This window comes from Bidens hawaiensis, unplaced genomic scaffold (genome assembly GCF_021521415.1).
Source record: "Bidens hawaiensis isolate Kalapana, Puna unplaced genomic scaffold, B.hawaiensis_p1.1 tig00000636_1, whole genome shotgun sequence".
NCBI lineage: Eukaryota > Viridiplantae > Streptophyta > Magnoliopsida > Asterales > Asteraceae > Bidens > Bidens hawaiensis.
The window spans coordinates 2,364,335-2,436,423 of NW_027491038.1; the positions used below are offsets into that span (position 1 = coordinate 2,364,335).

The following is a 72,089-nucleotide window of genomic DNA, read 5'->3' on the forward strand; positions in this document are numbered from 1 at the left end:
AATGCCCCTGAGTAGTTGTAACGATACCCTCTTCGATCGATAGAAACATTTATGCACGAATCCAAAAGCTATGCCCGTACAAGGTAAGACATTGTGCCATCGTGTAAAGTTTCTAATCTCGTGATTATCGTTATAATTATTGGGCTTATACTAATTTAAATATGCTACATTGTATTTAACCTAGGTTTTTAATACCAGGAAGCGCTCGTTAATTATAAACTTACAAGGCGAAACATTCGAGTTTGTGTACAACTCACATTTGCGTGAGACAACTGGTTTTCTAATACTGTCATAATGATCTTTAAACTTATAAAACTCATGACGTTTATTCCAAATGTTTTTCAAAGGATTTTAATTACATTACAATAATTAAGTCTCCATAGACTTACGGGATGGTTACTACTGGTATTGTGGGTTTTGTATACAAGGCTTGCCTACTGGAAATTACACGTTAGTTACGGGACAAGTGTTAGCCAATACGTAATATGACCATAGTCATAGTTACGGTCGAGTGACAAGTACCTTTCGGTAATTTGTAAGCAGACAGATGTAAAAACATCTTAATGTTGTAACTGTAAAATGTCTCATTTATAAATGAATGTACTCACCAATTTTTCTTGTTGATCAAATACTTTTAAACATGTTTTAGATGACTTGTTAGAGACTAAGGAATGATGTATGCGGGCTTCCATCTTAAATAAGTGGCTTGTCACCTATTTAAAAAAACGTGTTTTGTAAATTAGGGTTTATTCCTATAATTCTTATGTTTGTATAAAAATGGGTTTTATTCCCAGTATATGAAATAAGAATCACGGTGTTTTTATATCTTTGATCATTTTTCCTAACTACGATCATGATGAAATATCCCGCCCACAAATTATTTTAATAAACACCGATACCACCACTCAACGTTCACACCTCTCCTCCTGGGGTATATGGGTCGGGGGCTATGACAATATAGATAATAAAGATGTGACTGAGATCAATGTAGATGGTTTAAATGATGAACGTGAAGAACTTGTTAAACATGTTGTTACAAATAGTTGAAAATAAAGGGTAAGACGAATCAATGATTGAAGTTGAAGAGTTGAGAATGTTATTGGGAATTCAAGACATTGGAGGTACAAAAGAGATAAGCAATTCAAGATTAAGAGGGTGAATAAATGTTAATCTTGAATTATAAATAAAATAAAGGATTATTTTTTTATGTTTTATTTTAGTTAAATGAATTATAATAGGTTTAGAAAATGTTTGCTTAGGAGATAAAGTTTAGCAATTGTCTTGGAAAGAAAGTTAAGTAGATCTATAAATAGGGGTCTAGGTTGTTGTTTATTTTGTGTGTCAAGAGAGTGATGACCGTCGTTTGAGTAAATCAAAAACCTAATTATTCTAAATAGTTAGAGCAAGTTAGGTCTGTTCAAAAAGCTCCCGGCTCAAAGCGCGCTCGAAAAAAGCTCGGAGAAAGCTCGCTAGAAATCGGCTCGATTGTAAACGAGCCGAGCCGAGCCTAGCTCGACTTGATTTCTAAACGAGCTGAGCCTGAGCTAGCCCCGGCTCGACTCGAGCTCGCTCGATTGGCTCGCTCGATTGGCTCGAACTATTTTATTTTAATTTATTATATATATACACACATACATGCATATAATTATCGAGCCCAATTATTTTAACACATGGCTTTCCTTTAATCCAGCCTAATTTCCATTCTCACTCCATAGTTCGTATTCATAATTTCATATACCGAGTAACTGAGAGATGAGACCTCATTGTTCACACACTCAATAATCAGTATACGTTCCATTTTCCTGTAACATCCTAAAATGATTCTAGTATTAAATAAAGAAAGTTGCGTTTAGTTATCGAGTGTTAATAATTAATTTATGCTAAATAAAGAAAAGATCATGGATTGGGATTAAATAAGATGGATTAAAGGGTAATGGGCTTTAGGTCCATGGGCCTTGGGGAATATAAATATCCTCCTAAACCACCATAAAACCCTAAAACTCATTTCATTCCATCTTAATCTCTACACACTCCAAACACACACACACACCATACGCGGCTGAGCGAGAGAGAGGTGAAGTCTGAGCAAGAAAACGTGATTCAAGATTTATACAAGATCCAAAGTTCATAAGCTAGCTAACCGAGAACAAAACGAAAACATAAAGGTATGACTTCGATCTTAAAGTTCATATTTTAATAGACGGTTAGCCATGAAACTTGAAACTATAATAGATCGGGTCTAAATGAAACATAAAGTAACGAACTTGATGCTAGGACGAATCCAATGAACCCATAAACAGATACGGTTCGTATAGGATAAACCGTAAATCTTGTATTGAACGTTTTTGAACTTAAAGGTCCAAACTTTACATGTTTTCGGGTCAAACCTTATCCAAAAACGACCATAGGAATGATCGCGGGTTAGTCAAACACCATACCCATGGATTTCTCGGTAAAACGATGAGGATTTTGGGGATTAAAGATGAACAGCGCCTAAGGGTAAAACGAACTTCGCCTGCAAGCAAGTTCGCCTAGCTGATAACTTTGCCTAAGGCCAAGTTCGCCTAACTGATAACTTCGCCTGGTGACCAGTTCGCCTAACTGATAACTTCGCCAGGTGATAAGTTCGCTCATGATAACTTCGCCTGGCATATGTTCGCCTAGGGTTAACTTCGCAGATCACTAACTTCGCCTATGCTTAAGTTCGCTTAATGATAAGCTCGCTGGAGTTAGCAAATTAGAAAATAAATTAAAAACCTAATGAAAAATGTGTTAAGACAGTTAATGGAAACAAAATTTTTCCAAGCTGACCTGGCAGCTCGACCCCAGCCAGGGGCTCTGCCCCTTGGACCCTGCTAGGGGCCGCCGCCCCTAGACCCCGCTGCCAGGGGCGCTGCCCCCGGACCCCCGTTCGTTGTGGGTTATATAAAGATAGAAATACAATGTGAGTAGTAGTAGTTAATTGATACGTGTAAATATTATACAGTTAGCCGTGCACAGCTCAAGAAGGGAATAACGATTAACGGAGAGCGTAACAGGATTCAGGTGAGTTTCTAGCCCCATTTATGTGTTATGTTTTCGGGGCTGTGTGCATACTCAATATGTTTGTTAATACGCTTATCCTAAGAGATAAGTGTATGCCTTATGTGAATAATGTGAAATGTATGAATGATTGCCTGATGGTACGTGAACGATCTTTGGATATTGCACGTACTGTCAGGTTGTAACGCTATGTATAAGGTAAGTATGATATGTATGCTTATGTGTATGAATGTGATAAAGTTAATAAAAGAAGAAAAGGATGGTTGTATGGTTACGAAGAGGGTACCGGGCCCTAATAATACTCGAGGTATGATGTATGGTTGTATGGTAACGAAGAGGGAATCGAACCCTACTAATATTCGAGAACTAGGGAACCGAACCCTACTAATATTCGAGGAAAGAGGGTACCGAGCCCTAATAATACTCGAGGAAGGAGGGTACCGAGCCCTAATAATACTCGAGGAAGGAGGGTACCGAGCCCTAATAATACTCGAGGAAGGAGGGTACCGGGCCCTAATAATACTCGAGGAATGTAGGGCGTAATGCTCTTTATAACGTAAGATATGAAAGCAAGTTAATACAAAAGAAAGTATAAAAGTATGAAAGTATGAATGAAAGAATATTAGTTTGTGTGTATTGTATAATGTATGATTAACTAGAAATCACTCAGGGTAGCTGACTTTTAGTATGCACGCAGGTGAGTAGGATGAGGCAGCTCGCTTGAGGAGACACGTGGCACCGAATAAGAGGCTGGCATCAGAAGACTCAAGACGTTTAAGTTTAATGTTTTGTTTATTTTGAAACACAAGATGACGTTTTAAGACAGGATGTGTTTTGTTATGAAATGTTTTATGAAAGCATTTATATTCCGCGAATGTTTTAATTAACTATGATATTTAGAACTGTGTTTATGAGTAAATCCAACACGAAAGTAGGGCTACCGGCAACGGGGCCTTACATTTCCACCCTAACCCTAGCCGCTCATATTCACCTCCGCTATCGGCCTTCGCTCATAGATAATACTTCTCTGCTTAATTTTGTATTTGGTTTGGTTTAGACTTGTTGAACATATTTTGTTTTCGATGGTGTTATTAGACGTATTTATTTAGTTTGTATTTGGTTGGTGTTGATCTTAACGTCATATTTATTTAGTTTAGCTTGATGGTTGCATATAATTTTTATTATTATAGGTAAACTCAAGCCAAATCGAGCCGAACCGAGCCGACTTGATAGCTCAAATTGTTAGCGCGATTAAGAGCTCGAGCTCGGCTCGATTAAAACCGACCCGAGCTTGAGCTCAAATTTTTAGCTCGATTAAGAGCTCGAGCTCGAGCCGAGCCAGCTCGATTGATTATCGAGCCGAGCTTGAGCTTGCCTTGGCTCGGGCTCGGCTCGGCTCGTGAACAGGCCTAGAGCAAGTAGGGTATCGTATCACAAAGAGTATGTGGTCAATGTATTCGTGTAACAGATTTCTAATTATGAAGTGAATGATTTTTTTAGTGCTGATCACACAAGCAATAGTTTGAATTTAAAGAACTAAGCAACGAACAAGTAAACGAGTATTAAGCAGTTAACAAACAAATCACACCTGGGAATTCAAGTAAGCGACCAACAGTTTTCTCATGCAACCTAACAGATTAATTATTAACGATTAACTGAAAACTGATCAATCAGACAAAACCTTAGACATCAACAATTACTTTACATACGGCACTGGTTATCAAACAGTCCTTGCCAGTGTGACTCAGTTAAGGGCAATTGTATGTTTTATCGTATTCAATCTAACCAAACAGTTATATGACTAATTATCTAGCAACTGGTAACAGATCATTCAGACCAACGTAAACCTAAACCGATCGAACACACAGAAATACTAAACATCAATAATCATATATCAATCATAAATAATAATACACAAGTGTTCTTAATCACATGAGAAAAACTGTAAAGGTTACAAACTATACATCCCGGGTGCGATTCTAGGAGATTAGCCGAGCCTAGACATCATCAAATCTTCGATACGGGTGATATGAATCATGCGGAGGGTCTCGGCACAAGCTATGATGGTGGAAATCTCCTCTTGGAGCTGCTGGAATCGCCTTTTGTTCGTAAAAACGGAGTTAGGGTTATTGTTTGATAAAGAATGAGATATAACCTAACTTTCCCGTCTGTACCGCGACGGGACCTTCTAAGGTTGATCGCGTAGCGCTATTGACCAAAAGTCAAACCTTTATTAATCTCCCATCGCGGTACGCGATGGGGACTTCAGCAAGCCCATCGCGTACCGCGATGGGTCCTGCTACAGCAAACTTCTATAAATAACATCGTTTCGCGTGCTGGACATCCCGGGTCTTCATTCCGTGCTACAACAAGTCCATATTGAGTACTTAACGCCTGTGACCTGAAATCCAATAATACACGTATGAAGTATCGAAAGTTCAAGAATAAACAATTAAACTAAATAATAAACGAACTAAAGCAAATAGAAATTAACCGACCATCAGAGAGGTCTCTTCTCCTTGTATGTTCGTGAAGTTATGTTCGTTTTTTAAGTTCGTTTGATTATATGAAAAGAGTCGCGGGTTTTCACCCCAAATATCTCGTGTTCGTTTGTTTGTTCGTTTGTGTGATATGATTGTTAGATCCGTCTGGGCCAACATGTCGTTGGTGTGGTGGTTCGCTGGGTTCCGATTAGAACCCTTGGTAGCGTATGGTGGTGGTTGGGTGGCGGATTTGTTTGTTTTGTTGTCGAATTCCGTTCAGGAACCCTAGGCAACGTCACACAACGGTGACGATGGTGATCGTTTTTGGCGGTGGCAGATTTCTTGGTGTTGTTGTCGTGTTCTATTTAGGAACCCCAGGCAACGACTTTTGTTTGTTATTTGTGTGGGCAGTAATTTCCAACTTAATAGGCCCGTCACGTGTTGGTGACCGGGTTGGACCTATAGGGCCTATGGGATTCATTATTATGTAATGGGTTTATGAGGTTACAATTAGGATTTATTATATTTGTAATGTCTAGACTAGAAAGTTAGGTTAGTCTATATAAACCAAGTTATGTTGGACATTATATTGTGATTTGTGAGATACAACCGAGTTAGGGTTTATCTAGAGACAAACACGAGATGCAACCGAGTTAGAATTTAATAGATTGTAATCAGTTTTTTGAGTTAGATTTTCTGATTAATATAAACGAGAGTTAGTCGTTTAATTTGTGTTTGATTATCGATCTGAGACTTGAATTGGTATCAAAGCCAAGTTTAAGAAATCAATAATCGAGTTAATGAAGATCGGTGTGAGCGGTGGTTTTAAGAGAGCTATCATCGACGCATATCGGAACCAAGTTAGGTTTCCGAATCAGGGTGGTGAACTTGGAGAAAGAGCAGGTTCCTTCAAGGATTCAATCGGTTTGTTGTGCGGAAAGCGGTTTCCGACAAGAGATTGAGTTTGCGGGGTGACGTTTCGTTTTCGTTTTATGTGTTTTTCTTTTGGGTTTTGTGGTTACGTATAAGGTCACGAGAGATTGGTTTTGGTTTTGTGATTATAAAAAGGTTGTTACAAAAGTCAATATGTGACAGTAGGTTACGTAAAAGAAAAAATTGAAGGAAAAGAAAAAAGAAAGTTAAAAAGAGTTTTATTATCACTTTCTGATGACGAGGTGTTCAAGGAGAGAAGTGGTTTGATTTTTTTCTTGATTATGTTATATAAGTTGGTTTAACTATTCTTGGTTGATATTTTATTTGAGTTGAACAAGGCGGTTTAATTCAAAGTTCATTGTTAGACGCGTTGAACGACTTATGTCTTGGCCAATGTATTGATTTAAACGATGTGATCACGTTTTGATTCGGGAACCCAAAAAGATCAAGAAGATTGATGTTCGCTCGACTAGATGACAAGAATCGCAGCCATAGGAGTGGATATGCGAGTTCATACGGTCGAGGGAATGGTTGGGAACATGGTCACAGAGGTAATCGAGTTCGGGAGAGCTGAAATATAACAAACCACAAAATAAATTTAAGGAAAAAGTAAGGAAATGAAAGGAGAAAAATCCATCCCACATTGGTGTAGGAAGGAAAAGGAGAGCCTTCCACCATGGTATAAATAGGAGTGTAAGTCCTTGTCCCACATCGCTAGATTATAAAACTAGTGAGTTCTTTATAAGAAAGAAAACTCATATTTTAATGTTCTTATAAGACAAATCACACCCAGTGGTCCTAGCGGAAGGTGCAAATCACCCAAACGCGCACGGGCACGGGCGATGGGCGCAATGTAGAGCTTTGATGGCGCACTTTGCACTTTGCACGCTCGCATCGCCAAGGGCCGCCTTAGTATTTTTGTGGAAAATTAAGATTTTTAATAATCCTTCAATTGCGATACGCGAAGGGTTTAGATTAGCCTCATCGCGTAGCGTGATGACGCGTAAGTTATCCAGAAACATTGCGGCATCGTGATTGCGATGATCTATCAAAAGTAACACCATCGCGTGTCGTGACGTGGAAGTTACGCTGACAAGACACGTTGCATGCCACGTGGCGTCCCACGTAGCATGCCTAGGGTTGACTCGGCTAAGCTCTGAGATTCTTAGCGATACGCGATGCCCTTTGACTGTGGCCATCACGTATCGCGATAAGGTCCAAAATTTGCTATAAATAGGAAGGAAACGGGACATTCATTCCTTGCACCAAAATTTCTCTCTCTAATTTTTCATATATATTAAGAGTATGGCACAATACCCGAGTTATCGTAACGATGTCCTATCCGATCGAAAGAAATATACACGAATCCAAAAGCTCTGCCTATTAAGGTAAGACATTGTGCCATCGTGTAAAGTTTCTACTCTCGTGATTATCATTATGATTATTGGTTTTATACTAATCTAGATATACTACATTGTGTTTATCCTATGTGCTTAATACCAAGAGATGTTCATTAATTGTAAACTTGCAAGGTGAGACATTCGATTTTTTGTACCACTCACATTTGCGTGAGACAATTGTTTTTCCGACACTGTCATGATGATTTCAAAACCTATAAAACTCATGGCAGATGGTCTAAATATTTTCAAATATATATTTAAGGTATTTAAATACATTACAGTGATTAAGTCTCTGTAGACTTACGGGATGGTTACTACTGGTAATGTGGGGTTTTGTATACAAGGCTTGCCTACTGGGCTATTACACGTTACTTATTGGACAAGTGTTAGCCAATAAGTAATATGACTACAGTCATAGATACGGTCGAGTGACAAGTACCTTTCGATAATTTATAAGTAGGCAGATGTAAAAACATCTTAATGCTAAAAATGTAAAATGTGTCATTTACAAATGAATGTACTCACCAGTATTTCTTGCTGATCAAATATTTTAAACATGTTTCAGGTGACTTGTTAGAGACAAAGGAATGATGTCTGCGGGCTTCCAGCTTAAATAAGTGGCTTGTCACCAGAATAAATAAACGTGTTTTATAAATTAGGGCTTATCCGTATAAAGTTTACGTTTGTATCGAAATTGGTTAAATTCCCAGTTTATAATAAAAATAAACATGGTGTTTTTTTGTAACTCTAATCATTTTTCCTAACTACAGTTCTGATGAAATATTTCGCTGTAAAATAATTTAATATACACCGATACCACCAATCAATGTTCACGGCTTCCCTCCCAGGGTATAGGGGTCGGGGGCTGTGACACGAAAGAACACAATCATGGATCAAGGTGAGTTCCAGAAGATCAAGACCAAAATGGTTGTGAAAGCTGAGAAGGTCAAGATCGTCGTTAAAATCAGTCAAGTCAAAGAAGACAAGTTTGGAGACAAAGATCCACCTGTTTCTAGTCGGAAATTAAGGGGTGATTGTTGGAAGTAATTTCCAACTTAATATACCCTTCACGTGTTGGTGACCGGGTTTGACCTATTGGGCCCGTGGATTCGTTATTATATTATGAGTTTATGGGGTTACAATTAGGGTTTATTATATTTGGTAATGTCTTGACTATCAAGTTAGGTTAATCTATATAAACCAAGTTATGTTGGACATTATATTGTGATTTGTGAGATGCAACCGAGTTAAGGTTCAACTAGAGACACACGATATGCAACCGAGTTTGGGTTCATCTAGATGCAACCAAGGGCGGATTTAGAGCTTTGCTACGGTGGGTTGGTGCACCACCGTCCGACTGCCGGAATATCGTGTTTGTGGGTATACATTAGTATATAATTTAGTCAAATATTCGGTGCCCACCGTCCATTATCCTTTCGGCCGACCAAAAGTCATACTGAACCGAGATCTAACGGTGGCATGACATTTTCTCCAGCCGACACCGTGGCTTTTCCGACGGGTGGTATTTGGAAGATGAAAATGACAGAAGATAAAAGAGGCGTGCTCTGAGCCTCTAATTCTTCTTTCTTATTTGGGCTTTTAAAAGTTTCTTCCTAACCCATAAAACTCATTTTGTTGAGGCATAATTAAAACTAACGGATCATCCAAATTAAAGAAAATATTTACATATAATAAATCTATAACGATAACTTATTTATTTACCATTTTGTTTGATTTAGTATTAAAATACACAAAATGTTTTGTTTTATTAGTGTTTATAATTTTTATTCATGTAAATAATTTTTCATGTGTTCTTTTACATTATTTAATTTCATATTGAGACGTAACTCTATAACATAAGTCCGTACAGAAAAAACCCGAAACAAATATAAAATGGTAAAAATGTTTATCCTAATTAACAACATAAATAGGTCAACTAGTTGTAATATACTAGTATATTAATCGAAAACAATAATATGCACTTGTGTATGTAAGAATTACAATATGACCCCTCGGCCATAACCGTCTGGTTCTGCCACTAGAGAGAAAGAAAACAAAGATATGGTGTTTGGTGGTGGTATACTGTCTCTCAGGCATAAAGGGGACGACGTCGATTTGTATTTGACCCGACCCATTTTGTGCCCACCGTAGCGAAAAGTTCTGGATCCGCCTCATCGCAACCGAGTTAGGGTCAATCAAGAGTCAAACCGAGTTAGGGTTTGATAGATTGTAATCAGTTTTTTGAATTCGATTTTCTGATTAATATAAACAAGAGTTAGTCGTTTAATTCGTCTTTGATTATCGATCCAAGACTTGAATTTGTTTAGGAAATCTTTGTTAAAGAACTCATGGTTCGATTAAGTTCTTGAAACGGGTATAGTTTCTTCACACGCATGCAAGGTGTTTGATGAAATGCCTTATTTGATTTTTCTGGTACATCTAAGAAATTGACATTGAATTATGTTTGATGAGAAGACAAGATTTCTCCTTCGTGGCATTTTTTTTGTGAGGATTACTCTGCAATTCTGATTGTTTTGGTCGAGGGTTGGTTGATGAATCTGTCATGTTCTCAATGGGCGGATCAAGTTAGTAAATGGGTGGTTCCAAGGAACCACCTGAATTTTGAAATAACAGTGTATTGGTATATAAAAAATAATAGAGTGAATAACCTTATAGATTAGAAAGGAACCATCTTAATTACAATAAAAGTTGTTGGTCTGGTGGATAAGTCTTTAAATTGGTTAATTGAAGGTCACATGTTTAAATCCGTTTTACCTTACTTTTTTTTTCTATGCAGCCTTTAAGAGTTCAACTGTTTTACACCACCTTTTTTATTTTTATTTTTTTCTATCTGGCCTTTTAGAATTCAAATCCGTTTTAGACTACTTTTTCTAATTTTTTTTCTATACAGCTATTTTGGTTTCCTAAACTAAATTTTTTAAATAAAGATACAATTACAAACGCCTCTCTCTCTGACTCTTTCCTCTCTTCACCATGATTACACATGCGCCACACCTCCTTCCTCCGGTAGTCCGGGCATCCGTCCGAACAATTGCATTTATATATTGTGTATTCAAAAGATGAAGACTCGTAGCAAACAGCTACAAGTTTTTTTTATTTGAAAGACCATTGTATTTTTATTATGTGTTTTTTCAATTTCGAATGATGGTGTCTTTTTTATTAATTTATCGTGTTTATATTATGTAATGAACTGACCCGAACCATCAAACTGACCCGAAGTATTTATATCTGATTCCATGAAATTGAAGTATCTAAAAGTAATGTACCATCTGGAAAAAGTTCTTGGATCTGCCACTGATGTTCTCTATGGTTTATGATTGTGATGATGCTCCGGTCTCAGACGTGGCAACCTATGTTGCAGCCGTGTACCAGACCTGAGCCTCAGTGACAATCCGCCCCAGTTTTGTTAGTGTGGGTGTTCTCAGTTCAGTTGTCAAATTCATGAGCTTAGGTCGTGATGTTCGTTTTTGAGTCAGGATTTTACAAAATTTATTGTATATTAGATTTGCTAATTCTTTGTGCTTAATTTATATTAATAGTTCCTCATATAAATTCTAATATTTTTAGTTAAAACATTTTTGGGTACGCAAATTGATGGATAAGCTATTCCGGTTCTTGAGATCGAAGACAACTGCTTATACTAGGGTTGGTGAATATAAGTTATGAGTTATCCAAATCATGTAAATGTGATGTACCTACCCACAACCCACTCTTGAACTATACATGCATGTAATTCATACAACTATTTTTGTATAAAATGTTCAGGCTAAATATACTTATATAAATGATGAATCAATATTGTACAATAATATATATATAGGATGAGTATCATTACAGAACTATTAAATTATTTAAAAATTTGAAGGAATCATTGAAACCTAATGTTTTTTATAAAAAATTTGTATGCTAATGGTATTTGAGTGTAATTCCATCTTTTTTGTATATCTATATTTATAATTACAATTTAAAAATTAGTTTTTATACATATCTATGTTTTGTTTTACACCTATGTAAATTTGGTAGTACATAAATTTTACATATATGTAAACTTGTGATTAAGATATGTAATCAAAATTTTTTTATATAAAATATAATAAAACTACTCTTAAATAATGTTAGTATATAAAAAAATTAAAAAAATGTTTGATTGTTTAGAGTTCCTAATAGTTTTTAAATTTTTTGGAGTTATTAAATGATACCAACCCTATATATACAAAAACTATGTCTCTTATCTGTTTACACAACTTTTTTATCAAGTAAATTTAGAATTTCTTCATCCCTTTTGATTGTTTTGACCAATTTTGACCCAAAAGTGCATGAAGTGCTGCCTTAGTGCCTCAATGCCACTCAAATTTCTCATATATTTCTCTAACGCGTTAAACGGTAACACTTCTTGTACCCCTTGTGCAATGGTCGAAGTTAACGGGGTAGAAGGAATATATACCGCTTTCAATTTGCACTCTTCCACTACATTCCCTGACTCTTTAGTAAACTGGAACACAAACCATGAATCAACGTATACTTTAACAGTTTAACTAATCAAAATATTATTATGAGTAAGCATGTATTTCCTTAATTTATATTTTATAATTTGAACTTCGTTATTAAAACAACTGTACTTGTTATAACTTGAAGAGAGTATCATCAATATGGACATGTTGACAAGCACAAATACATATATGGGCATTGTCCTTTTTTTCCATAACTTTTCTTTGAATATTTGATTTAAAAAAGATTAGTGGAAGACTACCACATCCAAAAAATAAAAATAAAAACAAAACGAGTGAGCATGCAACAATTAATATAACAGGAGCATGTTCTTACCATTTCACCAGTGATGCCCTTTTTGATAGCCTCTTGGGTTGCAATTACACTCCGAATGAGAAACTTGCCATTACATTGCATGTCAAGAGGAGCCGTCTCCTGAGCTTGCGAATATACTGTGTTAAAACCGAAAAATTAACTAACAATAATACTGATAACAATTATAAAAAATAAATAATGGCAATAACATAAATAAAAAGAAAATATTAATAATAACAACAATCACTACAATTATATTTGAAATAATTACAACAATACAAACATTAATAGCAATAGTGGCAATAGTAAATATAATAATAATAACTATAAAATAGAATTACAACCGTAATAATCTCAACTTATATGGTCTTTTGAGATACTTAAGTAATAAGTATGATACCTAAACTAAGCCCTATATGCGATATGTTTCAGGATTAAGAGAAAGCTATATGGACGTAAATTATGAAGTTGGAACGCGAGGATGAAAGTTCAGTTAGGAAACCAAGAAAAACTCTTTTTCGGTTTGATAAATGGGCTTATAATGAACAACCTTTTACCTTTGTTATTTGCATTAGAAATAAATTAAAAAAAAAAGATACTCTTGCTTAATTAAGATTGTTATATTGAAGTGAATAATGTATGGTGCTGGACATGGCTGAGGTCATCTTGCTCTTCACAGCAAATTTAAAGGATATATAGCTAAAAGAACGTTAAGATTTGCTTTCTAATAGAATGGGGAGTAATGTCGGGATCACCGGGCATGAATGGCACCGGACGGGCTAATATTGTCACCTTTTTCGGTTAGATTACTTCGGTGGAAAATGGAAAATATGGGCAAGTAGGTGGTAGAGTGTAAATATTGGCTTTACTTGGTTCCCAATTAAAGTTAATTGTTTTACTTGGAAATTGCTTACAAGAGTGGCATTGTCACAATGGGGGATTGCAGCTGGAAATATTTACTGCAGGCTATGTGATAAATGGCGGTGCATCTTATTGTTCGTTGCGCGACAACAAGTTGTATTTGGTCTTTCCTTCAAGAGTGGGTTAAAGTTCCTAAACAGGTTAACTTCTGTTCGGGATTTGTTAAGAGTGGGCTAAAGTTCCTATAGTGTTTATAAATAGTATACCACGTTGGATCAAAGGAAAAACTAAATTAGGAAAAGTATGATACCTATAATTTCACATGTTGATTGAGGCAAAACAACTCCAATGTTGGGACGAACGCAATACTTCTTTGGTTCCGTCGTGTAAACCTGAATGATTTGTATTAGAATTTCAAAAAATCGAAAAATTATATTGAAACTGATAATCCGCAAGACTAATTTAAAAATCGTGTAAAATTCCACAATACATCAAAACAGTAGATAGGCTGCAAAATTTTACCTTGAAAGCCACATGCTTATCGGTCTTATTCGTTAACTGGACTGAGGATGTCATTTGTTTTTTCAATTCAACTAATTCATCAAATCAAATAAAACACTCGTCATTTAGGTTCGAATAATGTAAACATAAATATAAGTTGGTTTCGAAGAGTTACACGATAGCAATCGACTTACAAGGGAATTTTAGCTCTAAAGGATCTATGCTGACTAGTTTCCTTGATGCATTAGATGGAAACACTTTTTGTGCAACGGCTGAAGTTAATAATGAGCTGGAAGGAAGATCATATACCACTCTCAACTTGCACTCTTCGATTACGTTCTGTGAATCTTTAACAAACTGTTACCACAAAATATTTTATATTAAAAAATTATCTATAATATATATAAACGAAGACATAAAAATCCTACGTGTCGCGATGTGGTCGCCCCCCCTTTTTTTGGAGTCACCAGATTTGCTTGATTTTTAAATGGAGGCTTCTCATGCATTTGACCCGAATTCGTGGGTATGGGTTTTACCAAACCCAGATATTCCTTAGACGGGTTATAACATCTCATTAAATTAAAAATTATTCTTATCAAATTATTGATGTAAAAATCCTATAAAATAGGATATACTAAAAATTAATAACTTATTTATTTTAAAAAGATATATATATTATTTAAATTAAAAAACCAATTTTATAGTAAAAAAATAAACGGCTATTGGGTCTCATCAAATCATAATTATATTAGTAACTTTCATAAATATTATTTATAATTAAAAAAACCAATTTTTTGGAAAAAAAAAATGAACGGGTCTTGGGTCTCATCAAAACTATATAGCTTTTAAACCGAGTTATAAGATCTCATTTATTTGAGATACAATTTATCATCAAACCATAAGTATATTATTAACTTTCATAGAATAAAAAAATATAAATTCAAAAAATAAATAAATATTAGAACAAACAATATAAAACAACCCCCATAATACGGGGGATAAAAACTAGTTCTTTTATATATGTTTTTATCTTCATAAGATGTTTTGAAAAGTATAAAAATTTAATATTATCATAAAAACGTTCTCTCTTTTATTTATTTATTTAACTTGTATATTTGCCTTTCGGTTTAAAAAATTGTTTTATATTATTTTATCAAAAATATGTCTTTTAGGAATTAAAAGAAGGAGCATGTTCCTACCATTTCACCAGTGATGCCCTTTTTGATAGCTTCTTGGTTTAAAATTGTATTCTGAATTAGAAATTTATCTTTACATTTAAGGTTAAGAGGAGCCTTCTTTTGAGCTTGCATTGTAACTGTTAAAATCAAAACATTAAATAATAATAATAATAATAATAGTAATAATATAATTAATAATAAAAATGATAACCAAAGTAATAAATTTCTTGTTCATTTATAAAACGAACAAACATAAACAAACAATTCGATCGCTTAACAATTCATGAATAGTATGTTGAACATCCGGTTCTTTGAATGGCAGATTTCACACCAGTATTGAAATTCTTGTTTTGTGGGAAAAAACCATGGCGAAAGCTAAATTAGGAAAGAGTATGACACCTGTAATTTCACATGTCGATCGAGGCAAAATAACTCCAACGTTGGGACAAACACAATACTTCTTCGGAACTGTCGTCTTAACCTGAATAATTTTCATTGTAATTTCTAGATAATCCAAGACAAGATGTTTATACACCACACTAAAGATCCAAAAAATCAAAATTGAAATCTGTGATCTATAAACCGCCAAAGATTGATAAAAAAAAATCAAGAAGTACTAGAATTCGATGAACAGATCATACGACGTTATAAGACTTGAAAAGGCTTCAAAATTTTACCTTGAAAGCTACATGTTTATCGATCTTATTCATTAACTGAAGCAAGCATTGCGTCTGTTTGTATAACTCAACTAATTATTCAGACAAAAACACAAATAAAACACTCATTATTTAGGTTCAAACAATGAAAAGACATGAACAACTTAGGTTTCAAATTGGGTGATGCGATCAGATCGACTTACAAGGGAATTTTAGCTCTAAAGGATCGACCCTGACGAGTTTCGTGGATGCACTATATACCACACCTAATTTGCATTCATGAACTACATTTAGTGACTCTTTAGTAAACTGTTACACAAACCAATATAAGTCAGTATGCTTAAACTAATATAAAGAACATTGTGAGCAAATATAAAAATAGCAACTTACTTTTCCTTAATTTCTAATTTGATCTTCGTTATTCAAATATCAAAAATAGCCTCAGACCGCCTTTTTAAATCATGGATCATAGTGGCTATTTTAATGACTTTTTTTATGATTATAACCTTTGTTTAAGCTCTTTACAGTAGAAATAAAAAAGTAGATACATGTAGTTTACTATAGATCATTACTTAATACTTATAAAACCTCAACTATAACCAGCCAAACAAAGAAAAACATGCAAGTTAGTGTGCAACAATAAAATTAACAAGAGCATGTTCTTAATTACCATTTCAGCAGTGACACCCTTTAGGATCGCTTCTTGGTTTGCAATTACACTCTGAATGAGAAATTTGTCTTGGCATTGCATGTTAAGGGGAGCCTCCTTCTGAGCTTGCATTGTTACTGTCCAAAAATAATACTACTCCGTATTAGTTATAGAAATAGTTATATATCAAAAACATAATAATAATAATAATAATAATAATAATAATAATAATAATGAACACATTAACCAGTTCAACTTAGAAGTTTTTGATATTAGATATTAGTATTTTAAATGCACTTTGGGGGTTAATTTTATCTATGTTACCGAATGAAGGCTTATAAATCAGTTACAGGTTGTAATTGCTTATTGTAAGACTATCCTCTATGGTGAGGCCATCGATGCCCCTCCACAATGCCACGTCAGCGTCACGTGTGCACTGGAGGCATCGAAGCTCTACCCAATGATGTCCCTCTATGGTAAGAGGCATCGATGCCCCTTAAACTTTTGTTTTTCTATAAAACAAATAAACCAACACAATATTAAATATAAACTAAATTAAATATAAAAACATATTAATAAAACCTAAAAAAGTTACAAATAAAAAAACAAAAATAAAATACATACCAGCTTCGGATTCATGATTTGACTTTTAACAATAAAATAAAAACAAATCAAAATAAAGGTAAAATGAATTGAAATTATCCTCATGATAGTTTTCAGCATGTCCCGACGGGACATTGGAGTTGGTAAGGCCAAGTAGGGTCGGCTTCGAGAAGTGAACAAAAATTTGGGTTGGAGACGAAATATTTTATAGGCCTTAAGTAAAAATAGTATTTTGTTATGTCAAAACAATTTAATTTTTAAATAAGATTATTTGAGTTGTGTAAAAAACTATTGTATGAAAATAGCTTTAAATATGTCTTAAATGAGATAAAAAAAAAACTTTTATGAAAATAGCTTTAAACATGTCTCAAATGACACTTAGACTCATAACCTTTTAGTTGGGAGTCATAGCCCTTTGCCACTAGAGCACGCTAGTTATGTAATTAAGTTTAAACATTAAATATGTATATAAGTTTTCATAAAAATACATGGAATTTTTTTTAAAAAAAAATCAGGTCTAACGGGGTGTCGGGCCCGAAGCCTTTGACCACCTAGCCCCACCCTAGGACCGGCCCTGAGGCCAAGTGGTATATCTTAGGGGGCTCACACACTGGTCTTATGTAGACAATCCTCACATGAGTATTGCTATGGAACACCTTGGTGGTGTCCCAAAGGGGTTCAATTTGCTGTTAAAAAATTGATAGTTTTCAGCAAAATTATTAAGATGGTTAAAAAAATTAAAAATAAGAAACAATTGTATAAAAAAAGCTACATTAGAAAAAGTATATCACCTATAATTGCACATGTTGATCGAGGTAAAATAACTGCAACATTGGGACGAGAAATATACTTCTTCGTGTTGGTGGTTTTAACCTGAATAATTTGGCAAAAAATTTAGAAATTCCAAAATCAGATTGTGTATGCACCATACCTAATCTATTAAACGCCAATATATATATAAAAAAAACATGAAGTAAATTTCCACAATCAGATCATAATGGTGGTAGAACTATAACTTTTTCCCATTAGAGACGTTTTATATGCTTGGGTGTCTCTATTTTTCTTTTAACAACTATATATTATAAACAAGGCTCGATGGGGAGGTCCAAACTTAGGACCAACCCAAACGAATCAAAACGGAAGGTTATTTAAAAGTAGGATTAGAGGGGTGTTTTCTAATAGTAACACAATCATACAACGTTAAAGACGAAATCTGCGAATTTTTACCTTGAAAGCCACATGTTGATCAGTCTCATTCGTTAAATGAACCGAGCAATGCAACTGTTTATTTAATTCAACTAATCCATGGAAAAAAAACTAATCATTAAGATTCAAATAGCAAAAATAAAACATATGAAAATTAAATGTTTGGAATTCATTCTTACAAGGAAACTTGAGTTCCAAAGGATCAAAACTTACGAGTGTCCCCGTATTCATTCTTCAATCAATATGCAGATCGAATTCGATTCCAAATAAGAAAGGACTGATGAACCGAAAATCTGGTTTGTTGATGAAAGTTGTTATCAAAATTTTCTGATTTGTATAATATTATGTTACGTCACTATATAAATAAACATAATAATATTCTAATAGTATAGTTGACTTTATTAAATTATTAGGACAATTGGGCGTACTTTTCAATTTCATTGTTATAAATTTTTACAAAAACGAGTCCCGTTAAAATAAAAAGAATAAAATAAGCGATTAGAAATTTGAAACGGAGTGATCGATGATGCTGACTTTTTTTAGTTTTACATAAACGATGATTTACTTTTGACGCCAAGGCAATTTCATCATTATCATAAACCTAGACCAAATTAACATTACGGATTATCAAGACACATATAGATATACTAGTCATTTGCCCGTCCGATGCAGCGGTGTATGTGCAAACGCAACCGGTGTTAGTACATTTGTAACCTCGCAACGGTATGTGCGTAACCCGAAGGTGATATGCATTTAACGTGGCTTCGAACGTGTAACCAGAGCCAGTAAGCGCGCCATATAATGCCTATACATGAGCAACCTGGTATGTATAAACAATGATGCTTGAACGCGCGTAACTGGTGGCGACAAGCAAGAAACAAAGATTAAATGTACAATAATTTCAAAACCAAGTCCGTTTTGACGGACCTTTTCAGACCCGAAAACGATTTGACATGAACCCTTTCGATCTAAACTCATCTCGACATGAACTAAATTAACCCTTTTTGTATTAACCTGTTCCAACCCTAACATGTTCCAACACCATTAGCCGAACCTGCTCGACCCGTTGTCGGTAATAACTGATCACGTAACATGTTAGTTTTTTAAAAATTAATAAACTATAGCAATACTATACTCAAATTAAAGAGAACAGGATGCTCGTTTTTATGGTGTAATTTTTACAAAGTATATTAACGTGTGAAAAAGTTACAGCCGTTAAAAAGTCGTGGGGTGGGTGGTTTATAATTAGGATGAAATGTGTAACTATTTAATATATTAACAAAACTTGATTGAAGTTGAAGGACTATTATTGTATATTATTTTGGAATAAGCAAAGACTATTTTACCCCTACATTCTTAAAATTTTATGCATTGTTAATTGTATTTCATGCAACAAGAGTGGTACCTCTTAAAATTTAAGAGGTCCCTCGCTCCTATATTATATATTGTATAGATATAGATAAAAAGTCGTGGGGTGGGTGGTTTATAATTAGGATGAAATGTGTAACTATTTAATATGTTAACAAAAATTGATTGAAGTTGAAGAACCATTATTGTATATTATTTTGGAATAAGCAAAGACTATTTTGCCCCTACATTCCTAAAGTTTTATGCATTGTTACTTGTATTTCATGCAACAAGAGTGGTACCTCTTAAAATTTAAGAGGTTCCTCACTCCTATATTATATATAGTATAGATATAGATATAGATTATAGAAAAATAAATAACTGATTTAATTATTACCAAACAGCCCCTGATCCGTACGTAAGAACAAACCGAGATTTTTTCAACGAAGATAAGCATAAAAGTCGTCTAAATATACATATATTTTGTTTTAACTGCTACATTTGTTTTTCCGTCTATTTACTACTGTAAAAATTTTATATTTGTAAAGAGAGATATTTCGATGACGTCAGCGGTGTGCCCGATGTTCGAGGAGGAGGTGGAGTCGGTGGAACATTTGATGATCTCATGTCAATTTAATCTGTCTGAGGGTCTCAAACGTTTCCTCTATATCAAAGCATCTGGTCTTCCTCAACGCTCTTGATCACCAGATCATCCATATACACCTCCAAGTTTCGACCGATTTGTTTCTTAAATGCCTCGTCCATCAATCGTTGATACGTAGCACCCACATTTTTTAAGCCAAAGGGCATCATCTTGTAGCAGAATGTGCCTTGGTCTGTGCGAAATGTTGTCTTATCTTCATTGCCTGCCGCCACGCGGATCTGATGGTAGCCTTTGTAGGCATCGAGAAAACATTTGAACTTGAATAGGGCTACAACATCAACTTTGAGATCTATCTCCGGCAATGGATAACAGTCTTTGGGACACGCCTTGTTCAAATCTTTGAAATCTATGCACATTCTCCATGTCCTATTGCTTTTGGGGACAATGACTGGATTGGCGACCCAAGTCTGGTACTAGATTGGGCGGATGATTCCGGCATGTAAGAGGTCTTGAACTTGTTCGTTCATTGCTTTAGTCTGTTCCGGACCCATCTTACGCTTCTCCTGTACTATTGGAGTAAACGCTAGGTTTACTCGCAATATATGCTCTGCAATCCTCCGCAGGACACCAGTCATATCCGCGGGTTGCCATGCGAAGATGTCAATGTTCCTTGTCAATAATTGCTTCAAGAATGTCCGCACTATCTCAGAGATAGCGGGCCCGATCGTCACAGTTTGATCCGGGATTTCTTGTTTAACACCCATTTTTCCAGCTCAGTTCGTTTGACTTGCTTTGGAACTTTGCTGGGTTTCGAACTTTCTGTCGTGAAGCAATGGCGATTAATGTGGATAATAGCCACACCGGTGCGAGTCGTAACTCCCACTGCACCGTGTGCTGTAGAAGGATGAGCATTAAAGTCACCAGTCGCCTCACGACCCAGGATGATGTCGTGCTTTGAAGTCACCGGTAGAACCAAAAAATCGACATCCTCAGTCCTTAGATAAGTCCCGTCACTGAGAGTGACCGGGAACGATATCACCCCCGCGGATGCATCACTTCGGCTTCGAACCCCGACACAGGTGCATGAATTGGTTTCAACCTCACCTTGTCATCCTCATCCAATTGCTCAAAGCACTGTTCGTACATTATGTCTGAGGTGGATCCTGTATCGAAAAAGACGTAATGTGAACGATAGTGGCCCACGAGGGCAGTGATTATCAGAGGGTTCTTGTTGCAAGATCCTTCTCTGATCCGTGGAAAAATTACCGGCTCATTTTTCCACTCCTCATCATCGAATTCTCTTCTCTTTCCTCTCACTTTGTGTCCGCCTTATATCATGCGGATATTCAGTGTAACAACTTGGATTTTTTTTCATATAAATATATACCCGACCCGTTTTCGTTATCGTGTTTAATTAACGAAGCATCGCGTTATCGAGTCATTAATATTTATTATTATTATTATTTATTGTATTTATTTATTTTATCAAAATAAATTTCATTTATATACAAATTACACCATAAACTATAGTTTTAACCTCTTTTGCACCCACGCTAAAACTGCAGGGACCATTTATGCAAATCTGGATAATTAATATATTATAATCCTTTTACCCAATAACCCAAACCCATATTCATTATCCGAACCCGTACCTGATGACCCGTTTAGTATTCTTGCACCACATTTATCGTTTAAATTATGGAATTGATTTATGAATTTTGTCAAACTGCTAAATCGACCTTGCCGACAAGCTTAATTAGGAAACAGGATTAAAACGATTCGTAATGGTTAATATATTGAAGCCATCATTAACAGAATGGGATTATTACAATTAAAACCGACTATATCACAATTAAGTGTGTCTGCATCATTATCAAGAGTCGTCGACCCTAAAATCCTAATCAATTTCACCCAAGGATTCCGTCCAGCCTTCCAACGAACTCAAGAACATGTCGTGCAGGTGCGGTGGCCGTTCACAGTCGATTTCCACTTGTAGCTGGTAATTAATCAATGCTTGTTGATCTTTGGTGATCTCTAATCAATAGCACTAACAATAACTGTACAAATATGCATCAGATTAAGCGATTTCGGAATCTAGGGTTCATATGATTTGGGGGGAAATCGGGATACTGTTTTTAATTATTTGTTTGTGGTTTGCTTACCATCTGAACATGCAGAGCAGTGGGTGGTTCTTGTGTGTTGTTACGATATGCAGGCCACCTGCCCGGTTTCGAATCCGGCAGTGGCCAGATTTGGGTCGATTTTTGTTTTATTTTATTTTTGTTTATTTATTGTTTATTTTATTTTATTGTTAAATGATTTATAATTATTATAATTATTAGTAAATACAAAACAAACATTACTTTTGTTAAGCCAACGTTACTAAGTTACGTTTGATCTATTACTTTCGCTAAGTTTTCGTGTGTGTGTGTGTATATATATATATAATCATGTATGTCTATATATTTATGTAAGTATTGTAATTACATATTACTAATAGACTCTAACCTTTTTAAAACCCGACATCATTATTGGTGTTTACTTGTCGTTGAGCATCTTTATAAACTTACTTATATATATTTTATATGTATATATTATATATATACTAAACATCTTGATAGATTTTCTTAAAAGATTTAAACAACGTATTTATATGTATCCTACAACATACTGTATTTAATTATCTACACATTGTTGTAATTATTTTATTTGTTCTTTAGATATTATTATTATAAGAATATCCTATATCTTAATTATCTAAATTATTTAAGTATTTAATCTTATATCATGGGTAATTATTTGGGAATTTATAATTAATTAGACTATTAATAACAGTAAGCGTAGAGTTCAATCGATCAAGCAATGATAATTCTAATCACAACATAACTCAAATCACATCGACATCTTAATTCATTAAAGTCATGTTATACACTTTATAATTAATTCATGTTATATTATTTAACTAGGAATCCTTGTCGGTGTATCCCGAAGGGTTCATCATTTTCACGTCATCATATTTGTTTCGTTCATCCGATCAGGTGAGTAATCACTCCCCTATTTTACTTGTTTTCAAATGTTTTGGGGACACTTGCGTACCATTTATCATATTATTTATATTATTATTTCTCAAACGCAAACTGTAATCTTTGTGATGTGTATCATTTGAATGATTGCCTGTTACTTGCTATTTGTTTACTTGCTTACTTGAATCGCATTCGGAGAGGTCCAACATAATCTCATTATAGTATGATCATACGACCGTCGTAATGGTCGGAGCCCGCTCGCATTGGCAATGGTTTCACCGACACCTCATTTTTGGTAACCAATGCCCATTCGCATGGCTACGGTTTAGCCATTTCTTTATGGTTGATTGCTTATGTATGTGCTATGGTTTAATTGTTTATACTCACAAATAACAGTTTTGCCTATTTTTATTCACTTATATCATTATATATTATTACCATTTTTTGTTTGTGTCAAACTGGTGATCTACTTACTCAACATGTGTTGTTGACAAACATATATTTTGTACGCATTTGCAGGTTATAGATTTGAATTGCTTATCGAACTGAAACTCACATAGAGATGACTTTAGGATAAAACATATACAAGAATAGTTGGTTTTGCATTTGTAATTTTCTTTATTTTTGTTGTATATGAATGTTGTTTGACAATAAATAAATTATATAGATATTGTCGCTTTCATGATAGTAACCTTGTGAGCTGTGACAATCAGTTCACGCCCCGGCATTTTCGCCGTAGGTTGGGGTGTGACATTCAGATCTTTAACTTGTTTCTTGGGCGGGCCATGGATATCTCGTGCGGGAGCCTTACCAGTTCCCGGTCTTGCACCTTTGACCAAGTGTCCAAGTTTTCCCAATTTCACAGCCGCCCAATTTCATTTTTCAAAGCTATACACGCATTCGTATTATGACCTATGTCGTCATGAAACGAACAATGCTTCTTAGTGTAACACCCCGACCAAAGGCGGATTATACATCGGGGCGCCACATATTGTTTCATTACTCGTGACACTATTGGGTGTCAATATTTAATAAATACATTCATTCGCGCACGCGCAAAGTAGACATAAGATAACATAAATCATCATAAATCAATATATTATAAATCATAATATTCGAACAGTAAAAAAAAAACTTGTCTTGATACATTTTAATCTAGGTCCAAAATAAAGAAAACTTCCTATGTGTCCACAAGCTCCAAAACAGCTACTGCAAACCTGAACATGTGTTAAAATAAACGTCAAACACTTGCGTGTTGGTGAGAAATCAAGTTTAATACAATACATAGATAACCATAAATCTGCGCGCAACATGTGTATGTCTGGTTTTCAACAAGGGTGTAATCTGATCGGGACCAACTCTAAGATTCATAAGACTGCCAGTGCTCACAATTGAGCTCACAAACAAGACAAACTGTGCATGTGTAAACAAAAGAGAAAATCATAAACGATAGTTCTCCCGTGTTCATCTAATGGTACCATGAGAACTGCGGAATAGACCGACAAGACGGTTAATGATCCACACATACAAATAAACAGCCAAGTCTACGTCCTCAACACATGGGATACTGCGCGACTAAAGTTCATAAACAGTTTAAGACTCTAAGTTTGTATGAACACATGAACATCCCAAAACATTAAAAGCAAAAAAGGATTAGGTACGAGATTACTCACTTGATAAACGATGCGGTGTAAGATAAAGCAAGAACCAACTTTAAACAAGCACAAGTTAACCTATAATTAAGATTATTGTTTTAATGATTTGTTTTAAGTTTTGATTATAAGTTAGCATAATTAATAAGTAAATTATTATATATAATATATATATATATTACCGGAAAAGCAGGGCAGAACAGGGAGGAAGACGGAGGCAGAGAGGAAGGCGACAGAGAGAGCAAGGAGCAAGAGAACAGGAGAGATTAAGTGTTTTGTGTGTGTAGTGTTAAAATATTATTATTATTTATAGGAAAACCCTAGGAGACATAATCCCTAGAAAAGGGGAAAAGATCTTTAACAGGATCAAGCAAAAGATATCAAAAAGCATAAGAATCCAAAAGCAAAAGATATGGAAAGATATGGCAGCTGCAGAGGCAAGATAAAGCTGACAGGGAACAGTAAAAAAAAAGCATGGGCGGTTCAGATAAAGGTACTGGTCAAAGCATGGAAAAAGCAGATCTCCAAAGATAATGTCAGTCACTTTTTCTGCCAACCAATGGGGTTGGTGCGCATGCTGCGCCGAAAGTAACTTTTCAGACATAAAGCAGATTAGGTCAACAGCACAAAAGATAAGACAACACAAAAGCAAACGGCTAGATTAAACAGAAGAAAACTCAAAGGGGTTTAGCGCGAGAAGACTTGAGTGCGAAGGCAGACACAGAAGGTCAAGAGAGCGCGAGCGCGAAGGCAGACAGAACTAACCTTAACGCGTCGCGGAAAGAACTACATTTCTAAGCGCGCCGCGGGAAGAATCACATTTCTTAGCGCGCCGCGGGAGGAACTAAAATTCCTAGCGCGCCGCGGGAAGAACTATAATTCTTCGCGCGTCGAGGGATGAACTACGATCCTTAGCGCGCTGCGAGAAGGAACTACAAATCCTTAGCACGTCGCGGGAAGAACTTCGCGCGCTGCGAGAAGAATTACAATTCTTAGCGCGCTGCGAGAAGAGTTCGTCTCGCGTATCGCTGAAACAGGTGGTCTTCACGCAGGATTCCTTGTAAGGGGTCTGGCGCGTGGAGCTGCGCAGACAACCTTAGGCGGGAAGGAACAAAGGACAAGCAAAGAGTTAGAAGAAAAAGAGGGAAACAAGGCGGAAAGAGAGAAGAGGGACGGGACGGCGGAAAGAAAGAGAGAGAAAGAGGCGGGAAGGAAAATATATATTATTAAAAGTAAAATATAAGTATAAATAAATACTAAATCATAAAAGAAAGAGATCGGGTCAGAGAAACGGGTACCTGGGTCGGGTCGGATCGGGGCAGGTGTTACAGTCTCCCCTACTTTAAGAAATTTCGTCCCGAAATTTATCTCGAAGTAGGTTGCGCAGAGAACAGGTGCGGGTACTTGATCTTCATTTGATCTTCCCTTTCCCATGTAAACTCGGCTCCGCGCTTGGACTCCCAGCGAATTTTCACGATAGGGATACGACTGCGCTTGGTTTGCTTTACCTCGCGATCCATAATCTCAACAGGCTTCTCAACAAAATGCATAGTTTCATCAACTTGAACTTCATCAAGTGGAATGTGAAGGTTCTCGTCAGCTAAACACTTCTTGAGATTGGATACATGGAACGTTGGATGCACATTACTGAGCGCGGGCGGCAGGTCAAGTCTGTAGGCAACTTTTCCCACACGCGCGAGAATCTTAAATGGTCCAACATATCGAGGAGCAAGCTTATCTTTCTTCCCAAAGCGGACAACACCCTTCCAAGGCGACACTTTGAGGAGAACAAGATCACCAACTTGAAATTCGAGAGGCTTCCGCCTACGATCTGCGTAACTCTTCTGTCGGCTTCTGGCAGTCAGCAGATGATCACGGATCTTGGCGATTTTATCGGTTGTCTCTTGAACAAGTTCGGGTCCTGTGATTTGAGTTTCACCCACTTCGCTCCAACAAATCGGGGAGCGGCACTTACGACCGTAAAGTGCTTCAAATGGGGCCATACCAATACTGGAATGATAGCTGTTATTATAAGAGAACTCGATCAAAGGCAGGTGCGAATCCCAATTACCTCCAAAATCAAGAACACAAGATCGGAGCATATCCTCAAGAGTTTGAATAGTTCGCTCAGACTGACCGTCAGTCTGAGGATGATATGCCGTACTCATGTCCAAGCGAGTTCCTAACGCAGATTGGAGAGATTTCCAAAAGCGGGATATAAAACGGCCATCGCGATCGGATATGATGCTCAAAGGAGTACCATGGCGGCAGACAATTTCCTTGACATAAAGCTGCGCGAGTTGCTCAACACGGTAGTTTTCACGAATGGGCAGGAAGTGAGCAGACTTAGTCAAACGATCCACTATTACCCAAATGCTATCATGTTTGCTTGCTGTCAAAGGTAACTTGGTAATAAAGTCCATCGCTACACATTCCCATTTCCACGTAGGAATTTCTGGCTGTTCGAGCAAACCAGATGGGCGTTGGTGTTCAGCTTTTACTTTAGAACAAGTTAGACATTTAGCTACGAACACAGCAATATCCTTCTTCATACCGGGCCACCAATAAGTTATACGCAAATCCTTGTACATCTTATCAGCGCCGGGATGAATAGAATATCGAGATTTGTGCGCTTCACTCAGGATATCAGCGCGAAGATTCTCATCAAAGGGAATCCAGATGCGATTGAGATAGCAGAGAATTTCACTCAGATTAGGGACAAAATGTGCTTCCGCGCCACACGCTAACTCGGCGCGAAGGTTACCATTACTGATGGATGCGCGCTGCGCGTCACGAATACGCGATTCAAGTTTGCTTCGAATCGGCGCAAAGTGAAGATGCGTGCGCGGCAAGATACAGTTAAGCTGGCAGGGTTTTCGGCTGAGCGCATCGGCTACCACATTAGCCTTACCAGGATGATACCGGATCTCACAATCGTAATCGCTGATGAGTTCGTTCCATCGGCGTTGCCTCATGTTAAGTTCCTTTTGATCAAAGATATGCTGAAGGCTTTTATGGTCAGTGTAGAGGATGCACTTAGTGCCATAAAGGTAGTGTCTCCAGATCTTCAAGGCAAATACAACTGCACCAAGTTCGAGGTCGTGAGTTGTATAATTCTTTTCATGAACCTTGAGTTGCCTTGATGCGTAAGCGATAACCTTGCCTCGTTGCATAAGAACACAACCGAGACCTTGGTTGGAGGCATCGCAGTACACGACAAAATCATCATTACCCTCAGGTAACGCAAGGACAGGAGCTTCACACAACAATCGCTTGAGCGATAGAAAGGCTTCTTCTTGCTTCGAGCCCCAAATATATGGTTTACCTTTGTGCGTTAGAGCTGTTAAAGGCAAAGCGATCTTCGAGAAGTTCGAAATGAAGCGCCGGTAATAACCAGCTAAGCCCAGAAAGGAACGGATCTCAGAAGGAGTAGATGGCGTAATCCAGTTCTTGATTGCTTCAATCTTGGATGGGTCGACATGAATACCCATCTTGTTTACAACATGACCAAGAAACTGTACTTCATCCGACCAAAATTCACACTTGGAGAGCTTGGCAAAGAGCTGCTCGGCTCTAAGCTTTTGCAATACCAATCGGAGATGTTGCTCATGCTCGGCCTTGGTCTTAGAATACACCAGAACATCATCGATAAACACAATCACGAATTTATCCAAGAAAGGCCTACACACCCGATTCATTAGATCCATGAAAACGGCGGGTGCGTTGGTTAAACCGAAGGACATGACCAAGAATTCAAAATGGCCATAACGAGTTCGAAAAGCAGTCTTCGGAACATCTTCATCGCGGATGCGCAACTGGTGATAACCAGAGCGGAGATCAATCTTCGAGAAACAAGAGGCACCTTGGAGTTGATCAAAGAGGTCGTCAATACGCGGTAAAGGATACCGGTTTTTAATGGTGAGTTTGTTCAACTCGCGGTAATCGATACACATGCGAAACGATCCATCTTTCTTTTTAACGAACAACACCGGAGCACCCAGGGCGAAGAGCTAGGGCGAATGAATCCTTTAGCAGTCAACTCTTGAAGTTGGCTGGCCAATTCTTGCATCTCAGCGGGTGCAAGACGGTAAGGAGATTTAGCTACGGGGGAAGCACCAGGGACAAGATCAATACGGAACTCGACTTCACGAGCGGGAGGGATACCAGGAAGATCATCAGGAAAAACTTCAGGGAAATCACGCACAACAGGGATATCGCGAAGCTTCTTCTCTTCAGCAGGTTTAACCACATGGGCTAGAAATGCAATACACCTTTTCCTCATGAGTCTTCGGGCTTCGGCGCAAGACATAAGTTTAAGACCACGGGAGGGTTTTTCGCCGTAGATATGAAGATCACCATTTTCTCGAGGAATGCGAATCAACTTCTTGGCGCAAATAACTTCGGCGCGATTATTCGAGAGCCAGTCCATACCAATGATAACATCAAAACTTCCAAGAGGCATGGGGATGAGGTCGATCAGAAAATCGTTTTCGTTAAGGTTAAGCGTGCAAATCTTTAATCACCGAGTTAATTAAAACAGTTTCACCGTTAGCCAATTCAACTGAAAAATCTTCTTTTAAATCGTTGCGCGGTCGCGCAAGCTTCTGCTCGAAGGCGCGAGAGATAAAACTTCGATCGGCGCCAGTATCAAAAAGTATAGAAGCATAAAATCCGTTAAGCAAAAATGTACCATTAACTACGTCATTATTCGCTTGCGCTTGGTGCGCGGTTATGTTAAAAGCTCGCCCGCGTGTCACTTGGTTCGAAATCTGGTTCACCGGATTCGCTTGTGTGATTTGCACTTGTAGCCTTGGGCACGCGTTCCGGAAATGACTGGGATCACCGCAGTTAAAGCACGATCTGGGTCGTGGGTTTTGGTAGATTGATTGTGGGTTCTGCGGGTAGACTGGTGGTGTTGGCGCAATTGGATTGGCGGGAAGGACTCTACAGTTTTCAGCAGTGTGACCAGTACGGCCACATCGGTTACAAAGTCGACACGGGGTTTGGGTTGGGTGGTGAAATCTACAGGTTGGGCAAAAGGGATGGTTTCCTGTGTAAGGTTTCTTAGTTGGCGGGGCAGGGAGTGCGGGATTGGTTAAGGCATAGTTGTGGACTACAGGAGGTGTTGGGTAAGCTGACAGAGGGTTAGGCGCGTAAACTGGGGGTTGGTAGATGGGTTGGTGGACAATGGGCGGGTTGGTAAGCGCGTAAGCTTGTCTGCGCCTACGTTTCTGGTTATGGTTTGAGGGTTCTGGTTTGGTTTCTGCGGGTTCATGGACAGTTTTGGTGGGTTTGGTCTTCTCAGTTCCCCGCAGGAACAGGGTTCCTGCTCTGACATGGTTGTCGCTGAGCACAGCGGCCAACTCGATGGCGTCAGAGAGGGTAACTGGGTTTCTGGCCCATACAGAATCTTGAATTTCCATGGGGAGACCCCCAAGGAATTTCTCTATGGCTCGGCGGGAAGGGGTAACAAGGTGAGGGACAAGCAGGCTTAGTTCATGGAAGCGCGTCGCGTACTCGCGCGCTTCACCGCTGTATTGCTTCAAGTTCCAGAATTCTTCCTCCAGGCGCTTAACTTCGTTGGGAGGGCAGAATTCTCGCGTCAGAATTTCCTTAAATTCCTCCCAGAGCATGCTGGAAGCAGCTTCTGCGCCACGCGCATGAGCTACTCCATTCCACCATGTAAGCGCTCTAGATTCCAGGACACTGGAAGCGTATAGGGTTCGTCTGTCTGAGGGGCATTGGGTGTGGAGGAAAGTGTTTTCTATTTTCTCAAGCCACTGGAGCATCACGGTGGCTCCTTCAAGACCTGTGAACTTTGGAGGGTTACCCGCGTTAAAGGACTTAATGTTGTAACCAGAGGTGTTGGTATTGTTTTGGCTCAAAGCTTGGGCTATTGCGGCGGCCATTTCCTGGGAACGTTGCTGTCTACGCATGCGCGAGGCTTCTCTTCTCTGAAATCGGCGAGATAGCGGAGGCATTCTATAAAAGTTTTAATTTTAGTTAATATCTTGGTTTTATCGCAAAGCATAACTTTATAAAGCTTGGTTTCGCAGAGTTAGATACTATCAAAAGTTAAAGTAGATTAAATGACCCTAAATGCAGACTTAATAAAGGTAACAAATTCGAATCAAGAATCGACAATTCATGTATCACCATGACTTTCCGAATTCCAAATTTAAAATATACGAGCAAACGAGTATTGGAGATTGACGATTCATGTATCACCATGACTTTTCAATCTTCAATATAAAATATACAAGAAAATGAGTATTAGAGGTTGACAATTCATGTATCACCATGACTTTTCAAGTCTCCAACCTCAGAACATAATCGTAAATGGAAATTGAAAATCAACTATTCATGTATCACCATGACTTTTCGGATTTTCAAACCCAACAAACGAATATGTAAGAAAAATCAATAAAAATCGAAATTCAACAAAAATCGAAATATCGCGAAATAAAACATAAAATCATATACTGCGCAAGCGCGAGCATATTCATAAATAACGAGTAATTAACAATAAGCGCGCAAACATGAGATTTCTCTCATGCGCGAGAAGGGACTCTTAGGTATTCTAGGCCGTTACGTCTAACCACCTATCCTAAAGTCAACGAGCTCTGATACCAATCTGTAACACCCCGACCAAAAGCGGATTATACATCGGGGCGCCACATATTGTTTCATTACTCGTGACACTATTGGGTGTCAATATTTAATAAATACATTCATTCGCGCACGCGCAAAGTAGACATAAGATAACATAAATCATCATAAATCAATATATTATAAATCATAATATTCGAACAGTAAAAAAAAACTTGTCTTGATACATTTTAATCTAGGTCCAAAATAAAGAAAACTTCCTATGTGTCCACAAGCTCCAAAACAGCTACTGCAAACCTGAACATGTGTTAAAATAAACGTCAAACACTTGCGTGTTGGTGAGAAATCAAGTTTAATACAATACATAGATAACCATAAATCTGCGCGCAACATGTGTATGTCTGGTTTTCAACAAGGGTGTAATCTGATCGGGACCAACTCTAAGATTCATAAGACTGCCAGTGCTCACAATTGAGCTCACAAACAAGACAAACTGTGCATGTGTAAACAAAAGAGAAAATCATAAACGATAGTTCTCCCGTGTTCATCTAATGGTACCATGAGAACTGCGGAATAGACCGACAAGACGGTTAATGATCCACACATACAAATAAACAGCCAAGTCTACGTCCTCAACACATGGGATACTGCGCGACTAAAGTTCATAAACAGTTTAAGACTCTAAGTTTGTATGAACACATGAACATCCCAAAACATTAAAAGCAAAAAAGGATTAGGTACGAGATTACTCACTTGATAAACGATGCGGTGTAAGATAAAGCAAGAACCAACTTTAAACAAGCACAAGTTAACCTATAATTAAGATTATTGTTTTAATGATTTGTTTTAAGTTTTGATTATAAGTTAGCATAATTAATAAGTAAATTATTATATAATATATATATATATATATTACCGGAAAAGCAGGGCAGAACAGGGAGGAAGACGGAGGCAGAGAGGAAGGCGGCAGAGAGAGCAAGGAGCAAGAGAACAGGAGAGATTAAGTGTTTTGTGTGTGTAGTGTTAAAATATTATTATTATTTATAGGAAAACCCTAGGAGACATAATCCCTAGAAAAGGGGAAAAGATCTTTAACAGGATCAAGCAAAAGATATCAAAAAGCATAAGAATCCAAAAGCAAAAGATATGGAAAGATATGGCAGCTGCAGAGGCAAGATAAAGCTGACAGGGAACAGTAAAAAAAAAGCATGGGCGGTTCAGATAAAGGTACTGGTCAAAGCATGGAAAAAGCAGATCTCCAAAGATAATGTCAGTCACTTTTTCTGCCAACCAATGGGGTTGGTGCGCATGCTGCGCCGAAAGTAACTTTTCAGACATAAAGCAGATTAGGTCAACAGCACAAAAGATAAGACAACACAAAAGCAAACGGCTAGATTAAACAGAAGAAAACTCAAAGGGGTTTAGCGCGAGAAGACTTGAGTGCGAAGGCAGACACAGAAGGTCAAGAGAGCGCGAGCGCGAAGGCAGACAGAACTAACCTTAACGCGTCGCGGAAAGAACTACATTTCTAAGCGCGCCGCGGGAAGAATCACATTTCTTAGCGCGCCGCGGGAGGAACTAAAATTCCTAGCGCGCCGCGGGAAGAACTATAATTCTTCGCGCGTCGAGGGATGAACTACGATCCTTAGCGCGCTGCGAGAAGGAACTACAAATCCTTAGCACGTCGCGGGAAGAACTTCGCGCGCTGCGAGAAGAATTACAATTCTTAGCGCGCTGCGAGAAGAGTTCGTCTCGCGTATCGCTGAAACAGGTGGTCTTCACGCAGGATTCCTTGTAAGGGGTCTGGCGCGTGGAGCTGCGCAGACAACCTTAGGCGGGAAGGAACAAAGGACAAGCAAAGAGTTAGAAGAAAAAGAGGGAAACAAGGCGGAAAGAGAGAAGAGGGACGGGACGGCGGAAAGAAAGAGAGAGAAAGAGGCGGGAAGGAAAATATATATTATTAAAAGTAAAATATAAGTATAAATAAATACTAAATCATAAAAGAAAGAGATCGGGTCAGAGAAACGGGTACCTGGGTCGGGTCGGATCGGGGCAGGTGTTACACTTAGCATCAAGGAACGATCTCCTTGTGAGTGGTTGTGGCTTCCTGAAGTTCATGTTTTCTGTGGTGAGGATTTCAGCAGGGGTCTTCGACAGTGGGGTCCAGTTATGTTGACCCGCGCTGAAGAATTTGCCTTGTTTTTGTTGCCAATCAAAGATCTGGCATCAAATTGTTTTGATGATTCTGCAGAGGTTTGGCGCCTTGACCAAATCGTCTCTTTTGCCTGTTTGTTCAGCCGCGAAGTCTGGAATTCAACCTTTAGGTTCTGCTTCTGACTATTGGTTGCCAAAGTCTTTTGAGTCCTTGCGAACAGCTTCGCCGCGGACATGATTTCATCCCAAGACGTGGGCATTCCATCCCTTCCAGTTAGGGTCCAAATCAACTCATCACTTTTTACATTTTTGCGGAAAGCTCCTCGCAACATATCCTCGCTGACCCCACCGATATTGAGACTTTCGTTATTGAATAAAGTGATGAAGTCCTCGATGGATTCATTACTTCGTCTCACCACATCGTGAATCTCGGAAGGATCACTAGTATGTTTTTTCCAGCTGACTGAAGTGCTGGGAAAATTTGGCTACAAAGTTATCCCAACTCTTGATTTGTCCGTCTGGAAGCTTCTCAAACCACTCCCGTGCTGCACCCATGAATTCTATGCGAACATGTGGCACCAATAGGGAAGACTCCAACCGCTAACTCCTCCTACAGCCACAAAGTTTAGTAAGTGATCACTGGGATCAGTCATCCCATCGTATTTCCCTACGGATGTTGGGATTTTCGCATTGACCGGGAATGGGGCAGTTGCGATACGTGCAATAAACTTTGATTTTTCAACGAAGGCTGCATGACGATATGACTTGGTAAATTCCTCCATCGCATCATTGTGATAACCCGCCTGGCGAACGACCGCATGCGGACGACTAGTTCCTTCATGCAAATGAAGTCTGCTATCACTGTTGTAGTAACTGATATCACCAGGACGATATGACTAATCATAACTGTCATACTCATCTAAGTAAGATGGCATACGCATGACCATGCGAGGACGGTCATGCCTTCTCCAAACTTCCCTGGGGTCTCTTTCCGTTTGAACACTATGACGGATCTGACTCCTCCTCACTGTTGCAGGAGGAGAAGGAGACCTCCTGGGAGATTCATCATAATTCAGAGTACGAGCATGGAGTCGCTCTTCACGTACCCTACGCTCGTACTCAGCTACAACATTCTCTTGCTGAATACAGAACCACTCATCGGGAGACAAGGGTCCCCTAACTTTGGAGCTAAGATGATGAGTTCTCGCCGCATCAGAGTATGCGTCCGACGAGTTTCTCTCGTGATTCGCCCCAGATTGCCAGGATTGGAACCTCCCGGCGTCATGACATGCCCTAGGTCCGTCGGAGTAGGACCTCCCGGTGCCGTGACATGTCCTAGGTCACCTGGAGTAGAACTTCCAGGTGCCATGATACGTGCGAAGACACTTGAAGCAAAACCTCTAGGTGCTTTAGTATCAGTAATACGTGAAACAGGTGCAGGAGTTCTCGTCGGCCCTTCAGGAAGCTTACTCATATCGTACTAACCAAAAACCAACAGAAAACTCTTGCAGTTCTAACACCAAAACGGATGGCGCCAATGAAGAAACACCGATCCGATTACCCTTAACGGGTCCTGGATCTAATGAGTCCACAGGGTAGGATACAAACAACAACTGACTATGATATGAGCACAACCTCCAGAAGTCCAGTGACAGAAACCTGCAAAACAAGCACCGTGAGCTCGTTATGGGAAGGACAAGAGGGGGGTTCTTCCTGTAACCACCCTCCGGCGTGAGAATAAGTACAGTTCTGATGGAGATAAAGTACTTAAGTATTTTGAGTAGATAGTAAAGAGTAAATGAATACCTCATGAAGATTGAGAGAGTATTTATAGCCGAAGAATGTGGGAATATGATTGGGCCAGTTGTCCCGTTCTAGAAGATCTCTTGTAACCGTCGGGACGCGTGCCTCCATGTGATAGGTTGAGCTATACGTCCCATGTGCATGGGTATAACAACCTGGACACGTGTCGCTCTATGATAGAAGATGTGCACGGTTATAACAACCTGGCCAGCTGTCCTTTATTCATTGGTTGATGGGTCGCGTTCTTCAAGTAACGATCTTGGTAATTCTTCTAGAAGGTAGTTGGGTAATTACAGCTGTCCTGTGGCATTGCCTTCCGAACATCCTAGCGGGTGAATATATTACCCTGCGGATGATTTCTGAGGGTGTCTGGATGCTTCCGCGCATGGTCCCAAGGACGTATCATCTTTCTTCCTTTAGTGGGTTATGCGGGTGATCCATATGTCTCGCAGGTGGCAAATGAGGGGGCTTCCCTCTGACCCGCGGGTGGTACTTAAGGGTATTTGGGTCTTTAAGTCAAGCATAAAAATTATTTAGGAGCCGACATCAAGCTTAAAAAATGTAGCTCCAAACAAGCTATGGTCAAGCACAGCTTGGCTCGACTTATTTACTTCCCTAGCTATGGGCTACATGATTACACTAACATCCAAACAACTATCACTTAGATTTTAAAGGCCGTAAGGCCGCATGACAGGTACAAGTTTTGTTTTACCTTAATTATCAGAGCATTGGTAAGCCCTTAAAAGTTTTCCGGTAATAGACGTGTGCCCAAATGTATCGCAAATACCACGCCAACTGTTGTATGCTAGCCATAGTTGTCGCCTTTCATACACCGAACGTATGCCCAAATGGTGGCCGTATGCTTTACATTGCGCCTTAAATATGAACAAATATTTTTGTGAAACGATTCTAGTCAAAGGATCTTTGTAAAAGGATTTTTGTATCACACTTTTATGAAGACATACTATTTTCTAAACATTTTTCGAGTAAACGAATTGATGAATAACGTATTCAGGTGCTTGAGATCGAAGACAACTACAAATTTTCGGGTTGCTCTTCTTTTTAGTTATGAGTTATGTAAATAATGTAAATGTGAACTACCAATTCCTGAACTAGACTTGCATGTATCTAAATCATCAACAAATCATACTAATTAATATTTTTGCATCATATGTTTAGGCTAGAAAATAATACAGAAATTGTGCCTCTCATCTATCTGTTTTACCCAACTTTTCAATCAAGTAAAGGTTTCATCATTTCTTCATCTCCTTGGTTGTTTTGACCAACTTTGCCCCAAAAGTGCATGAAGTGTCGCCTTAGTGCCTCAACGCCACTAGACGAAAACACTTCTTGCGCTCGTTGTGCAATGGTTGAAGCTAACGGGGTCGAAGGAACACTCTCAATTTGCACTCTTCCACAACATTCAGTGTCTCTTTAGTAAACTGTAACACAAATATCAACCGTCGACAGTCAAACAAATGAAAACATACAGCAATAAAATGGAAAAAAAAACGGTGTTACCAATTCAGAGGTGATGTCCTTTGGAGTTGCTCCCGGGCTTGCAATCACACTCTTAATGAGAAACTTGTCCTTGCATTGCATGTCATGAGGCGCCTCCTTCTGAGCTTGCATTGTTACTGTTATCGTACACCAAATTTTAACAAAACATAATAATTCTATAAGCAATGCTTATTTCATAATGATCAAAAGTAAAAGCTAAATTAGGGAAAATGATACCAATAATTTCATATGTAAATTGAGGTGAAACAACTCCGGTGGGCAGGCGAACACTATAATTCTTCAGATTTGTTGCAAAAACCTGAATAATAATTTGCATTAAAATTTCAATATCTAATCACACCTAAGATCCAAAAACCAAAATGCATAGAATTAAATTAATTTTGACCTTGAAAGCCACATGCTGATCGGTGTTATTGGTTAAGTGAAGCGATGAAGTGATCTGTTTGTTTAATTCAACTGATCGATTCATCCAACAGAAACAATCATCAGTTAGCTAGAAATGATTCAAATAATAAATAATACTAAAATATGAACAAGCCAGGTTTGAACTTACAGGTGAATTTGAGGTCTGATGGATCGACGGTGATGAGTTCGCATGTACTCATTATTCTGATTCCAAGATAGCAAAGAAAAGAATTTGCGACTGTTGATTTTAATGAGAAAGGTGTTTATACTACGAGTTAAGTGTAGGTTATACGTCAACATCATTTTGCAGGAGGATCACATGTACCATGCACGTTTGTTTCCAATTAATGGTGGTATTTTTGTAGTTTAAGCACCGGTACCGTGCACGTATGTTTGATTCTTAAAATATTTATTAAAGTCGTCTTTTCACATGCAAATCTAGTAAGTAGTTCGGATCATTTTTTACTTTTGTTAAAAGAAAGTGGTTCGCTTCGTTTATTTGGTTTGGAAAATTTTAATTTAAAAGTAATTTTTTACCACATAATCAGTCCACGTCACTATTTTTGCCATATTATCCTACACGCCATTAACCCCATTGGCAACCAATATGTCAGAACTTGGAAGTTGGAACTGTTATGATATATTTTTAAAGTTTGGCTTACCGCAGACCGATAAAACAGAGTTTGGATTATTAGAATCCAATATAGTTATCCATATCATATATCTGATACGTCTGCATGAGAACATGATTTAGAATGATTGAATTAAAAAACAGGGATAAAATAAAATAATGGATATGCATGTTGCATAACAAAAAATATATACATATCAACCAACTTATTATGAACAGCTTCAAGCGTGGTACATGCTTTCTCATCAATATACAAAACAGTAAACTATACATGTTCATTATTCCACCAAAATAACCACATAATAAACCAAAACCTATCTATGTACACAAGTACTCAATACTATATAGCCCAAAACACCACATGGTTTCAAAGTTCAACCTCATGAAGATCATCATTAAACCCCTCACCATTACCATTACTCGGTTTTCCTAAACGACCTTCACCCGAGACAAACGACCTTGAAGCCATACCTAAAACCTCACCATTTGGTCTCATTTCACCCGAAAACCGCTCATCAATACCCCCACCCCATGAAACAGTTCTACGCGAGTGAGGTGAACCGGATGTGTTCGGGATAGTGGGAATGGCGCTCCCTCTTGAAATATCATCCATGCTTGCAAATCTATGCATGGAAGACTGATATGAAGGCGGTTGAAACCGGGTGCGTGTTGAAGACAGTGACTGATTTTCATCAACGGTTGTAGTTTGTTGCTGTGAGTTTTCTTGAGACTGGTCAACTTGTTGGTCAACGGATGGTGCTGCCTTCGGAACGAAAAATTTTGGATTTGGATTTGTGACGGGTTTGACCGGGGCTGGGGCTGTGGAAATTGACTGGAACGACTTGGCTGTGTTCCCGCCACCTTGGTTAAAAGTGTCGACGTACCTGAGAAAAGTATTAAAAAGTACAAATTGCCACGTCAGCAATTTGTTTTCAAGCTCTAGCAGATGGTACCAAATTACTTTTCATAGAGAATCTTCTTTCATCTAGAGGGGATACTGTTTCTTTAGGATTGGACCATCTATAGCAAGTTTTAATAACAGCAGCAGTTACCTTGCTCGAACGGCAGTTCTTCCACGGGCTGAGAATTGGCTCGAGGTGGAGGGAATTGGTGGGATTCCTGAACTTTTGGAGCTTGAAAACTCTGAGATTCCATTTGTGAGAGATCCTTCATTTTTTGTAGTACTTACTGGAGCATTTTTTGAGGAATATTCCGGTGATCCGTTTTGAAAAGTTGACAATGTTGGCGGTGGAGCAAGAACCGCCTCCTCTGCTGATGGATCGACACCTCTCTCCACCCATCTTTTGAGTTTCTCATCATAATAAAACTTGTTTTCCTCTCCCAGTTTCGCCTGAAAGGATTAAAAAAATGTCAACCTAAGGGTCAAAGTGGCATTATCAAGAAGTCAAACAAAAAGTTAAAGGGACTAAAGTGCTAAAAAGTTTAAAAGTTGGTAGGTTTTTTCCAAAATTAAACTTATTATTATCCGTAAGGATGTTTAAAATGCTCGTGGCTCGTCTAAAGCTTGCTCAAAATCGGCTCGTTTGCAACGAGCCGAGCCCAGCAAAGTTGGTTCATGGCTTGTTCGTTAGCTGGCTTGGTGTGTGTAACTTAAAGCTGAATGGCACTTTCTAATGAAAAAAATAAACAAAATATTGAAAATTCCCTTAATATTTTAAATTCTAGTTTAGCTCGTTTGGAGGAGAAGCCTGAATTTTAACATATACAAATTATAACCCAAATTATAATATATATAACTTATGAAGTTTTTAGTTTATAAATTCTTCATTGTATGCATGTTGCATATTACTTTTAGTTTTTATATATATCAACATTTGTAAAAGATACAAATTTTAAAAACAATAAAAAAAATGTACAAGCTGGCTCATACTTTAAACGAGCCGAGCCCGATCCCAACGTTTCAGCTCGTTAAAATAAACTCGCAGGACCGGCTGCATTCGTTTAGAGTACTAATTATCCAAAGTATTTAGAGGGCAAGCAATCAGTTCTACATAACTTTGATACCAACTGCTAGAAAAACTGATTATCTGATACCTGTTTGTCGGGCCACGGTTTTCGAACTAAATCCACAGTCTTTTGGATCAGACGGGACCCAAATCGACCAAACCGCGAAGTACCAGAATCTTTATCTTGTGAATCCGCAGCGTTTTCCTTTGATGAATCAACCTGATCCTACATCAATATTCCCCACACCAGATAATAACTTTTGTATGATGATGATAATAATAATAATAATCACACGAAATTATATCACCACCTGCCTAGGAGACCGACTGAAATCGGGCTCGGAAACACTTCGGTTATGCATGATTCTTCTGTTGTTTCCGTCTGCAGATTGCTGAGTGATGGGCTCCATGGATGTAGAGGGTGCTAATGATGACATGGCCATTGTTGACTGGCTGGACGGTACCCGGGGCCCAGTTGGTTGGTGGTAATGGTCAGTTTGCGAAACAGAACTAGATGGAGGGACAGGTGGCGGTAATCCACGGTTCACACGATTTGTAGGGCTGTCGAAAAGGTTAAGGAATTTTCCAACCAATTTATCAGGAGCTAAGTTCGTAGAAAATCCACCCTGAATAAAATAAAATAAAAATAATAATGACAGATATAAATTTAGGCTAGTAAATGAACCGAATGTTCAGTGAACCGTTTGGCAGGAAGTTTATTTATGTTTATTTATCTAACAAGTAAACGAACATGAACACATGTCTCGTTCATTCATTTGTGATGTTTGTTCGTTTATGTTCGTTTATGTTCGTTTATGATTTAATGTTCTTTAGTTTGTGTTTGTTTATTACAACTTAGACTAGTATAAATATCTTTTTAGGCCGAACACAAACTTTTAACTGGTTTCAACTCAGTTATATTTATTCACCTATGTTCAGTTATGTTCGTTTGTTTACGTTCGTAAATCGTTCGTTTAATTGTTCATGTTTGGTTGTTTGTTCAGTTAAAGTTAAAAGAACAAACACGAACATGCTCCATTCGTGTTCGTTTGGTTCGTTTACAAGCCTAGAAATAATAATAAATTAATCAAGAAATATGATGATGATGAATATGATGATGATAATAATAACTATAATTAATTAATACATCAGTTTACCTGTTGGTGAGTTTTAATTCTGTCTTCTAAGGATGAAACCATATGCCTCCATGTTTCCACTTCTGGGGCTCGACCAGTTTTTAGAGATTTTAAAATAACTTGACAATACATGAATTTAATAAAATATGAAGTTAATGAGGAAAAGAATAAAGAAACAATACTATTTTTATAAGCTTACTTTAATGAGTCAGAAATTCTTCCTACTTCAGCCAACATATATGCATATATAAGCTTATAGGGTTGAAACAGTAGCAAGGTGAATTGTGAGTTCCCGAGCAGCTTTGTGTATTCATACACCTCTGTCCTCTGTTAATATAACCATATCAAACTATTTTATAATTATTATTTTTTTGAAAAAAAAGGTCAAAAAGCACATGTGGGTTGATCCGACCCGATCCGTTTGGACCTGAATGGCTTCTGGAGAGGCATATGTTCTTGAATATTTCCAGTGATCTGCACCTATGAGACAGAGTCTAGCAATGTCTGAATAAGGCTCAAAGTTTGCTTCAGCGACTAAGTAGCATATGTGTGCAGCAATAATCTGTATCATTTGTTAAAAGTAGTTAATTCATGATAATATGCTTATGTGGATTATAACATGTAGAACTTACATTACTTGTTTCTTTCCATAAACAGTCACCAAGATGAATAAGCACAAGTTCATCATCTTTGGTCCTGTTAGCAGCAATCATAGCCAAATTTTCTTCCCAGTCATCAAGCATAGCATTAGCACCAAGTTGAGCCTACAGCCAAAAAACATGACGGGTCGGTTCAAACAGGTAACGTTGACCCATTATATGTTTTGTTTGTTTTTTTTTCTTTTTGAAGTTCATAAATAACTAATAGAGTTAGTTACACAAATTATCCTTGTGGTTTGACCTCAAGTAACACCTTTGGATACTAACTTTTAAAAGTTGCAAGTTTGGGTTGCATGGTTTTTAATTTAGTAACAAGTTTGGGGTTTAAGACCAACTTACAAAATAGTCAAACCACGTGGACCATTTGTCCAACTTTCATTATATTAAATATATGGACAACAAAATGTCAAAAACTAATATCAAGAAAAAAGATCTAATCTTTTAACCCGAATTGACCCGTTTTATCCCTTTTTTCTAACTTATTCACTTTACTCATTTGACACATCAGCAATAATAAAATAACCCATTTTCTCAAAAACAGAAAAGTTGAGATTGCCTCGTTTAGATGCACCAGCAGAAAACTTGAATGCAGGGCCCCATAAAGTGTCAGATCTTCCCAAAACACCCGCAACCATAGTTCTCTCTCGTAAGTGTAGTAGTTTACAAATAATCGGTCATATTTGCATTTTTAATAAACTAAAATAATAAGACAAGATTAAAAGCAATAAAAAAGTATACCTGTGCAGGCTGCTGATACATATCACCTGGTGTTGGGTCAACTGAAAACACATCTGCGGGTTGACCCGCAATAAGCAGGCATAAGGTCCTCAAAGGTGAGCCCGCTACTAGCTGGAAAAGAGCCATCTTCCTAATAGTGTCTACATAAAACTGCAAAAAAAAAACCCTGACCCCGTAAGCAAACAAAGTTTAACTAAAAATCATGTTAACAAAAGGTCAACTAAAACTGAAAGAGTCAACCTGATCACCAAGTTGTGCTGCAAGAATAAGAGCATGCCCCCATAATTGCCCCTCTTGTGCACGATAAAGGGCTTCCATTTTTCTACCAGAAACCAGAAGAGTTTGAACTTCAGCAGCAATTGCCTAAGTCAAAACAGGTCAAGGTCAGAATGGTAACTTTTCAGTACAAAGCAGAGGTCAAAACCGGTTGTGTTAACCCACAAACAACTTTTTGTCATTTTTAGAAAATAATTTCAAGTAGTTAAAGCTGTAAATGTGTTTACAAAAAACTAGATTATTGCATTAATAATCACAATTTTAAGTAAAGCTTTAAATAATTAGGAGGCCTTCGACCCGTTTGACCTGTTTCCTCTTTAACTCAGAAAATTATTTGATCTGTTTTGAGATAAAAACACAGTTTTAAAGGATGATATCCTAATAAGTAGGCTTGTAAACGAACCGAATATACACAAATGAAGCATCTTCATGTTTGTTCATTTAACTTTAACCGAACAAACGATTGAGCACAAATATGGTTTTCTTGTCGATGTTCGTTCGTTAAGAAAATAAATATGTTCGTTTATGTTTGTTAACAGTGAAAGAAATGGTTCACGAATGTAAACGGACGAACATAACTGAACATAGACGAATGAACATAACTGAGCTAAAACTACTTAAAAGTAACGTGAAGAGCAATGTTTTGAGCCTTCTAATATAACAACAGATTATTTTTATAAAAAGTCGAAAATACTCTGGTCTGTCCTTCTGAAGGTAACCGTTGCAAGCAGTTAGAGAAAGCACCATAATCAACATATTCTGACGCGTTTTTCTTTGCAGATGCAAACAGTCTTGCAACAGCAACATCTGGACCATCATTTTCCTGATCAAGTACCAAAGTACTAGTATGAACATTTACACTGTTATCACTTACAAATCTAAAAAAATAATCTAAACAATATAACAAGAAATTATTATAATTAGTTCAAATTTACCTTTGATGCAGTATCGGTTCCAAAAGGAGACCGCAACTTCCCATAGTGTTGTAACGCTATTTTTAGCAAAGAAAGTAGCAACCTTAAAACTTGGTCCTTTTTGTAATTTGTGTCGGTAGGGTTTGTGATTCTCTCATCAATCCATCTAATCAACTCTTTACCACCAACATTTCCACCCGCTAGCGGGCCTGGAAACGACTGGCGGCCAAGAGTATAAAAGTAACCGAGTACACTTGTCTCGTTGCTTGACATGTCACCTACTCTAGTTACAATTTCCACCAGGTTAAGAATGGATATGGTTCCACCATTACAGTCCTTTAATAAGACAAATAAACCATTGTAAGTAACATGGTAAACATCCATTCATGTTTCATGAACATTCGTTTACTTCGTTCATTTAGGCTTCTTTATGTTCGCTCGTTTACGTTTTTGTTTTAAGTTCGATCGTTTACATTCATTTATATACTCATTTTAATTCCATACGCCTATTACAGTTTAGTCTTGTTTTATAAAAAATAAAATATCACCTATTACAAATTAAAATATCACTCTTTTGTCTAGTTTTATGAACTTCTTAGGCCCCAACAGATTGATGTCCGTGTTTACTTTTCATTGGTCTGTGTGCTTTTGTTTATGTTTATCAACCATGTGTTTTTACTATTAAAGAACGAACATAATCAAACACGAACACGTTCATTTTCTTAAGAGCGCAGATGAACAAGAAACCTCATTAGTTTAAATGTCGGTGTCTGATCGTTTGTTCAGTTAAATTAAATCAAATAAACGAACACGAACATAACCCCTTCGTGTTCATTCGGTTCGTTTACAACCCTACTTGCAGGCTCACCTGGCCTCCATATGATGAATTTACTATAGAACTTGTATCCTTCATCACAATTAGCTTCCCACCAAAACCGAAAGTAACCAATGCGTGAGGCGGTTGACCAGCAGACGACCTTACAGCGGGTGACCCGTAAGAATTTTGATGTTCATTTTGTTGACCACTTTGATTAGAATAGTTGACTTGGTTCTGACTCTCATACACCTTTGTAGCATTGACCGTCTGACTTTGCTCCATCATCGTTTGACTATAATTCACACTAGGATCAAAAGATTGGACTCCAGAAACAGCATAATCATAAGACTGCTGCTGATTAATATTGTTATGTTCGTGAAAATTAGCCCCATAAGATTGCTGTTGATTAACATTGTTAACATTACCAAAAGATGATGCGTTCCAATTATAATCCAACTGTTGATTCCCATAATAACTACTACTCACAAAAGAACTATTTTGATCAATTATCTGAGAACTATTATACGCATCTAAAGACCGCCATTCTTGTGCATTCATGTCATAATACCAACTCGGATACTGTGGATCAAAATAAAAATGTGAAGGATACCCATTATTCCCTTGTGATGATTGACTCCAATTTGATAACCCGTCGTTCGCGTGACTAGTTTGTGAAGTTGGACACCAACTCATTGCACTTTCATTAGCACCTTTTTCCGCTACCAAATACTGAGCACTTTGCTGCACAACAGTCATTGAATTATCCACCATTTGGGCATTTGATGCCGCATTATAACTTTCAGCAACTTGATACCACTGTCCAGTATTCGCATTGTACTTCCATCCCGGATAAAGATTCTCCCAATACTGAGTCCTGGTAACATCTTGACCATTCGTACTTTGACCATCTTGATATTGATGTGAATAATCTACAGCATTCCCAACATGTGATGAATCGCCTATTGAATTAGCTTCATTGTTAACATAACCATCCCTTTTAACAGCCGGATCAATCACACTATTATCGTATTCATTGAAAAAGTCCGAGTATGAACCAAAAGCGTTACTATTATTATTACCATTAGGTTCGGCTGCAAAATCACTACACTGAACCTCCTTAACACCTGAATTTCCCGCGGTCTGGGTTCCATGATACTGAACCATGTTATTACTATTATTAGGCTCTTGATTGGCATTACCAAATGCATTCGAATTAGACGACACTAAGGACTGAGGGCGGTCCACTTGACCGTCTTTATTATTATTAATATCATCTTGTTTGAGTGAATGTCTGTCATTGTTAATGGTTGAATTAGGTTTAACCTCATGAGAATGATTATGGTTCAATGTATCGACATCATCTACCAATTTATCGAAGAAATCTTCATCAGTATCCTCCATTGGATCAATGGAGGATTTGGCTCAACACGTAATTAGCTTGTCCGATCTCAAAATCAATGCATCCATAAACAAAATTGATATGAAATGACGAATGATGTATCTAGGGTTTTACCAAGGGATGAATCGTGTTGATGGAGAATTAACCTTTGAACACTCTCAATCAATCAATCAATGGATCCGTTAATCTCAAGGCAAATTTGGAAATGAAGATTCAAACTCCAAGGTGATGATGATTGACAACGAGAGACAAACCCAAAATTTCGCACCAGGTAACTCACGAATAATAATAAAATACAAGTTTAAAATAAACAAATAATAATAATAATAAAGAAAGGAACCATTTGGTGGAGCCCACTGCATCCTATATCCCATCGGTTGGCTACCCGTAATGGGACGACAGTTTGCGGCGATAATGGGAGAAAACAGCGCCCCAGGGCGATAAGTGGGGCGGCAAGTGGGAGCGATGAATATTGGTCGCCGGGTATATGTTTTATGTTTATTATTATTATGTGTGTGTGTGTTTGTGTGTGTGGGTCTACAACACAATTACACTTCTAAAACAAAATTTTATTTTTTATTGATTGGGCGTCACATGACGCAAGTCGACCCATTTCGTGGTTCATCCATTACACATAGATTGACTGCTATCTGAGCATGCCATATATTTTATAATGAAAATTTTATTTATTTAGTCAAATAAGATGATGATAATAAAGGTAAATAGAGGGTTTAGAGACAATGGAAGTCGCCGTTAAAAGTGTTTTGTATAAAATATGTTTCAACCAAAACCAAATATTCACATTGATTGAGATTACAATAAATACAAAGTGAGTTCCAAAATTACTAGGAAAATTTACAACAAAATAGGAAACCTTTAACAATATAATCTTATCTAAAAATATGAATTAATTTGAAATTCAAGTTGGTGATGTAGTTGGAGGGAAACCGCTCATATGACCCCGCAAGATAGACGATCGACAGAGTAGTCCAATCTTGGAGAAAAGATTTTGAAAATGAGGCTTTAGTAAAGGTTTGGTGAGAGCGTCAGCAAGTTGATCATCTCCGGAGATGTGCGTTACTCGTAGCATGCGTGCTTGAACCTTTTCCCTGACAAAATTAATATCTAGAGCAAGATGCTTCATACGGGAATGAAAAACGGGATTAGTCGAGTAGTACGTAGCGCTTAGATTGTCACAATAAATTGTTGGTGTGACAGTTGATGTGTACCCAAGTTCTGACAAAAGAGAAATTAGCCATTGAACTTCAGTTGCGGTGGAAGCAATAGCTCTAAATTCAGCTTCGGTAGATGATCTAGCAACAGGAGGTTGACGTTTGGAGCTCCAAGCTACCGGGCTTGAACCGAGATAGACAATATAACCTGTTGTGCTTTGGTATGTGGATTTGTCACTAGCCCAATCAGCATCTGTAAAGGCATGTAGATGTAGCGGCGAGTTACGTTTAAAAAGTAGTCCGTGATGTAGTGTACCATGGAGATAACGTAATAATCTTTTCAGAGCAGCCCAATGCAAGTTAGTGGGAGAGTGCATGATTTGAGAAAGTTTATTGACACCAAATGCGACATTAGGTCTCGTGAGAGAGAGGTATTGTAAGGCACCGATGAAAGCACGGTATTGGGTGGGAGAGGATAAGGGTGTTCCATCGGTAAGAGTTAGATGGTCCGAGTATGACATAGGGGTGGATGCTGGCTTACAATCACTCATGTTTGCTCTAGTTAACAGATCAAGTATATATTTGGATTGAGATAGGAAGAGACCATGAGTATGTGGAATGACTTCCACACCTAGAAAGTAGGATAAAGAACCAAGATCTTTGAGAGAGAATCGTGAAGCAAAGGAAGATATAAAATTATTAACAAGAGAGGAATTAGGACCGGTAATTATGATATCGTCTACATAGACAAGAAAAAATATAGGAGACGTGGTGTGATGATTAACAAAGAGGGAATAGTCTGAGATGGTGGGTTTGAAACCAACCGATAGAAGATATGATTTTAACTCATCATACCAGGCACGCGATGCTTGACGGAGACCATAGATAGCCTTATTTAACTTACACACATGATTAGGAAAGGAAGGATCAATGAAACCGGGTGGTTGAGACATGAAGACGTCCTCGGTTAATGTGCCTTGAAGGAAGGCATTGTTGATGTCGATTTGGCGAAGACACCAATTTTGAGATGTGGAAAGTGAAAGAATAAGACGGAGGGTGGCGGGTTTGATGACGGGACTAAAAGTTTCAACATAATCCAATCCGGTTCGTTGGTGAAACCCTTTAGCTACTAAGCGAGCCTTTAGGCGATCAACCGTACCATCGGGTTTAAATTTTGTACGAAAAACCCATTTGCAACCAACGAGGTTGGGTGCAAATTCCGGAGGGACGAGTGACCAAGTGGTGTTTCGTTTTAAATCATCAAACTCGTCTTGCATAGCTTGGCGCCAAAGGGGACTTTTGAGAGCTTGAGTAATAGTTAAGGGTTCTTTGGGGGTGAGAAGAAGTTACGTTATATAGAACAAAGTTATCATTGTGATACTTCAGGTTAGGCTTGTGTGTCTTACGAGTGTGAGGAGGAGAAGCGGTGGTAGTGGAAGAAGAATTATGAGTGTCAGATGATGATTCGGTATGTTGATTAAAAGATTGGGTTAGAGATGTGGGTGGGTCTATGGAATATGTGGAGTGAATTGTGGTAAATTGTTGTTCACTGGATGAGGTGTTAGATGAGTGGGCCATGGAGGAAGGTGCATTTGTAAAATGTTCAATATGGGAAGGTGTATTACTTGGGTTAGGAATAATTGGTGGTGTGGATTGTGGGGTTTGTTGAATGGGAGGGGCTGGCTGGTTGTGGTCAGCTTATGAGTGGGTGTTGGGATTTTGAATTGGGGAAGTGGGTGATGAATTATCTTGTGTTGTGGAGTTAGTTTGAGGTTGAATATGAATTGTAAATGGTAACCAATCATCCGAATTTGGAGCAGGAGGGGTGGTTAAATTTGTTAATGATTCATAAGGAAATAGGTTTTCAACAAAGTGAACATGACGAGATGTATAAATATTGTTATTTGTAGGATCAAGAAGATGATAGACACTTTGTGTGGAGGAATACCCTACAAAAATACATGGTTTGGATTTGGGATCCAGTTTGTGAGATGAATAAGGACGTAACCAAGGGTATGATAAACATCCAAAACAACGAAGCTGATCATAATTTGGTAGTTTTTGGAATAGACGAAGAAAAGGGGATTCATTATTAAGAGTTGTAGTGGGTAGGCGGTTGATTAAGTATGTGGCGGTGGTAAAAGCAAAAGGCCAAAATTTGAGAGGCATTTTGGCATGAGATAGAAGGGTAAGACCTGTTTCAACGATGTGGCGATGTCGGCGTTCGGCATAGCCATTGTGTTCGGGTGTGTGAGGTGAAGAAGTAAGATTTGAAATACCACAAGATGCTAGATGTGAAGCGAGTTTTATATATTCTCCACCGTTGTCCGAAAACAATTGTTTAATCTTGCATTGAAAATAGTTTTCTACCAATTTTTGAAAACTAACGAAGGTAATAAGAGAATCAGATTTATTTTTAAGAGGGTAGATCCAAGTATATTTGGTAAAATGGTCAACAAATATTATATAATATTTGTAACCATCGTATGACATGACGGGCGAGGACCATACATCGGAAAATAGAAGTTGTAATGGTGCATTCGGTTTAAGAGAAGATATGTGAAAAGGGAGCTTATGGCTCTTATTAATGTAACAAGAATTACAAGATTCATTGAATTGTAAATTAGACGAAACAATAGAAGATAAATATTTTAACACTTGGGAATGCGGATGTCCGAGACGATGATGCCACAAGTGTGATTTATTTGTTTGAACATGAAAAGCAAAGGGTGGATGCTTAGGCCGAAGCTCGTAGATGCTATGTTTAGCTTGACCCCGGAGTAGACGAACTTGGGAGTGGCAATCCTTGATAACAAAATTAAGAGAAAAAATTGGATTAGTATATTGTTATCAAGACATAAACGTGAAATAGATATGATATTGCGAGAAATAGACGGAACACATAAGACATCATGTAAGACAATAGATGTATTGTCAAAATGAAGTGTTAAAGAGCCGACATGAGTAATGTTAAGAGCCGACCATCGCCTATGATGAGTTCTTGGGTACCGTCGTAGGGAGCATGGTAAGACATTGCATTTAAATCGTTGGTTATGTGGTGTGAGGCACCATTATCGAATAGCCAAGGGCGGTTACCGGGTTGTGGAGCATCCGCTGCTGTCATCATGTGGCCTTGCGGGTTATTGGTTTGAGCACCTTTAGGAAGAGCAGGCAATATGATTTGAGGATATTGCTTTCTAAAGGCATAACATGAGGTGAGAGAGTGACCCTTGGTAAAGCAAAATTGGCATTTTCCAAGGAACGGACGACTTTGGTTATGTGTTTGTGTGTTGACAGCGGGTGGGGTGGGCAGGAGACCTGCGGTTTGTGATTGATTACGGTTGTGCCAGTTCTTGTGTGGTGGGCGAGTGTGGGCTAGAAAGGCAATGGTTGGGTGATGAAGATTGGAAGTGAGGGGTTGTTTTTGGGCTAAAATAAGCTCTTGGTTGATAAGCTTTTCAGGAGCTCGTGGAAGGTTATTGGATGGTCTCGAGCATTTACTCCATCTATGACGTTTTTGTAATCAGATGGGTCGATACCATTGAGGATAATATCAGTAACGTCTTCTTGGTCAAGCTTTTTACCAAGAATGGAGAGCTCGTCAACAATGGTTTTCACCGATTGCATGAACTCGGTGATAGATTGGTTAGGCCTTTTTGAGGATTGCTTGAGACGGTGGTAGAGTTGTTTTATGTGACCTCGAGAGGTTGAGGCAAAAGTGTCCGGTAAAATTTTCCATGCCTCTAAGGATGAGGCGGAATTAGTAATTAAGGGGACTAGGGATGGAGAAAGGCTACCAACGATGGCCCGGAAAAGAAGTCGATCTTGACAAAACCATGCGTTGTAGTCTGGATGAGGAGTTGATTTTCCGGTATTGTCGATGGCGGGTGTTGGTGCCAATAGGGAGCCATCAATGTATTTATAGAGATCAAGCCCGTACAACAAGGCTTCAATCTGAGTCTTCCAACTTAAGTAATTGGTTTCAGTCAATTTAAGAGATTGAGGGAGAGATACGATGGTAAGTGAGGATGGAGTTTTTAGAGGGAGGGTGCCAACATTTGTGGAATCAAGAGAACTGGCAGTAGACATGGTTATTGGGAAAAAAAATTGACCGGAGAAAGAGATTGGTGGTGGCGGCTGTAGATAAACCTAAGCAATTGATACCATATAAAATATGTTTCAACAAAAACCAAATATTCACATTGATTGAGATTACAATAAATACAAAGTGAGTTCCAAAATTACTGGGAAAGTTTACAACAAAATAGGAAACCTTTAACAATATAATCTTATCTAAAAATATGAATTAATTTGAAATTCAAGTTGGTGATGTAGTTGGAGGGAAACCGCTCATATTTTGTTTTTACCGGTGACATGTGGCATCAGCAGCGACAGGAGTATTTGTCACCGCTAAAACTCAAATTTCTTGTAGTTAGAAGAGTCACAATTGTTATTATGTATTACATTTGGTGTTCTAGATATAAGGTCAATGTTTATGTGGGAATTTCTCTAAGTCACGAGAGTGTTTGTTCATAAGCAACACTTTTAGCGGCTGATGAATGTATGTTCATATAACTTGTACACAATCTTTATCCGAGGGAAAACGTTTTTCCATTGGTCTGGCATTTATTAGGGAAAATTTTCATCCTGATGGCATGTTGTGCATTCAATGACCATGGAGGCAGGGAGGTATTTGTTGTGATTACCATATATGGTTTCTGACTTGCTCTGTAAAGTGAACTAAGTTGGTCAATCCCCCAGAACTCGGGCATCAACGAATTTTGTAATAACTAACAAGGATACGGCTTGGCCTGCTTATAATTTTATCTTCTTCATTTGTCTGGACATTGTCAAGGCCGTGGCCCATGTGCCGGATAGAGGTTACCTCATCGCTAAATATTCCTGTTTTTCCATGTTTACGTTTAAGTGTTCATCGATTTGTCCTAGACTTTTTTATGCCTTCTGTTTTCTTTTTTGTCAAATGCAACAAGATTTCCTAATTTCTATTCTCTTCTTTTTGCCTTAAATCTGTCATTGTCTTGCCTAATAGGCACAACTTCATCCATATAAAATTATAAATTAACTTTGTATACGATAAGCTCCCCAGCCAATACTAAGGAAATGATTTATGAGATTGCAAAAAGGTTTGAAATGTGAAGTCGGATTTTTGGAACATCACTACAAGGAAAAGAAGAATTAGCGGTGACGCCAAGATTGTCGCCGTTAAAAGGGTGATCCACGTTCAACTTAAAAAAATTAAGATCTGGATGTTAATTAAAAGAAGGATCAATGCCTGGTGTTTATTATGGAAAATTTCCAAAATGACCCATTTATTGAAAAGGGTTCCAACAATGTCCCTCATAATTCAAGTTTTCAGGTTTGTCCCTAAGTTATCTCGTCGTCGTCAACCTGTTAGATTATCAAGACGAGTTAATTATCCAATGGTAACGCGTCGTGGGCTACCTATTTTAACTACTAACGCGTCGTGGTCTACATGTTTTAACCACTAACGTGACGTGACCTACCTGTTTTAACTACTAACGTGTCGTGGCCTAAGTGTTTTAATTGTCGTGACCTACCTGTGTTTAACTACTAACGCGTTGTGGCCTACCAGCTAGTTAAAACATGTAGCCCACGACGCGCTAGTAGTCAAAACAGGTGGGTTACGACGCGTTAGTAGTTAAAACACATGGGTCACAACACGTAAGTAGTTAAAACATGTAGGCCACAACGCGTTAATAAGTAAGACATGTGGGTCACAACACGTTAGCATTTAAAATAGGTAGGTCACGACGTGTTACCGTTGGATAATTAACATGTCGTCTATATAATCTACCAGGTCGTCGACGACGAGATAACTTCGGACAAACCTGGAATATTTCCCCTTTTATTATTATTCTAATAACATAACAAAATAGCGGGAAATTTCACCTCCACTTGTTCATTTCCCTCCATTGCTTCTTTCTCCAAACACCACAGAAAGCAAGCTTGGAGCTGGCTTAGCTCCGTTACCAAAGTACAAGTGAGTTCAAAATTTAGGTTATACATGTTATTTTAATTTTAGGTATAATACACGTTAATTAATTGCTGTAATTCTAAGTGCATTACATGTTAATTTCTTGAGTTGTATGTATATGTATGTGTCGAACCCAAACCCGAAGTAGACGTTAATTGTTGTGATACTAAGTATATTACTGATGTGGTTCTATGATTCAAAGCAATAATATAAGAAATATAGAGAGGAAGACAAAGAAAATAGATAGAAGTATTAGAACAATTTCAATCATGCTTAATAAAAGTAAAGGCAATGCCTTTTAAAGGGAAACAAACTTGAATGATTCAAAACTAACTCCTAACTAAATGGAAATAAACGTTACAGGAAATATGGGCATCCCCATTATCTCCATTTCCGTGGCTTGAATGGATTTCAAACCTGAGCGTTTCAGTCCGTGTAGCTTGTGCGACGAACCGGCGATACGGAACCCAAGAGTAAGGTTTTGAAAGTCGAACTCAATTGGGCCTAAAGTCTTCAACCATTGAATCACTAGGACGATCGGACATGCTGCGACGGGTAAGACAAAAAAATCGGTTGTTACGGTATACCCCGAAAACACAATTGTGAGGTTTTGAACCTGCCGGCACAAACGAGCGTCTCACTATTAGCCACCACCACTTCAAACTTCACATCATAGTCTACTGTAATTCCTAAATTATCGACCAACTTTCTAAATATGAAATTATGGGTACTTCCCCCATCTATCAATACTATGACATCCTCGGTTTTGATCTTTCCAGCCAACCTTAAAGTTTGTGGAAGAATAGTACCAGAAATCGCCAAAAACGAGATTTCCGTTTGAATAACACCCTCCCCCATAACCGGTGGTTCATCTACATGGATCTTATCCTCAACCTCATGGACATCGCTAATCATAAAGAGTTGAGGGTTACTACACTTGTGACCCGGTACGTATTGTTCATCACAAAAGTAACAAAGCCCTTTCTCTCTTCGTTCGCAAGCTTCGGCAGCGGAAATACGTCAGATGGGTTTAGGGGCTGGAAGAGCCAAACGTTGGGATGGGCCTGGACCTAATAGACCAGGATTAGATTGGCCCTTGGTTGGATAATTGAAGTCTGCCATTGGATTAGGAGAAGAAACGTGACCTTGTAGGTTTATCTTCTCCTCCACCAACATCGCTAACCCTATTGCCTCTGCTAATGTTCTTGGCTTCTTGATTTTCACCCCCAAACGAATCTCCTCTTTCAGTCCACCGATAAAACAACCCATCAAAAATGGTCCGGGGAGTCCATCGACACGGTGCGATAACCGTTCGAAGGCTTCCACATACACTGCTACGGTGGTTAATTGCCTTAGACGATGGAGGGATTCCGAGGGATCCTCGTAATCAGTCGGACCAAAACGACTTAGCAAGGCAGTGGTGAACTCCGACCACGCTAGGGGACCCCGTGTTTTCGTGTATCATCGGTGCCATTGAAGAGCAATGTCGTCTAGATGAAAGGACGCCAATTCAACCTGATCCTCTTCCGCCACCTTCTAAAAATATAAATATTGCTCGGCTTGATAGACCCATCCCGTAGGATCATCACCACCGAACCGTGGAAAATGGAGTTTTAAATAGGGCTTACAATTGGAATTATTTGTGAGCATGGCGGCTGATTTCGACTCGATCCGGGCAGTTAAAGCTTGCAACTCGCCCAAAATTCGCTCAAGCGTCGCTTCGTGTTTAGCAAAGCATTCTTCGTTTTCTTGTTGAATTTCAGCGTTATTGCGTTTGCTAGCCATGGGATCACTACTGCTCTGATACCACTGATGTGGTTCTATGATTCAAAGCAATAATATAAGAAATATAGAGAGGAAGCCAAAGAAAATAGATAGAAGTATTAGGACAATTTCAATCATGCTTAATAAAAGTAAAGGCAATGCCTTTTAAAGGGAAACAAACTTGAATGATTCAAAACTAACTCCTAACTAAATGGAAATAAACGTTACAGGAAATATGGGCATCCCCATTATCTCCATTATTCTAGCACATAATAAACAAAAGGTAATTCAAATAACTCATTAAATAAACGTGGGGATTTGCATGAACTTCATGGTTTGTTAAGGTGCTTAGTGGGTTCTTTCTTTTGCATGGGTTGCATGTGTTTAGGCACGTAACAATTACATGTTAATATTTGAATACAATGTAGTATATCGGTGTGTATAGGTTTGTATGTATGTATATGAGCCGAACCCGATCTCAAAACTAGGTAACTAAAAGGTTTAGAAAGCAGATAACTTAATAAAAGCTAATTTTAAATAAGGTTTTTTTTTTAAAAAAAAAAGTCAACAAAAAGCAAATCCATGTATTAAAATTACCCATTTTAAGTCATCCCCCCCCCCCCCCCCCCTTAATAATACTAATACTATAAATGGTAGACTCGTTTATAATATAAATGTATGTTTGTTATTTGATTATTTACATCTTATAAATTTGTAACTAAATTTGTAGGTTCTATTCGGCACCTTTTTGATTAAGGTAACGCTTCTCGCGTATACCATATGATAACCCTAGATTATACCCGTCCAGAATTTATTTGATTTTGGATTGTCCCCGTTTTGGGACAGCTTTTTGACTACTTTATCTCATTTAGGATGTGAATATGCATTACATGATTGTTTGTTTAAGAAAGATTCGGTTGTCATTTTCTCTTTGCTCCTGAGGTGTGTGTGTGTGTATAATTTTTCTCAAACAAACAATCATGTATATGAGATAAGGTTTCAAAAAGTGGGTATAGCAGTCTACCCTTACCTTCCTATTGTGAATTCCCTAAATTATGTTTCAGTTGCATCATGGTTGTCGATAAAAGTTGGCTTAACAATACAAACCGTAGCTCAGCTGAGTATAATGATGGACTCGAGTCATTTATCGAGATGTGCAAAGATCATGTCGACAAAAGAGGCTTTGTTTTTTGTCCGTGTACCAAATGTCAGAATACTGAAATGCTAGCCTTGGTAAAAGTGAGATATCATTTGATTGCTTGGGGTTTTTGCAAGACGTACACGGATTGGATCTATCACGGCGAAAGTTAATTCCTAGATTTGTAGTTGAAGACGGCTTTGCATCAGGAAACGATATGGCTAGCGTTCTTGAAGATCTTATGGAAGAGGATATCATCAACCTCGACAAAGGGAACTCGGGTACAGAGAGTGGCGGTGTTTGTGATGATTTTGAAGACCTATTAAAGGAAGTCCAGTCAGAATTATATCTCAGTTGTACTACGTTTTCTTCCCTCTCTTTTTAGCAAAGCTTATGCATATCAAGGTGAAGAACAAATGAACTAATAGTTCATTCGATGAGCTCCTCGAGTTGTTGCAATCTTCACATCCAGAAGGCAACAAGAACCCTGCTTCGCATACCTAGCCAAAAAGACATTAAAGAAGATTGGTCCTCGGCGCGATTGCATGAAAGGGGTTGGGTATAAACCTTCAACTAAAGCGCCGATTTCTTTGGAGCACCCGAAATTAACACCCGCATTCACACAGGTATGTGGATTGATACGTGTATGTAAAATGCTCGTTTGGCCCGTTTTGGCCCTGAAACTTGCTTGTAGATCGATATATCTGTGTAAAATGAACTTGTATATATGTAACTGATATATGTATGTAAAATGCACGTATTGCTCGTTTGACCCGAAATTTGTATATATGTAGATCAATAAGTATGTAAAATGCCCGTTTTGACCCGAAACTTGTATATATGTAATAGATCAATATGTATGTAAAATGCCCGTTTTGACCCGAAACTTGTATATATGTAGGTCAATACGTATTGTAAAAGGCCCGTTTTGTTCGTTTTAACCCGAAACTTGCATGTAGATCGATATATGTGTGTAAAATGAACTTGTGTATATGTAGATTGATATATGTATGTAAAATGTACGTATTGCTCGTTTGACCCGAAACTTGTATGTATGTAGATCAATATGTATGTAAAATGCCCATTTTGCTTGAAACTTGCATGTAGATTGATATGTATGTATGCATCTTTTAACTTATAATGTGTACTTTATTAAATTGTAGGAACAAATTAGGGCGATGTTTGAAGACCCCGATTTCATAGATCAACTCATCTTGTTCAATAATTCGCAAAAGGGGAAAAGTTGTAGGGATGAAGATGAAGATGAAGACGAAGACGAAGACGATGACGATGCCGACAAGGACGAGGATGAAGAGTAGTTTAGTGTTTATGTTGTTTTACGTTTAGCACCGACTTTTGGGGTCTTTAGCGGTGACATTTGTTGCCGCTAAAACTCAAATTTCTTGAAGTGCGGCCTGACGAGTCACAGTTGTAATTATGTATGCATTTGGTGTTCTAGATATAACGTCAATGATTATGTGGGAATCTCTCTAAGTTCACAAGAGTGTTTGTTCATAAGTGTTTGTTAAAGTAATAAGCAATATTTTTAAGAGCAAGGATCAATGGATTGCAACAAAGCATATGCAATTTGATAACGATAACTATATAACAATTAACAAGATATAAGAATTGTGATGCATCTAAACTACTAAACTAGTAACAAAAGAAACTTGTATAAGTTCAAATGAATAAAACTTTCTTGTTAAACTTCTCTCAAAAGTTTATTGAAAATGTAATGTTTTTGCATTAAAGAAACCATCGCAAAGTTGCGACATAAAAGATTCATCGCTAGTTTGCGAATCGCGACAGCAGTGAATAATAGCAACCGACTTTGCCGTGGAAACAATGCAACTAATAAAACAATAAAGAAATATAACTTCACAAATAGTATTAACATATGAACCAAACATAACGCACCCTACTACAAAAGTGAGTTTCAATCATCAAAAAATCAACTGCATAACCAATAACGGATAGGATAGGATAGGATACCAGAGTATCAAAGTAAAACCTAATGTTTTAAACGTCATAATCACTGGACAGATAAGCAACTAAGAAAATTCTTAGGTTTTAGTACGACGGTGTTGATGTTTCCGACAAATGTAATCAAATAAACGCCCTTATTGAGTTCTTTTGGATTGATTTGATGTTAAAGGTTTACAACAATTGGTGGAATTTCATCCAAGGTATTGTTTGATGAAAAGTGAATAAGAAATAAGAATAGTGAAGTCATGGTTAAAATTTGATCAAGAATGAGAACAAGAAACTCCCCTTCTGTTTTCTAGAGACGTTAATTAGTTTTCAGAAAATGAACATCATACATTCATACATAATATATGAAAATCACCAGGTATGTTTTACCATAATTTCAGTCACAAGATACGTATATTTTGGCCACACGTCTACTTCACTCGTAGATCGTAATATGAACTTTACTTCACATGATAACAAACTTTACGTGAATCTGATTTAGTGTATCGCTAAAAATATGTCTCCCACAGTAAATGATGCCCAAACTACATAAATGACGATTGGCTATACGTGTAAAACTTTTCTCCTGTAACTAGATTTATAAAAAATATAATAAACATATCTAATACCTTTCTATTTTCTCTTGCACAAAAAAAGTTCATCACAGGCATGAATTTGCCTAGATTGACTTTTAGATCTTGTTCTAAAACCAATTCAGACCTCCATGTAACTGACGACTATAGTGAAACGGCTAAAAATAGTGAGACGTTAACCAGTCATTATAACTTGGAGTCATGGACAAACAGCTTTGTTTCTACATGAGGGGCATTGGTCCATTAGCAGAAATGATGAACCGATTAGGTTCGAATCAATGATCTTGGAGGTGGTGGCAGGTTTGTTTGTATTATGATGTCAAATATTTATGCACTGTTCGTGAGTGGAAAGATGCAATCCAACGATAAAAAATTAAAAATCATGAAATACAAAAGGGTGTCAAAACTCTAAAAATGCCTTCACTTGTTCAAATGTCTTCATAATTTAAAAATAATCAAAATCTATTAAACTGTTTTGTAAAGATCCAAGCATCTTTATGAACTTCAACATAACTGGAATAAATTACAGAACCTGGCTTCTTGTATAATAAGATAATGTTTCTCAGTCCAAACGTCTGCTGACATGTCACCTTGGAACCGATAAACCCAGCTCTAGATAAAACAAAAAAAAAGACCCGATATCAGATACTCATACCACCATCTATGTGGTACCAAATATTGCAAGTGTCACACACATAAAAAAATTAATAATCTTTGTGTATCTATTACTAGTAAAAGTGAGTAAAGATAAGTAAAAATCATTGTATTTGATCCAAGTAGTGTTCGGTTTTATTAGCATGATGCAGCAGGGCCCACCTCATGCTCCATCAGATTCATCTGGGAAAAAGGAGAATCTCATGTTACTATAATACTATACTCTTGAGCTATAAGGATGACAATGTTTTGAATTTAAATTATTTCGCTAAAACAAGTTAAATAACAAGAATCCTAGTGTCAAAAAATTCAGAATTAAACAAACAACATTTCAAGATCAAGAAAACGGAGCATATTTATGCATATTCTCCAAATAAAGTTCCTTGCTATTTGATGACCCAGGCCCACCTCTACAAACGGCAAAATGTATCACGATCCATCAAATGCATCTGGGAAAAGGAGAATTCTTGTTATTGTATACTCTAATTTCAGCTAAATGCAGCACACAATCAGTACATCTTTTGTAATCTTTGATAGTTTACTTAGATTAATTTAAGATAAATCACAAATCGTATACAGTTGCTTCACAGTTCACACTATAGCTTACGCATCAAATAGATAAACAGCCACAAAACTATCATGAAATTGGAATGCATATATAATTATATGGTTAATTAATATTCATACTTGATATGAAGACCGGTCCTGTAAATCCCAGTTCATTTCTTTCATGTATCGAAAAAAATCATGTGCCTGCAGGAACCGAACTCCAGTCAGATACCTGATACCTGATTAATGCATCCTCTAACTCTAGATGCTAAATTCCTGAATCAACTGGAATGTATGTTTTCCAAAATTTTTACGAACATGGATTTTAATTACATTCATTTTAAGATATAATTTTAAGTCTTCATGTTTTGATAGAATATTATATTACCAAGTGTCAAATTATCTAGAGCACAAATATTCTCGTTAGCTTATCTTGGAAAAGAGATACAAACTTACTTAGTAGTTACACGTATATACTATTAGAAACAGTACGAAAGCATAACACCTTACACGATAGAAGCCCAAACAATACACACTACTATCACAATGCACATTTTGGCTTAATACTTAAGTCCTTAACCACTTGAGGCATGCAATGCAATACACTAGTTTCATATAACATATTAACATGCACATGAAGAAAGTACAAACAAAATTGAAAAGCAACAGGCAAACACTTTCACACAAAGCTTGCATATTAGACTGCGAGAGTGTACGTACCTTGTGAAAGAGATCTGCAAGTCCTTGAAGCAGTGCTCAAACAGGATGTCAATCTCGCAGCAGCAACCGCATTATGTAACGGTAACATTGAGTGCACACACCCGAGTTCAGACGGGCACCTAACACGTGCATTACAACAAACTCATTAATATCAAAATATTAATCCTTAAGTAAAAAAGCAAGTGAAACATTGCATTAAGATATATGAGCAATAGTAATTTAAAGACATTTACAGCAGTCAATACCTAACTTCTGAAATTGCCTATTTTTGTGTACTGGCATCAATTGTATAAATAATAATCATCAGATGAATGATTTTAATAATAATAATAATAATAATCAGATGAATGATGATTTTAATAATAATAATAGTACATAGAAAGTGAGAAGCGAGGAAGGGGTGAGGAGGCGGATGGAAGTGAGAATTTAGTATGGGAGGAAGCGGGAGCTTTGGGGATAATAAAAGCGGATTTGAGATTTGAAATTGAAGTTTTCTTCATTAATCTGCTGCATCTGGAAGCCATCGCCAATCAAAATGAAAATTATTGTCACAAATTGAATCCAAATCCTATTGATTGATTGTTGGTTAGGGTTTTAGGGTAAGCGATAATTGAGATGTCGGGTCGTCGGTTACACGTTGTCCGGGTAAAATCCGACCCGACATTCGGGGTGTTTGTAGGACTGTAAACGAACCGAATAAACACGTACAAGGCTTTGTTTCAATGTGTTTATGCACGTTCACGAACACTTACCGAACAAGATTTTATGTTCGTGTTCGTGTTCGTTCATTAAGGGAATTAATGTATTCACGAACACAAATGAACAAAAATAAAATTGGCAGAGCATAGAGGTTGAGACTTATGTATTCATCAATGTGAATAATGAATGCATGTAAACAGATCGAATGAACACGAAGAATGACATGTTCGTGTTCGTTCATTTAACTTTAAAAGAACACGGATACTTGATCGAACAAATACATATGTTCATGTCCGTTTATTTAAAAATGGCTAATTATGTTCGTTTATGTTCGTTTGTTTAAAATCTAAACGAACATAAGTGAACAAAGATAAACTATATAAGCAAATGTAAATGAACACAAATAAACATAAACGAACTTAAATGAAAACACTTAAATAAACACGTATTAACAAATATAAAACCTTTAAGCAGATTACCTATCTGGATAATATTTAATTAATTTCTATTAATACATAAATAAACAGACATAAGTGAACATAAATAAACGAACATAAATGAACGAACAGAACATGTGTTCATGTTCGTTCGTTTAATTAAACGAACACAAAATTTTGTTCATGTTTGTTCATTTATTACTTAAACGAACATAAACGAACTTCCCGTCGAACAATTCACGAACACTTCATCGAACGTTCGGTTCGTTTACAGGCATAGGTGTTTGGGTTGCTTAAATGGGCCAGTCGTTCTGTCGCCACAAGAGCATAACACACGGTGGAACGAAAACCTTAAACGAGACCTAGCTCAAATTCTTTATTTTTATAATCCACCAAAAATGACACAAATGAGAAAAGAACTTGGGTCTCCAATGAAAAATCTCAAGCCTCCTACCACTATATCATAAATGGTGAATCTCCCTTTTCATTTATAATGGGTCAGGCTAAACGTAACCCCCCCGGTTGTTTGTCATACCCCCCCCCCCTTCTGGAAAAACCAACTTTCATATTACACTTGAAATCACATAATTAACAAATTAGCACAAAATTAAGGATTTCAGATTATTTTTTTTTACAAGTTGCGTTTTTCTTTTTATGATTTCGGGTTTCGGTTTTAGGGTTTAGGGTTCGGATTTGGGTTTAGGGTTTGGGTTTAGGGTTTATTGTTCCAAAACGTGTTGTTTCGGACACGCAAACCGGCCCACGCTAGACCGTCCCAGGTCCATCACGTGAGAGGTAAATCAGCCTCACTCAGCGGCAAGGCGATTGGCGCTTAGGATCGGTTTCGAACCCACGACCTCTAAACTATTGTTCCAAGTCTTACGCCTCCTTAACCAACTGAGCTACACGGTGGGGACAAGTTTAGGGTTCGGGTTTAGGGTTTAGGTTTTCGGGTTTAGGGTTTAGGGTTTTGGGTTCCGGTTTTAGGGTTTACTATAATTTTTTTGAAAATAATATCACTTCCTTACACAAATGCAAATAATATTTTTTTGAAAAATTTAAAAGAAAACAAAACTCTTATCTTGTGCTTTATTCATTTGTAAGTACTCATCGTATTTTATTAGACATGTAACTAGACAAAAGAAAATACAATTTTCCATTTCTCGGTTTGAAACACTTATTACTAAGATTACATAAAATTATGTTTGAAGGAATTAATACCAAACATATGATAAGATAGTGCAACAGGAGCCATTTGAATTTTTAGAGACGTGATATTTATTTGAGGCCAGGCCCATAAAAAGGTCTTGAGACTCAATAAACTTACATAAAAAGGGCTACTAATCATATTTTTTTTAACTGTTTCATCATTTTTTTTCTTGAATCATACCGGTAACAATCCTACATGATTGGTAATTATTAACGTGTTTGGTGTTCTCTATATAGGATAAAATTAAAATACAAATTGAGACAAAAATATGAAGTGTGAAAAGGATTTGTAATCACACCAAAAACTGCATAAAATAAAATCAAAAAAAATCATAACACAAAATATAAATAAAAAACGAAAAAATATTTAAAAACTTAAATGTTTCCGCTATCATTCCCGTTCAAAAAAAATGACGAAAAGACACAATGGCGAAAATGAACAAATGACACAATTGTAACTAAAAAAGACACAATATATCGCAAAATATAACACAATGTCGAACAAAATATAGCACAATGTTGAGTAATATAACACAATATAGATAAAAAAGACACAATGTCAGGATAAAAAGACACAATCAATGACGAAAATAAACACAAAACACAATGATAAAACATTTTTTTGTTTTTATTTTTTTCATTTATTTTTAAATTTTGAATTATGATTTTTTTATTTTACTTATTTTTAAGGGTTGTTTTGTGTGGCTACAAATCATTCTCATCTTTCAAATTTGTTTCCTCTTTATAGAATAATTTGACCCCTCTATATAATGAATGGAGTTAGAGATTGAATGCCTCGTTTTATGGTGTCTTATAATATAATCGTCTCAAGTATAATTGACATAATACTATGTGCTATATTGTATGATGAAGAATTTAATTTCATTTCTCGCGTCGCTATACAAAGCGACAAAATAGCAAGTTACAAAGCATGGCTTGCACCATTAATAATACGGTATGTACACTTTTAGTTTCAATACGTCTTTCACTCATTGACTAAATATCTTAGCATTATTCCCCCCACATCAATCGGCAATAACATTTCCTTCAATATATTATTTAACAAAACACTATCTTACTCCCGTCATTGTATCATTAGATGCATTTTCTATCCATATATGTTTCCCATACGGTTGAATTCTTAACAAACAACTTGCCTTTTTTGGTTATCCATATAATCATCTTTACACTAAGCAAGTTGTTTATTCCCGTCATGTACTCTTTAATGATGTGTCCTCTTTTGCTTCAACACCATAGTCGTTATTCTTGACTATGTTGTTTCTTCTTTCAATATTTATCATATATCTCAACATCTTCTCAAGTTGACCCCATCTTGTATGCTTATGTTGATATTTGGTCGATCACCCACACAACATTCACCTCACATCCTACCCTTATCATACCAAAATGGAATCATATCATTGTCGTATTCGAACTTAAAGACCTATGACCTATCTAATACCCACATCCCCAACTATAATCACTCATTCACTCCTACCCATTCCATGATCACTTTATACCAATAGGCATTACCAAACCTATCCGTAAGCATAACTCCCATGTCATCACACCTGAACAAGCGTTACATGTTTTTCATTGAAATGCGACAATGCACAATGCATATAATGCTCTTAAGAATAAGACTCAAGTTCCTATCCCTAAATCATATTGCTATATGGTTACATCTATGTGATTGTATAACTCAATTTTAAAGTTGATGTTATAGCTTAATATAAGGCTCACATAGTTACTCATTACAATAGCCATCAAGTTGTTATTGTCATGGTCAATGCTACTTTACTATTGTTATACATGAATGTTGTCATTTATACTAACTCTTCTTATAATTTGCTCAATCATAAAAACAATGTTTTAAAACTTCAAATGACTTAAATAACATGGGAACAATTTACGTTGTTAAATGAGTTATTCATTATTAAAATTATAACACATATTAATTACCAAAACCAACAATATGTTAGGAACCGTATAGTTTATTTGTACATATTATATATGTCATAAAACCATCTTCTTCTTTCTCTTCCACAATTTTATATCTTTTATGCACCATATATAAATGCATTATGCTATTATCATGATTTTCGACATATTGTTGGTTAATAAACACAACACTAGATCAATTTCAATTAACTTGATTCAATTTTTATACCGTCATAATCCTAAATAAAAAGTTATAATTAATTTAAAACCCAAAACCAAATCCTTAGATTTTGGTTTAATTCAAATTATCAAATATATTGAGTAAAGCCACATATTGTGGGTTTGGTGTAACAATGACTTTTGGACTTTTTAGAGATGTAAAATCATTCCCATCAACAATCTCACAATCTCAATCTCACATTATAAAATTAATTTCTCTCTCTTTAATTTACAAAATTTAACACACTTCAATCTTTTACTCCCATTAACAACCCAATCTCATCCTTTTTTTATTAAATAAATTCAATTTATAATTAGTTTTGATTAACTATATAAATATAATTAAGTAATTATATTTTTTTTAAATATAAAAAACTTTAAGTATATATATTAATCAATAGAAAACTAGTGGTTCAAATAAGATAATTCAATAATGGTTAAAACTAAAATTTTATATAAAAAATACGTTTTTTTAAACAAACTCCATTTTTAACGAAATTTACACCGGAATGCTCACAAAAAAAAACTAAGTAAGACTGTGTTTTTAGATTTTTTTTTAAAAAGTCAAATATAATAAGTTATAAAACAAAAACCAATATATATATATATATAAATAATTGTTATGAATTAAAAAGAAAAAATAAAATAAAAGCACATCCATTCATATGCTGACACGTGGTCATTATGGGAAAATATGGGATTGCAATCCCAATTGGTGGACCGATCCGGTTTACCCTTTTCATGCCATTTTTTTTTAATTATTGAGATTGCAATCTTAGACCATAAATAAGAGTAATCTAAAAAACACCTACTTCTTTTGAGAGTAAGGTATATTGACAAGGACGGTCCCATGTGCTAGGTATTAAAGTGTCGACAATGACACTCACCACATATAACACTCTTCCTATTATATTTGGAGCCAAATAAAATTATGTTTTGACCAATTAGAATCGCTTTTTATTCTTTTTTAATTTGGACCGCTAATTCCCATTATGTGTTTGAAAGGGTAATTGCTTTGTTTAAAAGGGACATGAAGTCCTTTATGATGTCAGGTGGTGGTAAAAAGTTTGGGTTTTATCAATGGAGATTCAAGTTCAAACACAACTAACAATAATTTGAAAGGATATGGGTGACTCAATGAAGGAATGAAGACTGAGGTTTTTGTGATCTCCTGTTCGATCCTGAGGGCGTCCGGGTTTTACAACAAGTTGGCCCTCAGGCGAGTGAGTTTTCCCCGAAACTGGAAATAACTTGGAGACGTTTAAGGGCTCTGTACGGCTGGGTTGGGCCAGCTGGCTGTGGCCTATTGCCATTAGGTCACCCCATACGGAGTACATATGCAATTATGTTTATTGGTCGTTAGAAAAATATAGGGGCATGCATGTTTTATAATTGATGTAGTATGCTAATTTTCCAAAAGAGTAAACATGTTTTATAAATGACTAAAATATACGACAAGAAATTCAAAGTGTGAACACATGTTGTGTGGAATGTATGGTATATCTTCAACTATTTTACAAAATAAGGAATTAAGACACATGTGATGAGGTTTATTCGATTAGGGTGTTGCATAATCTACTTTGCATGTTAGTTTTGCCGATTCAACATATAAGAGCATTCATAGTATATGATCTACATGACTACATTATTGTGACCTCTATCTCACTTCACAACACTTAATTTTATTTTCTTATTTCTATTTCATAGGCACTTACAAAAATTATAGTGAATTATACGAAAGTAACAAGTTTTAGAAACCCTAGGGGTGAAAAAAATGTATGAAAATGTCAATACCAACCATATCACGGACACGAAATGGCAGTTACTATAAAATTAATTTTAACACACACACCGTGTATGTTTTCTAATGTTGTAAACGTTTAAACTCGATAGATTTTTATACTTACACTTGTGTGGTTAATGAGGGTTGAGTTTGGTAGAATCTATACTCAAACAAGAGAAGTATAACAGCTTCCCAAAAATAATTAATATCATGTCTTAAAAGGTTAGAAATGATGGGGAGCTTTCAAGTGTTACCAACTCATGGATTGGTGTGAGAGTTCTACATCAAGTTGTTCGGTAAGTGTAGCTGATCAGTATGCACAATGATTAAGGCACTCAGAGTTATAAAAATATTTTAAGGATGTGTAACTTTTTAGCATACCAAAACCAAAACAAACGTGTAAGTTGACTTCCCATGAACGTTACATGGCAATTTGAATGACCCAACTTAATTAACGAATTCAATGAATCAATTAAGTTTGCCAGCCCATGAGCGTTACATGGCGATTTAACCGACCAAACTAAATAACGAATAAACGAACTCAAACATAAGTAGTTGAAACACCTTGTGTATCATAACGGATGATAATTTTCCAACAAAATATCGCAAGTATAACGAATTGTGCAAATGCATAGTTGGCGTGTCCATGGCATCCCATGGGTTTTACACCCGACTAGACATTTTAAAAACAATAAAATGCAATAAAGGGTGTAACCGTTCAGCCGATTACGTTGAACGCTTACAGTAGGAGCAAAAACAAAGCTAAGAAATTCTCAAGAAAATTTCCGATAAAAAAAAAACAATTTAATGAGATTAAATAGAAATATTTTGAGGTTGAAGCGTAGCCTCAGAGTTATAAAAATATTTTGAGGATGAGACATGGTCTCCGAGTAATAAAATAATTTGAGAGTGAAGCATAGCTTCGGAGTTGTGTGTGTGTGTGCATGACAAATAAAATAAACAATTAAATAACAGTTGAATGAGTACTTAATCTAGCAAGTAATTACATAAGTTGTAAACAATCAAATAGAACACATCAGGTAAACAAATAAGCACGTATGGGGCTCCTAAGCATGTTACTAAGTCACCACTAACGACCTATATTAAACCTTCGGCTCTGATACCAATCTGTCACACCCCAACCTACGGCGGAAATGCCGGGGCGCGAACTGATTGTCACAGCTCTCAAGGTTACTATTATGCACAATATAAGTTTCAATATCTATTTAATAATTTAATAATTCAAATAACTCAAGTACAAAATACAACTTAATAAACAAACAACAATTATAAATTAAATTCTTGATTGTATATTTCCTAACTTAATTTCTTCACTAAGTCTTCACCAACCTGCATTAAATTTCTACGATAACCTGCATATGCGTATAAAATAGAATTTTGTCAACACCACATGTTGAGTGAGCAACACACCAGTTTGGTTGTACATATAGTATATATAACAAAATACGCAGCTGCAACAAGTCATATGAGAATAACAAATTAACCAAATGAGCAAGTATAACTGAGATGTCGAGAAGCACAAAGGCGATAACGACTGACGTATGATCATACTATTCTAAGATTATGTTGGACCTCTCCGAATGTGGTTCACGTAAAGCATATAAGCACATAAACAAGTAAGGAATAAGTTGTTAACACATAAGACAATAGTTGCAGTTTTGAGTATAAGTATATATGAGAAATATAAGTTTTAAGCATATGTCCTCAAAACAGTATGAAAACGAGTAAAAAGAGGGGAATGTGGTACTCACCTTGGTAAATAAGCAAAGCGGGGATGAATACGACAAGAAGGCGATAAACCAAGCTCGACAAGATATATCAACAAACGAATTTCCTAAGTAATAATAATTACGGAAATTAAATAAGAATACAACATCGAAGCCAAAATAGATAGAGGTTCCGGATTAAATGATCGGGTGTTCTTGACGGTACATTTATTGCTTTGAATTATAATTAACTTTATTATTTTAAATATCATTTCTATTTATTAACGTTTTAACATAGCTAATATGATTTTAAAATGCATAAAAATCCTTAATTAAATATTTATAAAACTTTATAGTTTATACAAAGATAATTTCAATCCAAAAATACGTTAAATGTATTAATCTATATTTTTATTAATAATAAAGTTTTCTTTTATATTAATATTGTAAATAATAGCTAACAATTAATAAATAATAATATTTATATAAAATAGATCTTTTATAAAATACGTAATCTATATTTTTAATATGTGAATTAACAAAGTTGTATTATGTATTCTAAAGTAAACCTTTTTAAAATGTTTATCAAAACCTTTAATAATACATTACATATACATACATATATATACATATGGCGTTTAACAAAAGCTCAGAAAAATGATCGGTTTATATATCGGTTTAATAGAACAACGTTAATTTAATATTAAATGTTATCCATATTATATTAATAAATACCCCATTTTTTAATTATAAAAAAAATAACAAAAACAGCCTGCCATGGCCGGGACTTGAACCCGCGCCAGTGGCCGACTAAGATGGTTAACATACACGCACCCAGCCAACTGAGCTGAGTGCATCCGTTGGTTACAGAACAGAAAGAAACTTTAAAACTAGCAGACCATACAATCTAATATGATCATCAACCCTAGATTCATCAATTGATCAATCCGAGTGAAATTAATCCAAACAAACTTAGGGCTTTTGATCAGCACGATATCGCGATCATAATGATGTAAACAATTACCTCGTTATCGATCTGCATTAAGTGAAATAATGAAGAACAGGGCCGGCGCAAAAGACGACGAAGAACACGATATGAACTGCGATAATAATTAAATTAAAGTGAGGGTAATTGACGGCTAGGGTTCAGGGATTGTGTGTACGCGTATAATTGAATTCGTTTGAACGATTATAAGTATTATGAATTAACTTTAAGGTCAGCCACGTAAATAAGGAAATCGCGAATCGTTTAATATCGAATTAACATAATTTAACCGTCGATTAGGCCGCATATGGTATGTATAACATATAATTTGATTTGATTCCATGATTGAGGCGAGAATTTTGGTCCAAGCATGTTAAACGGGTCACGGGTAAGAGGGTACGGGTCATGGGTACGGGTTGTTAAAACGGGTTTCTGATTTGAATTATTAATATTATATTATAACTTTCATTTATTGCATTCTGACCCCTGCATTTAAGAGATGGAAACAGTTTTGGTTTAAAGTTTAAGTTTTGGGTTAAAATTGTATATGTTTCAAAGTATTAATATATATTATATATATATATTAATTAAATATAATAAACAATTTAATAAAGATGTAGCTCTCGAAAAGTCCGAGTTGTTACACCCAAAGGGTCGGTTCTTAAATGTCTCTTCCCCCCACATTTCTTGCAATTTGAACTACTATTTGTATAACCTTACTTATGACAACAAATGTTTATAATGACATTTAGATACCCGTGATTTGAACAAGAGTTGCCTCACTGTATCAGTGAGTTCATCAATGTTTATTTTGGTACTCAATAGCTTTTGAGTTGACCAACCAACACATGTCTTGTCATAAGTTTGTCATCAAACCAATGAGTTAAATGCCCTTCCTTATAATGAATGAAAGTATCTTTCAACTTTCTCTACACACGAATTCGTTGTGTGTCCATATATACGTTTTGAATATATAAAGTTAATTAGTCTCCGGGGAGTACCACAATTAACTAAGTACTAGTCTAGCATGCTTTAGACTACAATACTTTAGCATGTGAACAGAAGATGCATCATTCTGATCCTTCACAGCTTCAAGGTATAACATCATATACCTTGTTCACATTCACTTAGACACACCACAAACTTCAATGTTTAGAAAAAATCTCTAGATTATTTTATGTTACAAAACATGACTTTGTCATTCAGTTCAAGAACACAACTCTTTTTCCCTTGATCTTCAAGGCTTCAACATTTGACTTATGTGGACTTACACATAAGTCTTAATCCAAGTCAATTTTGGTGAAGACCTTGTTTTTTTGAAACCATGTATTAGGATACTCTCCCAAAATGAAGGACACGTCCTCCCCATAGTTCAAACAAAATTGATGGTGGTAGAAGCATCTACGAGTCCATCATTAGTAAAACTCTTATGACAAATCTTGAACGATTTATTATAAATGTTAATAATAATAATAACATATATTTCTTTCATATGTTGTAATCAAATTAAAATTCACACTTTGTGAAATTCTCATGTTGATTCTCTCAACGTTTAATGATATATTTCATTCTTGTGTATATCCTTTCAATATACGTATAGTTTTTATCATGATTTAGTTAAACGTTTGATATCTTGTTTCATCTTGAAACTCCAAACTTGAACAATGACAAATCTAGTCCAAAACAATAAAGTAGTTTACATGACAAACTACTCACAAGTAGTTGAACAATTAATTATGTTCACAACAATAACAAATTGTTTTAACAAAATAATTTACTTGAGACTAGCTAATATATGGTTCAAGATGTGCTAATTATCTTTCTAGCAACGAACCAATATTAATTGCAAAAGACGTGTTTTATTCGTTCAAGTCATATCTTAAGTTTGCAATTGTTTTAATAATAAGCTTTATGTGTTTTATGTTTTGATAACCAATCAAGACCATAAACTCCAAAATATGTTTATTAGATAAAACGTTATGTAACCCGCTCGTTAGAAAATTAAAACGATTACAAATCTTTTGTTCACCAAAATATAGTTTTATCACACTAAACCGATTCTAACACGCTCGTTAGAAAAATAAACGATTGCACATCGTTGAAGTAGATGGTTTATAAGATAAAACGATTCTAATACGCTCATTAGAAACAAATGTTTACTAAACGATGAAATGTTGGTTCTTATTAACATAAGTCATTCCTAACTTCTTGTTAGAAATAACCAATTTTACATCGTTTTTAAAACTTGCGATTCTTATGAACCACTTCTAAGACACTCCTTAGAAAATAAAAAGAATAAACTTGTTTATAAAGCTTATTAATTTATAAGATTTAAAGCGGTTCTAAGACACTAGTTAGAAATAAGCAATTATAAAAAAACAGTTTTAGAGGTTATGGTTTATAAATACAAAATCGGTTCTAAGACGCTCCTTAGAAATAAACGGTAAAAACCGTTATAAAGCTTAGTAGTTTATACGAATAACACCATTTCTAACACGCTCATTAGAAGGTATAAACCATC

The 72,089-nt window shown here is 36.7% G+C and overlaps 3 protein-coding genes and 1 pseudogene across 5 annotated transcripts; all 4 read right to left on the bottom strand.

Moving 5' to 3' along the window:
• Positions 1–12,152: 12,152 nt before the first annotated feature.
• LOC143637490 (vesicle-associated protein 3-1-like) lies at positions 12,153–18,567 on the bottom strand. The gene is made up of 5 exons (XM_077104873.1): positions 18,516–18,567; positions 18,358–18,428; positions 17,922–18,003; positions 16,549–16,664; positions 12,153–12,371 (listed from the first exon to the last, which is right to left on the bottom strand). The coding sequence occupies exons 1-5, from the start codon at positions 18,565–18,567 to the stop codon at positions 12,153–12,155; spliced, it is 540 nt and encodes a 179-aa protein (XP_076960988.1).
• An 18,219-nt stretch (positions 18,568–36,786) lies between these two features.
• Positions 36,787–37,654, bottom strand: LOC143529174 (vesicle-associated protein 1-2-like). Its single transcript, XM_077025019.1, has 5 exons — positions 37,603–37,654; positions 37,435–37,505; positions 37,266–37,347; positions 37,050–37,165; positions 36,787–36,970 (listed from the first exon to the last, which is right to left on the bottom strand). The coding sequence occupies exons 1-5, from the start codon at positions 37,652–37,654 to the stop codon at positions 36,905–36,907; spliced, it is 387 nt and encodes a 128-aa protein (XP_076881134.1). The 3' UTR covers positions 36,787–36,904.
• Positions 37,655–38,439: 785 nt separating this feature from the next.
• LOC143530052 (protein transport protein SEC16B homolog) lies at positions 38,440–46,160 on the bottom strand (annotated as a pseudogene). Its single transcript, XR_013134783.1, has 12 exons — positions 44,644–46,160; positions 43,797–44,111; positions 43,556–43,684; positions 42,826–42,948; positions 42,586–42,735; positions 41,821–41,952; positions 41,616–41,750; positions 41,210–41,515; positions 40,364–40,678; positions 40,141–40,272; positions 39,138–39,436; positions 38,440–38,969 (listed from the first exon to the last, which is right to left on the bottom strand). The product of XR_013134783.1 is annotated as a protein transport protein SEC16B homolog (transcript).
• Positions 46,161–59,150: 12,990 nt separating this feature from the next.
• On the bottom strand, positions 59,151–61,185 carry LOC143529182 (protein NONRESPONDING TO OXYLIPINS 2, mitochondrial-like). 2 transcript variants are annotated; one of them, XM_077025027.1, is made up of 3 exons: positions 60,944–61,185; positions 60,569–60,687; positions 59,151–59,257 (listed from the first exon to the last, which is right to left on the bottom strand). In XM_077025027.1, exons 1-3 carry the CDS (start codon positions 61,090–61,092, stop codon positions 59,232–59,234), a joined length of 294 nt encoding a protein of 97 aa, XP_076881142.1. In that variant the 5' UTR covers positions 61,093–61,185; the 3' UTR covers positions 59,151–59,231. The 2 variants fall into 2 exon arrangements, 1 of the variants encoding a protein (XP_076881142.1); XR_013134611.1 differs by lacking the exons at positions 59,151–59,257; positions 60,944–61,185 and adding an exon at positions 59,643–60,052 and having other exon boundaries at positions 60,569–60,690.
• Positions 61,186–72,089: the final 10,904 nt, after the last annotated feature.

What these genes read in the sequence shown, in the direction of transcription:
- LOC143637490 (XM_077104873.1), bottom strand. Translation starts at nt 18,567, where the DNA reads ATGAATACGGGGACACTCGTAAGTTTTGATCCTTTGGAACTCAAGTTT. An exon ending in ATCAACATGTGGCTTTCAAG is followed by an intron (nt 18,004 to 18,357) that starts GTAAAAATTCGC and finishes CAAATTATTCAG; the next exon opens with GTTAAAACCACCAACACGAA. An exon ending in AGGGTGTCACTGCTGAAATG is followed by an intron (nt 12,372 to 16,548) that starts GTAATTAAGAAC and finishes TTTGTGTTCCAG; the next exon opens with TTTACTAAAGAGTCAGGGAA.
- LOC143529174 (XM_077025019.1), bottom strand. Translation starts at nt 37,654, where the DNA reads ATGAGTACATGCGAACTCATCACCGTCGATCCATCAGACCTCAAATTC. An exon ending in ATCAGACCTCAAATTCACCT is followed by an intron (nt 37,506 to 37,602) that starts GTAAGTTCAAAC and finishes TGAATCGATCAG; the next exon opens with TTGAATTAAACAAACAGATC. An exon ending in ATCAGCATGTGGCTTTCAAG is followed by an intron (nt 37,348 to 37,434) that starts GTCAAAATTAAT and finishes ATTATTATTCAG; the next exon opens with GTTTTTGCAACAAATCTGAA.
- LOC143529182 (XM_077025027.1), bottom strand. Translation starts at nt 61,092, where the DNA reads ATGGCTTCCAGATGCAGCAGATTAATGAAGAAAACTTCAATTTCAAAT. An exon ending in CCTCGCTTCTCACTTTCTAT is followed by an intron (nt 60,688 to 60,943) that starts GTACTATTATTA and finishes TGCACGTGTTAG; the next exon opens with GTGCCCGTCTGAACTCGGGT. An exon ending in TTGCAGATCTCTTTCACAAG is followed by an intron (nt 59,258 to 60,568) that starts GTACGTACACTC and finishes TGTTTTATCTAG; the next exon opens with AGCTGGGTTTATCGGTTCCA.